This window comes from Pinus tabuliformis, chromosome X, assembly GCF_031772625.1.
Source record: "Pinus tabuliformis cultivar Carrire ecotype Pingquan chromosome X, CPIR1, whole genome shotgun sequence".
Classification (NCBI taxonomy): Eukaryota; Viridiplantae; Streptophyta; class Pinopsida; order Pinales; family Pinaceae; genus Pinus; species Pinus tabuliformis.
The window spans coordinates 300,832,908-300,904,996 of NC_142308.1; positions in this window are offsets into that span (position 1 = coordinate 300,832,908).

Genomic DNA, 72,089 nt, shown 5'->3' on the forward strand with positions numbered 1-72,089 from the left:
AGGCTAGGTATAGTAGATTAGGGTTTCTGGTTTGATTTTAGGTTTTGGTTGCTGGATCAATTGGAGAAGGCAGATTGGATTCGAGAAATCAACTTAAGGATACAGTCATGTCCTGTGGGGTAGGGTAGACAAGAGCTTATTTACTAGCAAACGATTGAGATGGTAGTAAGACTGCTGAGGAGTTGAGGAGGGCATAAGAAACTATGAATCCTCTTCAAACAGTGAAAACATTGAAAACCAAATGCATTCCCAAGACAAAGCACTGTAAGTTTAGTGTATTTTGTTTATTCACCTTGATTCATTTATTTTAGAAGAGAGAGAGAGAGATGTGGATACATATATAACATCAGAAAAAACTAATTACAAAGAAGAAACAATACATAAACTCACTGTCACAAGAATCCCACAAAAATAGCTGTGGAACCTGGTTTTATTCCTTGCCAACTACTGATACAAAATGTTTAGTGAGTCCAACACTTCTGCCAAAGTCCAACTTTTACAAATGAATCAAAAGTACATGATATAGGCAAGGAAACTACCCAAGCTAGCTACCACAGTCGAATCCATGAGAAAAGGGGTGGTTTCAACCATATCTAAACTAAGAATAGGAATATAGGCAGTGGAACAACTTGCCTCTAAAACTAAGGAAAACAATTCATTCATCTCAAAACCACCTTTGACTTGATGTATCTACCCTATTAAGGTAATTTTGCAATTACATTTACATAGCATAGCATCATTTACAATCATAAATTCATCCAAGATGAGAGGAAAAGTCAACTTATAGAAAAACTAGGCGAAATTTGGAGTTTTGAACAAAACTGGCAAAATTCATCCTATGCGCAGTGCCACTGATCCTATGCACAATGCTCTTTCTAGGCCAATTTTGGAAGGCTTCACAGAGTCCAAATCAGGTGCTCGTTGGAAAGATTGGCGAGTCTAGTTTATGGAACAGCTTGAGTTTCTAAATTTCGAGTCCATTTTCCCCTCCAAAAATTGATTCTCTCAAGATTGCTTCCTGTGTAGCAAAAACGTGGTAGAGAGGGCGCTTTTTAGGTGTTTTTTGCCCTTTTGGAGACCTAGAACTTGTCGAAAATTCTTAGCCATTTCTGAGCTTCCATATTTTTCCATGTTGATTCCAAAAATATAACCCTTTTTGCAAGAAATTGTCCCCAACAAAAGCGCAACGCCACTATTGAAAAAGTCTGTTTTTTACATTAAAAATTTCAAAAATGACAAAAATTTCTCCAAAATTCTTGAAATTTGGCATGATTGACCCTTGTTAAGTGCTTTGATGAGCCAATGATGCTTCAGCTAAGATCTTGAGTTTATCTTGCTCTTTATTGTTCGTCAAGACTCTTCTTAGTTTGGCTTTTAGCCTCTTTGTCCTTGCATTACAAATCTTTTTCCTTGATGATCAAATCTTTGACACTCCTTGGATTTTGAGCATCCAAGTCAATGACACTCACCTCTTGTGCCACCTCATGGTCCACAAGGACAAAATATCCATAATCACTGTCCATTGGCTTGATTGACTGTAAATTCTAGTGAGGAAAGAAAGGTAGTGTGGGTGAATGATGAGTATGAAGAGATTTTCAAAAGAAAGGGAATGAGTGGGATGAGACAGGGATATGAGTGAGATTTGATGTAATGTAGGGTTTGAGGGAATAGGGTATGAAGGGGATGAGTAGGGTTTTAAGAATTGAGGGTATAGGGTTATGTATGTAAGTAGAATTTTAGGGAAGTGTATATGAGGGAATGGGAATGGGAAGTAGGTTTTTACAGAAGTGTCATGTGAGGGAATGGGAATGGGAAGTAGGTTTTTATAGAAGTGTCATGTGAGGGAATGGGAATGTGTGTAGGGGTATAACCATGTAAACAATGACTTTATGGAAAACCCTGGCTGCTAGGGTTTTGTTTTTATGGGTAAAAGACAAACAAGATTTCATGTAAGAACACTCTTCAACAAGGAGGATCAATGTACTTACTTGTAAAGAGGAGGAATTGGAGTTTTGAGGTAGTCTGAAGTGATTTGGAGCAATTTGAGTGTGTCTGACAGGTGCATAGCGCCCTCACACAGGTGCGCAATGCCTTTTCTATGCACAGCGCCAGTGTAATATTCCACTACTCAAACTTCCTAGGTGCGTAGTGCCTTTTCTATGCGCAATGCCGGCTGCCAGGTGCGCAATGCCTTTTCTATGTCCAGTGTCGGCTGCCAGGTGTGAAATGCCTTTTTGTAGTCCACTTCTGGAGGCCTTTCCGGTGTCCAAATTGGGCATGTGATAGCTCGTTGGAAAGAATATCGAATCTACTTTCCCGAACATCTTGAATTTTCCAATTTGGAGGTCATTTTCCCTATCAAAAGTCAAATCTCCCAATACTGGTCAAAAATGTGCAAAATGAGGCTGCCTAAATACAGAGTGTTGTTGTGGTCAAATTTTGGAGGTCTTCCTCAACTTCAAATTGAGCACATGATAGCTCATTGGAAATATATTTGTGTCTCGTTATCATTTGACTCATCAAGAAAGTCATTTGAACAACAAAGCTAGGAGAAATCGTGATTTTCCCAAGGTCACGCCAGAGGTGTAGCAACCCTCCTGAGGCAACTTTTATTTTTTACATTTCTATAAAACCGTGACACTTGTGTAAAAATTGAAGGAGGTTTTTCTTCATTGGCCTATTATGGACAAAAACCTCTCTCAGTTTTTCCAAATTCAGTTTTTCTTGCTCATAAACATCATTTGAGTAAAACCTACCCCAATGTGTGGAACAAGGGATTTGTCAAAATGAAGTGAAATGAAGGGGATAAGGGGCTTCTAAATTCTTGAGAAAATTTTTGGAAGTAGGGAGGGATGTTAGGAAATAGGTGAAAGTGTAATTTCAAAGATTGAATGAGGGGAAGGGGTCCAAAAGGGAAAAACATAGGCCTAGCCTAGAAAATTGTCAAATTGTAGCAAGAAGCTAGGGTTTGTGGGAAAATGAGGAATTTGAGGGATATCAGTGATGGGAAGTGTTTAATAAGGTACATTAAGGATAGGGGAAGGTGTATAACATCAAGATGCAAGCTTTGTTGATGATTTGACCATCCAAGAGAAATTACCTTCAAAACCCTAGGAGAGGGAAATGAGCCTTACCCAAGTACAACTGAAGCACGAACAAGGTGTAAAATGACCCAATGGAACATGAAACAATGATGAAAAATCCCTAAATGATGGTACATTCAGCTGAATGGTGACATGGACCAACACTTGGAAAACTTTTGAAAGGAGTGAAAACAAATCCTAGACCTAATACCTAGTGACCAAATTTTACTTGAAGACTCTCTGAAATGACAAAATTTGACTTTGACATCCTAAGACCACTTTGTAAGAGCATGTTTGATCGTTGGTGGAAGGATTCAAAGACTGAAACTAACACCATTAAAATTAACATTCATCATCACTTCCAATTCATTTTTTGTTACTCTTTGGGAGTGAAAAATTTGTTGCACTTAGTCTCGTAATTTTGATATATCATGTTGCATTTCTTCATCTTCTTCATGCGTCATAGCAGATATTTCTGGTTTCTTACTAGGTGTGTCTATTTTTTTATTTTGAGGAATTTTAGAATCAGACAATGGTATCTATGATTCACTATGCCCCATGAATCACTTCAAACTGATTTTTCGAACAAAAGTTATGCAAAATTTTAAAAAAATACACCCCTTTTTCTTGCTTTTTTAGAGCTCGATATTGAAACTATTGTATCTTCATAAATTTGGATCTCTAAGGCCTAAAATTTCGTTATGTGGTACCTCTATTAGTTTTCTTTCCAACCCCGCAATTCAGACCGAGATTAGATTCTTCAAGAAATAGGTAGTCCTAATCTCCCACAATGACCTGATTATAGACTAGTTCAGTAGAGTGAACTTGTATGGAATTCCATGTGTCATGTTTTCAACCTTCAGCCTTGAAAATGATACAAAACTATAGGCTTTTCAATTTTAGTCATTTTTATGAAATTCAAATCCGATGCCCAGAGAGAAAGTTATGACGATTTTCCCTAGGTCACTTGCTTGAGACTGAATTCTGGATCTTGCAAAAACCCTAACTTCTTTGGACGATATCTCAGAAAATATAATGAACCAATATCTGAAATTTTTACACAAATTTCATCGAGATATCTACTCCACATTGTTGAAATTCAAGCTTCATAGGCCTCGTATAAAGATATTTATAGTGAAAATTCCAAGATGACATGTTTGAAGCAATGAAACCCTAGAATCTTAAAGCTCTAATACCAAATGTTATGCAACCAGCTCACAAAACAGAAGAAAATATAGATCAACAACTTAAGAAATAACCTTTTTGATGGGGAAACCTCTTTTACATCACATAAATGAACAATTATTGCATGATACAAATGATAATATCTCCTTGATATATATAGGAGTCCAAGGGGTCACAATAAAATCATAGGCTACATAATAATAATAATGTAAGGGCACAACAATAACAATAATGGGATTCTATGGGGCACAACAATAATAATATGGGGGCTACGTGGGCACAACAATAAAAATAGGGGGCTACAATAATAATAACAATAAGGGTGCTACACTAGTATTATAGGGACCTAACACCAGAGGTAGCGTCGCCTACCGCGTTTTCTTTTATTTATGCTAAACAATGCAATATGATCATATCCTAGACCGATAAATTTGTCTTCCTTATTGTTCATCCTCAGAGCAAGAGGAAGAGTTTGGCCACCTCCACAACCTCTAGACAGGGCTCCTCTGCATGACAACAAAAAATAGACAAGGTCATGGAGGACTACAAGGACATCTTCACGTCACCCACAAGGGTACCCCTACACTGTTAGGTCAAGCACTCTCTCTATCTAACCTCGGCCATGCTGATACATAATGGACTAATCTATCGACAGTATATTGTGTTGAATGATGAAATCAAGAGGAAGATTCAAGATTTGTTGCAGAAAGGGAACATCATGCCAAGTTCATCACCCTATGGGAGCCCGAGTGTGTTGGTACATAAGAAGGACAAAACCTGGAGGCTTAGTATTTACTATTGGGCACTGAATAATATCACTATCTGGAATAGGTATCCAATCCCACGTATTGATGACCTTCTGGACTAGACTAAGGGGGCCAAATATTTCAGTAAGATTGAATTGTAGTCTGGTTATCACCAAATACAAATTGAACCCTTCGATGTGTGGAAGACTACCTTCAAATCCAAGGAGGGACTTTTCAAATGGCTTGTCATGCCTTTCGGGTTGATGAATGGCCCCACAACCATTATGAGGATGATGGATGACATATTGCATTCCTTCACCAAATCGTTCATGGTAGTGTATTTGGACAACATCATGAACTTTAGCCAGAGTTGGGAAGAGAGTCTACACCATATTCGACAGGTCCTCCAAACCCTACGACAACATAAATTGTGTGCTAATTTGGAGAAATGCACTTTTCGTATGACCCGGGTTCAATATTTGGGGTACATCATTGATGAGCGGGGTGTTTGGACCCAGACAAGCTACAATTTATTTTGGATTGGCCAGCCCTAACCACTTTAATAGATCTTTGCAACTTTCTAGGTCTTGCCAATTTATATCACTGGTTCGTGTTGGGATTCTCTCATATCACTTGGATTTTGAGTCAAGTCACCAAGGGCAGAGTGAAAGCAAAGCTATTTTGGTTTGAATCCTAACAGAAGGCATTTTTCAAGTTGAAGCATCGTCTCTTCTCTTCACCAATGCTCACAATATTAGAACTGAAACAAGCATTTGAAATTGAGATAGATTCCTCCAACTATGTTATTGGTGTAGTTCTTACCCAGTAGGGGCATCAAGTGGCATATCACAATGAGACACTTTCATATACTGTCTGAAAGTATCCCACCTATGACAAAGAGATGTATTCCATTATGTATGCCTACCGACAATAGAAGCATTACATTAAGGGGAAGGAAATTGTCACCCACACAGATCATCGACCCTTGTAGTTCATACAAGCACAAAGAAATTTGTAGAATGATTGCCATAATAAATGGTACACATATTTGCAACAGTTCCATTTGAACATTAAGTACAAGAATGGAAGCAACAATAACGTCACAGTTTCCATCAGTCAATCGTCAGTTATGGCACTGACCACTGTGCTCGACTCTTGTGGACATGAGACTTTGGTATGGCCACATCTTCACAAGAGTGATCCAAAATTTGACACTACATACCATATGCTCCTGGAAGGCAAGCAAGTTGCAAAATTTCACCTCTAGGACACACTCTTATGCCACCTGGGACACCTTTGTGTTCCCTCAAGCAAGCATGCCAAGATGATTTGGGAGATGCACTATAGTCAGGCCAATGAACACTTTGGGGTAGAAAAAATTGTGGCAGTGCTGAATAAGTATTTTTATTGGCCGAACCTTCGACGTGACATTAGAAAGTACATCAAATCCTGCACTATATGTGTCATTTCCAAACCTACAATCAAGTAAGGCTTGTATACTCCTCTGCCTACTCCTAGCTAGCCCTGGGAATCCATCTCCATGGATTACATGTCAGGCCTTCCTTCTACTAAGCATGGAAATGACTGTGTTTTCGTGGTCGTCGATAGATTCTCTAATATGAACATTCTAGAAGCCTGCAAGAAGAGTATCATTGCACAAACCATAACCAAACTCTTCTTTGAACGAGTATGGGTACACTTTGGGATACCAAAGTCTATTATCTTAGATGGAGACAAAAATTTCCTAAGTACATTATGGTCAGGCCTCTAGTTTTTGTTGGATACCAAACTCACTAAGTCCACGACCTTCCACCCCCAAATGGATGGCACAATAGAGGTCGTCAACTGGATGATCATGCACATCCTGCGCATGTACAACTCGAAGCATCCATGCACATGAGATGAAATCCTCCCCTATGTCCAACATAGTTACAACAGAGCTCTCTACAACTCAACTGGCCACAACCCCTTTCAGGTGGGGTAAGGATTCCAACTATTATGTCCCATTGATGTTTCCATACCACTTGCAGCTACTCAAGAAGATCTGATTCATGTCGAGTCTGAAGTTGACAAAGATAACAACTTCATTGAATGCATTCAACACATCCGCCAATAGTTCCATGACATATTGGACAAAGCAAATGCTAAGTACAAATAGTGCCATGATCAGCAGTGGGTGCCACACAAGTTCCAGGTGGGCGACAAACTTTGGTTACATTTATAGAAGGAGAACCTCGTTGGATCCCACTACAAGCTTCGCCTGCTCCAATATGGGCCTTACACCATCACTAAGGCTATATGAGATAATTCTTTTGAGCTCAACATTCCACCGTTCCTTGGCCTGCACCCAATATTCAATGTGGACCGACTGTGACCATAATTTCCCCCATTGTTGGACACATCAGACATTGTTGAGCAGTTGACACCAACAGAGCTCAACCGAAGCTATATCGAACATGCCATGACTGATAGGATCATGGACACATAGATCAATAATACTCATCAATAGAGGATCCAACTATATCGAGTTGTCAAAGTAGACTGAATCCTTCACCAGGGCAAGTGGCTCACCAGGGACCAAGTTCAATAGAAATTTCCTCACCTCATGGAGGTTCTGCACGCAATGGGGACCATTGATTCCTGGGGGGGGGAGAATAATATAGGTGGATATTGGTGGTCACTCACCTATTACACCTGTACCTCTAACTGGTTTCATTAGTTTCCTTGATTATAGCACGATTTACTATTTTTAGTAGTTTTTCTGGTCCTAAACTTCAGTAGCGATTTTGACCCCCTAAACGATGTTTTTTTGAGGTTTACAGCAGACCCATAACCATAGTTAGGGGCATGTATAAAATATTGTATCACTCAAAGAGACCTTTCTAACAAGGTATCATACACACCAAACAAAGATCATATAGCCAAGTTACGATCCTAGCAAATCGGTTGTCCAACTAATCCCAACAGGGCCCACAAACTCTTGGTGTTTCACATCCTAGGGTTAGGGTTTTGGTTGTTTAGGGTCTCCCTTTGTTGTTCAATAATAAAAATCCCTTAAGCCTCATTGTAACATAGTTTAGAGAAATGTAGATGTCGCATCTCTTCTCAGAGATAAGCGACCATCACCTAAGCTAGTTTATTTCCATTTTGTATGTAATCATCTTTTAGTTCTTTGATATTAATGAAATTAAGATTTATTTATGCTACATCTATGTGTTTATGTTTATATGTGTATTCCGTTTCATTCCTGCACAAGTCTAGATCAACTACACAAAGTGGATCAAAAATATAAAGAGCCAAAACATGCAGAATTCCATGGGAGAAGATCAAAGAACAAGAAGAAAAAGCAAACGCTCCAAAACAAGAAAACGGTAATGCACTAGAATCAACTCATTATATTTTTTCTCACTGTAATATTGGTTTGCAATAGGATGTGTTTAACATTGAATCTACTTCTTGGAGAGACACAAGACTGCTTGACACCAGTGCCACTTTCTACATGATATTTTAGAGAGAAGCATTTGAGCAGTTTGATGAAAACATAGATGGTGTGCTATACTTTACTAATAGGTCTAGAGTTAAGCCTTCAAGGATTGACACAACAAGACTTAAGTTTCCCCGACTATCATATTTTGTCCTACATGATGTTCTATATCTTCTTCAGTTGCAAAGGAACTTATTATCCCTTGTGCACATTTGCAACAAGGGCACTCCATTCATATTTTTGATGGAAAGGTTGTGTTGTCACTGTGACAAACACCCTCCAAAATTTTTCCTATACTTGAATTTTGGAGTCTGTTGTAACCCTATAGACAACCTTTGGTTGAGGAGAGGTCGGTGCCTAGGGAATCTATTCAAAAAGATAATAAATATTTATTTCTACCCCATTATGATTATTCAAAGATGATTTTCACTGGTAATGCAGAGGAAAACTTCTTGAAATAGAAATACTTCTCAGGATGGCCTCACTGACTATGAAAATGAATTAAAAGTTGTAGTAGGGTGAGAGATAGAAAAATGGAAGGTTTAGAACAAAAGGCTGCAACTACATAATCTTTTATTTAAACCTTAGTAGAATGCATGAGAGACTTAGAGAATGTATGTATGTGTGGAAAAATGGAGTGCAATTTTAAGGTTATTTGATTAAAATTTACAAGTACTGTGAGAAAAGTAAATCTGTATTATAAAAATAACCAACAGCTTCATAACATTTTTCCAAAAGAATAGGAAACAATAAATGACTTACAATAGCGGGAAACACATATCATATCCAAAAATCAGTTTGGAATCATCCATGAAGCTTTTATTAAACTCAAGAAAAGATAACACATTACACAACAACCTTTTTCTCTCTCTGAAGTCAAAATTCGGAACCCAAAAATGGTTCTCCAAAGTCTTTTTGTAGTGACATTACAAAGATGACAATTATAAAAATTGTTAACTGCCATAAACTGTTTAAACTATTTTAAAAACTACTCTAAGCCCTATTCGGTCCTCCTGAGGACTTAAACTTTAAAACTTAAAATATATTGACTCAAAATTACAATATATAATATCTTTTGAAATATTTCATGAAAGAAACTATGTGGCTGATTTTCATTGGGTGACTTGTGATTTTTGAGCAGGCTCGCTTGTAGAAGGTCCAGGTTCAGCTGCTTCACTTGGTGACATCAATGCTCTGCACTTTTTCCATATTGATAAATCTGAACTTGGGCACTTGATAAACCTGACATGAGCCATTCTGAAATTGGTAATTCAGTTGTAGGTTGGTTTCTCTGTGAAGAGGGTTTTGACCAACCATAGAAACTAGAAATCTCTCTACAAATAATTCACAATGGTAGAGCCCTTCAATATTGTTGTTTTCTCATGTGAAGAATCAATCTTACTTTTTTCCTCGACCAACAATGTCTCATATGTCTCCCAGGGGAGAAGATTACCTTGTTGATCCCAACATGAGGGTAATCCTGCCTTGATCCTTTTGTCAAAGTATGTATTGAATTTCAAAATAAATTCCTTGATCTCTCCCAACTTTTCCTTTGTATTTTTTTCTATAAAGATTCTTCTGTACCATTTTATTTATTTCTAGAACAAGAGTTATGTTTTCAATCTCCATAGTTCTTAATTCTTGAGATGATTTAGAATTAATAAAATCAATCATTTTCTTTGCTAACTGGGCACTTCGTTGGGATTTTTCTTTACTAGAAGCAATGATCACTTCTAAATCTCTGACAATGGTTTTCTCCTCTACCATAATCAACATATAATCCCATATTACTTTCACCTATTGAATGATGTCATTCCAAATTATCTCTCTGGCCTGTATCAAAGACATATTTCTTTCAACTTCTCCTTCAGTTCTTTGATCTCATCACATGTTGTTTGATAGTTCTTCTGATGATGTGATGCACTTTCCTTTTCCATATTTAATTGTCTCTCTTTAATCTTCAAATTATCTTTAGTGTCATCCAGACTCTTCTGGATTTTCTTCATTTCATCCTCTGAAATCTTTAATTATGTCATGACCCTGGTAAGTTTATCAACAGGGTCTTCGGAATCTGGTTGCACAACAATTGTGCACACATGAGTATTTATTTTCTACTGCAAGCTTGCATTCAATTCTCTCAAAGTGGCCACTTCCTTATTCCTTTCAAGTAATTCTTGAGTTATGAGTTCCTTCTCTTTTTCAACTTGAGCCACTTCTGGAGCCATAACATGTTCAACTGCAGGCAGCTTCAACTTCTTCCTCAATACTTGAATCTCTAATTCTGCCCCCTATAAAAGCTTTTGAACAACAGATTTATCTTCTGGGTTTACTCCAATATTGACAATTAACTTCTTGAGTTCCTCATTTTGGGTATGCAAAGCTCTAGAATTGGCTTTTTCTAATTTTAATTGATTTATTACCTTCCCCAATAAAGCTTCTTCTTTATTTTCTACCAATGATGCCTTTCTTAAATCACTGTAAATAAGTTCCCCAATTTTCCTGTGCAAATTGATTTTGTCAGGCAATGGAATATCCCTTGCATCCACAGTTAAGTTTACAGTTTTGAATCTTGCTGCAGAAGAAACTATCAAAGCAGAAGGATGAGAAAAATAAAGTTTGAGTTGATTTCTTTCTAAATCCATGGTTGACAGTAATCTGGTATGATACTCTGATATTGATTGGGCTTCAAGCTGAGAAGCCACATTCTCCCTAATATTTTTATTCTTCTCTTCAACCTGTTCATATGAATCCTTCAAGGTAGTAATAGAGGTTTGTTCAACTCCTTTAGGAATAGGAGAAGAAGGTGTGCATCTCACTTCTCCTAACTGTAATTGAAAACCAATTGAAGAAGAGGAACTTTCTACCACAGGTTCATATTCCTTTCCCTTTCCATGTAATTTTGATTTCTTGGAACTATGGTTGGTTTCTTCATCTAGATCAATGACCTCTTCAATTCCTCTCTTAAATCCTTTCTCTGCAGGGTGGGGAGTTTCAACCTCCATCCCCTTTTGTGCTTCAAATTGACCACCATTAGCCAATTTTTCTATCTCAGGCCTTGATTCATGAATGTATGGAGCATAGGAATTCTCCACCCTTCTTCTTGAAATAATTTGATGAGGATCATAGGACCATTTGTCTCCTTGCTGAAAGTACATGTCTTGAAGCATTTTATCAACTTCCTCCATAGCTTGTCTATTATTTACAATAAAAGGCCCAACAGTTTTGGGAAACTTGAACAAATACCCCTTCTTTGCTGGTACAAAATGAATTTGATCTACATTTAAACTTTGTCTAATGAATTCCAATTCAAATAGTCTCATTGGTACAAAATATGGGAGTCTATAAGGGGAAACCTCTGCTCCATACAATCTAATTTCAACATAATCTTCAAACTGAAACCAATCTCCTACTTTGGCATCTTTCTTGAGTTGTAAAAAGGATTGGGTTTTTGGAAAGAGGCATGGTGGAACATAGTTGTTTATGATCATAATAGACAACTAACATAAAAGAGGCAATGAAATATGGAAAACCCTCATAGTTAGGGTGGATTCGTACAATTTCGGTTCAGTTCACCACTTGTGGTGAAGTAAAATTACAAGTACAAACACAAACAATTCCTCTAGTCTGAAAGTGGTTCTAGCCACAAACAAGACATTCTATGGAATATTTACTTAGGTTAGAACCAATCAAGAGGGCCTACCTCTTAGTACACTTATCCCGTTTGGTGATTACCTTGCTCGCTCGCTCCAGCTATCTCCCATTTCCTTCTTCAAACACTTGAAACAAGTAAACAACAACAAACAACAACCATGATAATAGACAAATTGTAATTCAACCTACTTAACGGGTCAAGAATCATTAAGCCATAAACATGTGAGATAACATATTATGTAGGAAATAAATTGATAGTAGTCATCTATATTAAATCAAGAAGATATTACAACCGTTTTCTTGACGTTGTTGTTCTCCTCCGACAAATACGGGTTCCCACACACTTGCATTAACATTCCATGATGGCCTCAACAATGGTAGTTTTAAGTCTCTTCCCTTTAGGCTTCACACTAAACCAAGTTTACACTTCTCCCTCACACAAACTAGAAAGCTACAACTATGGATAACTTGTTGATTACTGCACAATCAAAACTTAATTAGCATTAGCACACACACACTAACTCTACAACTAGCACTCAGACTAGCTTGTGCTTGGGAAAAATTGAGGCTTATATAGCATGAATGGATGGGAGATGGTTCCTCTTCTCACAGAAGATGGTATTATCTCTTGAGGTAGTTCCATCTTAATAGGGGAAAGGAGACCAAGCTCACCTCCTCGACCCCATATGGCCTAACCATTTACCAGACTTCCGCTACGAAGCTTCTAGAGCTGGAAGCTTCGGCTCCTTATTTAAAAAACTTTCCAAAAGAGGATTGACGTGACTGTAAAAAGGATCAGTCACTCCGGTCAGTGCTAGGGACAATTGTAATCCCTACATATCGGTGCGAGGAGGACATGAGTCATTAGCGTCGGTCTTGTAAATTGAGAAAAATCAAAGATTTTTGTGAAATTATGCAAAAGGGAATTGTTCTGCTCATGAAGAGGGACACAATGGGAGTTTCTTGATGAAGGGAAAGAATGTAGGGTTCACTATAGGGGTCCTCTAGGATCATGGAACATGGAGTACATGGACAGTGACAAAATCTTGTGTAACAGATGCTAACTAAAGTGTGAAGGCCGAACTAGAGTGAGGGGTGAAATGCTTTATAAATAAGTTTGGGGAACCAGAGTCTGTCTTCAGAAAAACCTCAAGCAAGTATAGATACATATACATTACTGAAAACTTTGTCAAATGATATATGAATCATGGTATGGACACAGCCATCCAGGGAAGGGCGCATCCATCCGATAAAGAGGATCCATCCGACAAAGAGGATCCATGGTATGGGCGCATCCATCCGATAAAGAGGATCATATCGAAACCAAGCTATGGTCGTCGTCATCCAATAATGAGAAGGATCTCATATGACAGTTCATGGTATAGTTGCAACTACCCGTCTGAAAGAGACATGCATATCAGCACAATCATGTCACATCACCTTGCAACCTGGACTTTTATAATCCAAGCCCAGGGTCTTGCACTCCAACACGACCCGATCAAAGTACAAATTCTAACATGCGAATAGATGTGTTGACGTCAAATATGCTAGAAAATCGCTTGATTACCAGCCGATGATGAAATTTTTTAACAAGCACGAGAGAAACCAACAATAATGACAATTTTCCTCAAGGTACGATCAACACAATTCATGGAATGTGAATAAAGGAACCGAAGTCGAACACCCATTGAATCACCTAATGAAAAGCCAATGATGTGAACTTGTCATCGAGTGCGAAGAACTTGCCATTAGGCCATGCAAGCTATAAGGTACTGGAAGGGAGTCTCTCGGTCAACTTCCTGAATAATGAGTTGAATTTGATAGGAAGCGACCACATCGAAGGAGGGCCATGATGTAACCCACATAATCGACACGAGACAAAGGGATGAAAAATGATTTTGGATGATACAGAGAATAAAGGGTAAGTATAACTGCAGAAGGACAAACCCTTGAACATATCAGCGAAACAACAAGAAGTTTGGCAACTTTTGGATCCATGGGATCAGTAGTCATGATGAAGTGATAGAGATCAAATGGAAGGAAATAATGAACGGCCCAACCCAGGAAGGTCGAAGATGAATTGAGCATATCCCAACCCGACAGGAAGAAGAAAGTGTCATGTTCAAGAGTGAGCTGCCGACACAACTGATAAGATTTCCAAATTCCCCCCCACCATTTCTAGCAGGTACCCCAATTATTTTTTATCGCAAGCTTGAAGGGGATAACATATGATTTCACTGTAAGTTCATCCTTTGGACGAATCCGACCTAGTAAGTTTAATGAGCCCTAGGAAGGATAAGCTCACGTTCGTCATGATGATGAATCCAATGTCGTTTAATATTTTAATGAGTCCAACAAAGGTGTAACTTTGTATCTTTTTCATGTTTAGAGAATTTGAAAGAAAATAAAAATAAAACTCCACGAGGTCCCTTTTCGTACATTTGTGTCTCTCGAGCTTGAAAAGGTAGAAAATGATACTTGAGAGAACTGCTTAACCATTTCAGTCAAGGAGTACCGTTTTCGTAAATAGTGCATCCTAGCCCGAAAAAGGGGTAAACATATATTGGGCACACGATGTTTCACATCCGTTAACGAGTTCAAAACGACAAGAGCTCGGCAAACTTTTCATTTTTAAAGGGTCGGAAAAGAGCTTGAAAGCAGACCCCCCATTTTATTCTCTTTTATGAGTCAAAAGGGAAAATAATCGACAATCTTTTCATCTTTTACGAGTCAGAAAAGGGTTGAAAGGTGACTAGGTGTTCTTTTCATATTTACGAGTCAGAAAAACGCTTAAAGGTGACTCGGCACTACCATCGAACATCCACCACCTATCGCTGTGCAAAAAAGGTAAAATGCATTATCCAATTCTTGAGGCGAAAAAAGGTCAAAAATACTTTAAAAACCCTAATATTCATGAAAAACTCAATAAAAAGAGGGAAAAGTAAATATTTTTTTACCATTTACCTTTTTACCTTGTTGTGAAAAACTTTTTACCCTCTTTTGCCCTAATTTTTCGAAGAAGTTTGCGGGAGATCCGGGAGGTCATTCACTGAGCCGTCAGTTGCAGGTGAGAGCTAAGTCCTTAAGCTCCATTTCCATACTATTTATTCTTGTTTTCATCCATTTTTTTTTATGAAGGAGGTTTTGGCAAAAAAAATTCGCCCTCGGTCGGCGCAACTTCTGAGCATGGAATCGCACAACTGCGTCATTGGCGCAACTATTTTTAAAACAAGCGCGTTGACGCTGTGAACAAAGAAAAAAACATTTTTTCTTTGAAATCCACCATTTGAATCCAAATTTTAGATGGTAAAAATTATTATTGACTTAAATGCATGGGTTTTGCAAGAAAGAATTGTCGAAAATGGTAGACTGGAAAGAGCATGAGCACGAAGATGTGGACACCCAAGTAATGGCTAATCCGAACTGCTTGGATGCTTTGAGGAATTGTGGGCTCCTCAATTTCTTTCTCACACCAGGGATGCGGGCTCAACCTGAACTACTTCGATACTTGATTAGTCTCTAGGACATAAATCAAGGAATATTTATCATCGCTGACCAAGAGCTGGAGTTGGAAACTTCAGACATTTATTTCATCACAAGACTGTCCCGGAGAGCGGAGCCAGTCAACCTATATGGGTCACGAGTGATTGAGGCAAGCATATCCATGTTACTTGCCAAACATTGCCCATAAGACCTCAAATCCAAGAGCAGAAAGATTGAGATTGCCACAGTGTGGGATCTTACATTGAGAGTGCTACTGTTAACTATCAACAGAGTGGCTGGGTCCCAATCAGAGCATGAAACCAACAAATCGAAGTTTCTATATGCTATCAACTGTACAACACTGATGATCTTCAATTGGGCAGAGGCCATGAAGAACAACATGAAACGCCAGCTGTCAAAAGCTAAGGCAAGGAATATGAAGAAATTTTGCTTCGGATCTGTGCTAGTGACCTTCTTTCTGGAGCGGGTTCCACTGTTCTAGTACCAGATGATTGAGGTAGATTGGTCAATGCCATGAGATCCATGGATGGTCCGTTGCAGTCATTTGATGCCTAGGATCACTGGGGGCCAGCATATGTCCTACAAGCTCGCCTTTTTCTCATGGCAACGACAACAGCTGATCGTAGTGGAGGATTGGCCTTAAAGTGGTACCGAATGCCCGGGATATCCGGATATGCAACTTCTAGATGGGGAGGATTTCGACAATGAAGGTAAAAAATCAATTTTGAATTTTTTGATTTTAAATTGTTTTTGACATATATGTGTTTATAACATTTTGTTTTGCCAATGCATATGTTGGACCAGAGCATCTCGCCAAGATGTCCCTGATATCTAGGCACGTTGCTTGCCAGTTTGATGTCGGTCCTTATCACGAGGGAAGTGATAACGAGGAGGAGATCACAAGGAACCTCGAGGGGTTGACTCGTGGTATCCCAGAGTATGCTCGGGTGGGAGACATCCCATGCCAATACCAGAGGCATACAGTGGGGGTATCCCGTCGGATTCACCGATTACTGACTTGTGTAGCGTGAGCAGTTTCATGTTATCAAGATCACCATGTTGATTAGCTCCTACGTCCACCATTTACATTTTTTAGGCTTGCATGCCACGGATGTTATTTGAACACACATATTATTTTTTTGAGTTTTGATGTATCAAACATTATCACCATATATATATATATATATATATATATATATATATATATATATATATATATATATATATATATATATATATATGCTGTATTTTCTTGCTTACTATGGTACAAATGATTTGTTTTAGCTTTTCACATGCTTTGTAAATGTCTATCCAACACATAATTAGCTAATGCATCTGTCAATGTATTCATGTGTCTCGGAATATGATGATAAGTAACATAATCAAAATTCCTCTCCAGTAGATGAATACGTAGATACATTCTCAATATCTGAGGGTTTCTGACAAAATATTGTCTGTTGAGTTGAAGGACAACAAGCTGTGAATCTAGGTTGACAACCAATTCCCGAATGTCAAGATCAATGGCTTCTGACAATAATTCAATAAATGCACTATATTCGGTAATGTTATTAGTTGTACGACCTAAAAAAATACCTTGAAGATCAATCAACTCACCATGAGGGTTATAAATGACCTATGCCGCGGAGGATAGATTCCGGGTACTATGGCAAGCACCATCAGCAAAACCAATGTGAGGAGTCACAGACATCTGCAAAGCAGGGAAAAAAATAGAAAACAGGAAATTGTTTGAAAACTAACACACCAAACCACACTGCACAAAAATGAATGACACACTAATGTACACAAGTACCCATGCAAGGTGACCTAAGCATAGTATTGTTGAAGAGAATCCATTGCTAGACTCGGGTAATCTATCAACCAAGAGGTCAACCAGAGTTTGATTGTTGTCATGACGAGTGAACGTCGACTCAGCCAAATAATAGAATAAAACTCATAAAAGGAATTACCCCCATGCCCCCTGGGTGAGGGAGGGTTACGACTCAAATGATAACCCCATTACAATGATGGGCAATCAGGAAAAAATCGGGGAGGGAAAAGAAACCTGAACCTATGAGGAGGGAAAGGTGCCTCCAGTTGAAAGATCTTGACAATATCAGGATCAACAGACATGTCAATAGGCAGTATAGAAGAGAACCTTGTAGGACAACACATGTCGAGAGATGTCCTCGAAACTAGAATATCAGAGGATATCGAACTTTAGGCTGAAACAATTTCCACATAATTGATTTCGGCGGGACGTAGTGGCATAACGTCAACCCAGGTATCAACAAGATCCGGTGAAGGTATGACCCAAGGATCAGATTTGATGGAGATCATGTTGACAGAGGCAACAAGAGGAAGTGGGAGTGGAAAAATTCCCATCAGAGAATAATCTTTAAAAATTCCTACCCCCACACTCTCATAAGGAGCACCCTTGTGCTTGACATATGGAACATTTCCATCAGAAGGGGAAGAGGCAAAGAAAGACAGTTGGTCAACAGTAACTATCTTTCCTTGATGGGGAAAACAGATCACGCGGAACAAGGAGGAGGCTACAGCATGCATGGCATGGGTCCAACTCTGGCTGAGTAGAATATTATAATTGAGATTAGCGTCAACAATCTCTACCTCAACATGGACTGTCTTGCCTTCCAAAGTAATGGCAAGGTTGGGTAAGACACCGAATGGTCGCGAATTGCACCTGTTAAAAGCTTCCAAAGTGTTATGGGATTAGTTAGTCCTATGAATGGTTTTCTCATTGATGATGACCTGAATGAGAAAGGAAACCTGATGAGTAAGACGCGGAATGTCATTTTCTAGATCAAAGCATATAAGACTAGAATCAGTAGGATCAATACCACCAATAACTGATAGTAATGAATTCTGCTGAGATGGACATATTTGAAATACCTCAAGAGCAGACATAGCTGACGGCGCTTAGGCCACATCTTCAACAATATTTTAATGTTGAGCGTCACGAGCATTGGGATTATATGAGGACTTCCTTAGCACACCTCGAGAAGGTGGACAAACAATGGAATCAGGGTTAGGTCGCTTGATATGGAGAGGACCAGAACTCAGCAGGGCAAAAGAAGAAGGGATGGCTTCTTTCTCTTTCCCTGTTGTCGGGGTAGGAGTTTGATAATATTTTGATCTAGTAGCCACATTAATAGGCATACTCATCATGAACACTTTCGATCCTGAGGAAGAAGACGATTGAGGCTAGTCTACCATTTTAGTCTACTGAGATAGAAATGGCTCTTTTAGGACAGCTGGGGTCCCTTTGAGAAAATGACTAACTTCGGACCATCGAGAACAATCCTTAGTATAGTGATCCTCTTCACAGATGAGGCACGGATACCTAGGTTTCCATTGTGAAGAATCACCAGCAGACGACTGAGGAGGACCTTGTTTTGGGGCATCGAATTTACCCTTGCCTTTGCCTTTCTTCTTACCTTTCGGGGATTTGTCCACTGCGATAGACTGAACAACATGGACCTCTGAGGTTTTACCAGGGTCAGGTGAATTTTGAGAGGGACTATTGGAAGCAGTGTTTGAGACCAACTTCTGTTTGGAAGAAGATTTCAGAGGGGTCTGGGACACTGAACCAATTACTCCATCAATAGGTAGCCTATGACATCGATGGCATTGGATCAGATGATGGCCATGGAGCATCGGGTAACAACTCATACAAAGTGCCAGACTGAGAATAAACGAGATCTAAGTACTGGGCATGAGAAATGGCTTGCTCTTTAGTAACGCATCCACCCATAGCTATATCATGAGAAATTATAGCGACGAATGACTTGGTAAACCATTTGTTCAGCAACTGATCAGCAATCTCGAATTTGATCAGGCGACGATTACGTCTCCATTCATGGATGTGATCGGACATGTGTGTCGCAGTATCTTGCTTGAGCGATGTAAGCAAATAGGTTCTAGTTTCATAATGAACCAACAACTAAAATGCATGAGGAAAGCCATGGCTAAAGAGTTGAAGTCATGATAAGTACTTCGAGGGAGCTCGATGTACCACTTGGCTACAACACCTATAAGGGTTAGTTGGAAAAGATGTAGATGAATAGAATCATCAACGTAGGAATTCGAAGAGCACCAGAGGTGATATCTCATCACATGGGCTTGAGGATCTTGTTTTTCTTTCCCATCAAAATTTAGACAATTGCTCGGGATCTTGGACGGGACCGGAGGCCAATATGGTGAACGAAGAATGGGATCATTCGTGAGTTAAGACACATCTGGCAACTCTAGTGTAGCCAAGAACAGAAATTGAGTATTAAAAGGAAGTAGAGGTCGATAAGTGGGTCCAACTAGAGGAGCCCATCCTTGCTGGTAAGGATTTTGGCCCCAGAGTGGAGGGTTTTGTCCATATGGATTTTGCCCGCACTGTAGGTTACCTTGCTCGTAGGGAGGATTTTGACCTTGAAAGCCTTGAACCTGTCTGGCCATAGGTTGCTAATAAGCAACATACAAGTTAAAAGGTTGTTGAGCCTGTTGACCATGGACATATGGATGTTGTACCTGTTGTCCCTGAATATAAGGGTTTTGAACCTGTTTCTCCTAAACAATAGGATTTGGGACCTGTTGTCCTTGGACATAGGGATTTTGGACCTATTGCATCTGGACAAAAGGATTTTGATCCTGTTGCCCTTGGACAGTAGGATTTGGAGCCTGCTCTTGCAAGAATTGAGCCTAACCTGGTCCTTGCAAGGGTTGACCCTGTTGATATGTATATAAGAGTTGTTGTTGCCTGGGTTGGCTCTGCTGCTGCAAGGATTGGCCTTGTGGCTGAAAAGGTTGTCCCTGTGGCTGCAGAGGTTGGCCTTGTGAAGACATAGGTTGGGACATTTGCTGAGCTTACTGCAACTGCGGCTACATGGTTTGCTGCAACTATTGCGAGGCTTTCCCCTGCGGCTGTTACAGTTGTCCTTGCTGCGACATCAGTTGCCCCTGCTGCTGCGCGGACGGCCCTTGCTACAACATAGGTTTCCCTTGTTGCTGTAGAGGTTGTCCTTGCTACTGCAAGGGTACTTGAGCAGTTCTTAGATTAAGACCTTGAAAATTTCTGAACTGGATCTAGCCATAGCCACCGGGAACAGTGGATGAACCAGCCTGAACATATTATCCAGGCTGAAGGATTTAAGGGGGATTGACCAGTCCTTGGGAACCATACGGAACATAAGGAGCTTGGTACTGAACCTAAGCCTCATAGGGTTGCTGATACTTTAAATTTCTTGACCCAGACGGACCAACATGATTGTGGATCTGTTGGTACTGGACATTGCTCAATCTAGTAGGACCAACAGGGTTTTGGATATCACCAAAAGAAGGCTGGTTTATGCCAACCATGTGAGCCTGTAAGCTACTTACATTGGTTGTATCAGATGCCATAGACACATTCGGACTCTACCAAAAATAAGACAAGAAACATGATCTATGTCAAAAAAGAGACATTTAGACAAGCAAACGAAACTTTTCAAACTTGTGTAATGGATACCAAAGCCGTAAGAGGACTACAAGTGAAATGCAAAGAGTAAACTCATCAAAAAATTGACTCTCTGAGGTCGAAATCGACTGAATGGATGACAACCTAGATGTCCTAGGGCTACAAACCATCCAAGGACCCAAGAAATCAATAAAAAAGAAGGCAATTCAACAAGCAAGTAAACCAAATGAAATGCAACTTTCCAATGAGGGAGAAGACAGTCTAAAAAGGTTACAAGGCAGAAATCCAGAGAGCAGGACATACTAGTCAAGATTTGGGGTAAACCCTAGTCTTCACCTACAGGCATCGACGTGACTGCCTAACTAACAACAATCGCCATAAGGGGGGTTGGCGCAACTGTTTCTTTGCATATCGTGTTGATCAGCGTGACTGTTAGCGAAATAAGCGCATTGAGCGAGGATGCAAAGAGAAAAATAAAAAATTTCAAAGGCTGAGACTAGACTTGCTACTGTGAATTTCCAACCTAGAGCAGTAGACCAAGTAAAGCAGACAGAACTAAAGGGAAATGGTGAAACTAGAAAAGTTCACATAAAACCATGAAATTACAAACAAGATAACAGAGGGATTGTTCCCCAGTGGAGTCACCAATTTGTTGTGAAGTGAAATTACAAGTGTGGACACAAACGTTTCTTGTAGCCCGAAAGTGGGTCTAGCCACAAACAAGAAATTCTATGGAATATTTCCATATGTTAGAGCCAATCAAGAGGGCCTACCTCTTGGTCCACTTATCCCATTTGGTGATGACCTTGCTCGCTCACTCCATCTCTCTCTCGTTTCCTTCTTCAAACAGCTGAATCAAGTAAACAACAGCAAACAACAACCGTGATAATAGACAAATTGCAATTCAACCTACTTAATGGGTCAAGAAGCATTAAGCCATAAACATGTGAGATAACATATTATGTAGGAATCAATCGATAATAGCCATCTATATTAAATCAAGAAGATATTACAATCGTTGTCTTGACGTTGATGTTCTCGTCTGAAAAATCCGGGTTCCCACACACTTGCATTAACATTCCATGATGGCCTCAACAATGGTAGTTTTAAGGATCTTCCCTTTAGGCTTCACACTAAACCAAATTTACACTTCTCCCTCACACAAACTAGAGAGCTACAACTATGGATAACTTGTTGATTACTCCACAATCAAAACTTAATTAGCATTAGCACACACACACTAACTCTGCAATTGCACTCGGACTAGCTTTTGCTTGGGAAAAATGGAGGCTTATATAGCATGAATGGATGGAAGATGGTTCCTCTTCTCATGGGAGAAGGTCTTATCTCTTGAGGTAGTTCCATCCTAATAAGGGAAAGGAGCCCAAACTCACCTCCTCGACCCCATCCAACCTAACCATTTACTAGACTTCCGCTACGAAGCTTCTAGAGCTGGAAGCTTCGACTCCTTAAAAAACTTTCCAAAAGAGGATCGACGCGACTGGAAAAAGACTCAGTCACTCCGATCGGCGCTAGGGACAGTTGTAATCCATACACATCAACACGAGGAGGATATGGGTCATTAGCGTCAGTCTTGTAAATTAGTAAAAACAAAAGATTTTTGGGAAATGGTGCAAAAGGGAATTGTTATGCTCATGAAGAGGGACACAATGGGAGTTTCTTCACGAACGGAAAGCATGTAGGGTTCACCATAGGGGTCCTCCAAGATCATGGAATGGGGAGTATAAGTGATTATTTTCTTTCATGAGAATCCATTATGTTCAAGCCCAAATGCATGAATCTTTCTACATGAATGTAAAGGAATAAGTAAACCAACAAAGATGAGAATCTGAAGTAACTAGTAAGATTCAGGTTTGACAATTGAGAATTCACTAAACCCTCCCAAAAAGTTGGTATATCAAGAGTCACTTTAGGTTGCATGACCAAATTAAACATTTCTAGAACTGCACGATCAATAATAGAAGTATTTAATTTGCCCAAAACCCTGGAAATTACTTGCAAAATTGTTTAACATCTTTAGCAAAACTATCTAGTGGAAACACAGTTAGTTCTAGAGATAAAATGTGTCCAAGTGGAATAAGATGGAAAGACAATTTGGCATAATCTCCTCCAGACAAGTTTTGGAAACCAGATACTAGGGTTTCTTCAAAAAAAGAAGTATAATGCTCAGAGTGTGGAAAATCAAGGGCTTGATGAATCAACAAGGAAAAAACTTGGAAAATATTCTCCCCAGTGAATTCATCACAAAACATTTCTGGGGATAAAGAGAAGAAGTCAGCCAAGTGATAAATTCTGGGAAGAAAAAGGTCTGAGGGACAATTGTAGAAAATAATCCTAACTTTACAACTCTAGAATATACAGGGGAATCTATTTGACCAACGAGAATGTTCTGACACAGTTCCATCAGGTTTAGTGTGTAGACATGGTCAAAAATGTCCCTTTCAGTGTCCATAAGAGGAATGTGGGTTGCAGAACCCATCATAGAGACTTTCTTCGACATTTTTGAACAATTGAACAAGTGTACATGGTGGATAAATACCTGGTAACCTTAAGCTGATGTTGGAATTTGAAATTGAAAAGTCGGCGGACGCAAGTGTACTTTGGTACACTCCAACACCAACAACAGATAAACATATTATGAGTGTAAAACCAAGGTTTTATGGGTAAACGGGGAAAAAACGAGCAAAACTTGAAATTTAATGTGGAAGCGAAAGACGTAAGGCATGAAATCACACTGATGATGTGGCGATGATGATGTGAGGTGTAAGGTGACATGGTATTAATCTCACTTGCCTGTTAAAACACGCTCGCTTATCATAAAATCCAATAAAATATGATTACCGCCCATAGGACCACCCGTGATGGTAAGAAATCCCACTGGTTGGTGGTGTCATAGATGATCATGACAGTTGATCATGGAAAGGTTGTTTTACTGCCAAACTATCTACGGGGTCACCATCATTGATAACCTCTGCACTGTTTGTGTTGACGGGTTTCTCCAGTGGGGGAGTCTTGATGTCACTAAAGAAATCACACTTTAAACTTGCCCAATCATTAACCTTTTATTTTCTCCACTGGGTCCCACTAACGACATAAAATTTTATTTAATCTTGCACAACCTTCGACTCGACATTAATCCCATTTATTGAAAATAAGCCACCATCCAAATAATTTTGATTTTTCTTTTATGGGATTTTTTTTGTGTGTTTTTGAGATATATGATTTTTTCTTTTGCATTTTGAACATAGTGAAAGACGAGCTACAATAGATCCTACTATGGATCTTGTGATATATCATTCTGTAGTCACTTCTTGGTCGGTTAATGCTCTGTTAAGTCTTTGAGATCCTTTCTTGGATTATAAGTGTCAAAGTCACATGCTCACACATGCTTAGTCCATAATGAATTCATGAATGAAATATTGAATAAGCCTATCACAGTCCATCAAGATAGCCCATTTGCAATGTTCAACCATTTTTTATAGTTAGGGCACAGTGCACATTATCGCTGATAGTCACTCAGTTTTGGCTGTGTTTGTACTTCTATTTCGGTGAGTTTTTCAAATTATCGTTTTGGCACACCTTTTCTTTTGTGAGTATCACTTTCATGTTTTTTACTATTACTTTTTATTTGTTTCACTTTAATTAGTATTGTTTTCAAGTTATCTTTTCTCTGAAAAGTGTCGCTTTCACCATTGTTCATATATCGCGAGTGTTGTTCACACTTTTCTTTTCATATAACAAGTGTCATCTTTTAGCATGTTAAGTGTTGCACATTGTACAAAAGCTAGTTTTGGTGTGTTTCAAGGGGTAATATTTGTGATAATGAGTTATTATCATCATGTAAACATGTATCATACTCATTTCCAAAGTTTCAAGCACTGTCACACAAGTTTAGTCAATGTCATAGCAAAATGTATCTTTAGTGTCGCACTTGGAGTGAGTTGTTGCAATGTTGTTGCATTGAGTAAAGTATGTTGTTAATATGTTCTAGGCATCTTGTGTTGTGTCATCAAGTAATATAAGTGTGTGTTATAGACATATTTGGGAACTGCAACCCCAATCACATATGTCCATAAAGCAAGGGCTTCTAAACCCCTAAAAGTGTTGTTTCATACCCTAAAGGAACAAGGTCAGCTAATTACAACATTTCCCAGAAGTTCTCCCTGAAAAACTGCTCAGAACTGGTCAAAATTGGACCATCTCACCTGCTCCATGGTTAGGGTGTGATGAATCTCACCTATTGCACATGGGGGGTGCGATTCATACTGAAAAACCCTTCTGTAGGGTGCGATGGGTGAGAGTAGACAAATGGCAGAGGCAGTTTGCTAGGTGGAAACTCAGAGAATCTTCTAGAAACTGCTCATATGACACTTGCCTCTCTGAATTTTCCCAGGGATGAGTAAGAGATCATGAAATTTCCAAGTTGAACCAAGAACTATCAAAGAAATGACACTAATCAAAATCCCAAAAGCTGACTCACCCCCTTGCAAATATCTATATATGGATCCCTCATCCTAGAGATCTAGAGGCTGGAATTTTCTATTTTTGTAAGGAAGTGTTGTTGCTTTCTCTGTGAAACATTGTAGTGTTGGGTGATCTAGATTTTCATGAGGTGAATAGGGCTTTCATGTTGGGAGGATGGCACTGGGTCAGACCGTTGGGTTGTAATCCTCTCTTCTATTACTTTTATCAATAAAGCTATTTGATTTTTCCTCCATATTCTTTTATATTTCTAAATCTTGTATTGGTGTATGCATTTTTATGGTTAATATACATCTAATCCTATATTGTTTATGGTTATAGATCTCTATGCTTTGATGGCATTATGCTGCTTCGACTCTACAGGTGTTCTTTGAAGCAGGACAAGTGAGGAAAGAGTGGCGAAGCTCTATCAAAGGGGGGAGGAAACAAGTAAGGAGCCAAGCGAAAGACTGAGGTTGGTACCCTCTGCTTCTCTCTCATCTATCTCTCATAAAGGAAAACACAAGTAACTTTAGTTTGTTTGTTTCTAAGATAGCTACCCGTCTTACTGGAACTAGTAGCTCTAAATGGACACTAGTTTTCCCGATAAAAAAATGGCGACTCCGTTGGGGAGTGAATAGTTTGATTGTTAGTCACTGTTGTTTGCTTTATAAACTACATACGGAGCCTGAAGTGAAGCCAGCTAGCCTTCGAACTTCTTTTGCTATGCAACTGCAAAGTAGATCAACGCTGCTTCAATCAATCTCCGAGTTAGTTTATGAAATGAACATCTAACTTACAAACATCCTAAGTGCCATGGTGGTAGCTCAAATAACCTCATTAGATTAGCCCCTATACTTTGTGTTTACTATCTATCATTAGCTCAGCTTAAATCCCTAAACTTAGCTGCAAACTGTGAGTGAAAACCAAGCTCAATCTTGTCCCTGGATCATCGCACTATCTCTCGTTGGCAACCTGGATGCATCGCACCTCCCGTGTGTTGCAGGTGAGATGCATCCCTGTTTCCCTGTGTTACAGGTGTGATGATTGAGTGAGACTGTTTCTGCCTCCAGATTTTGTTTTTTTCTTCATTGTCTTTAGCTTTATTCAGTAGTTTGTTGTCTATGATCAGTACATCACTGTTGAACTCTCTTCCTTTGCATTATTCAACCTCCATTGATAAATAATTGTGAATGTTTTTATGTATTTTCCATCATTTATAGTTCTCCTTTGCAAACAGTAGCTTAATCAAATTGTGGTCTTTTGATTTGAAAGTGTCGCAAGTGTCGTTTTCAGTTAAAGAAAAGAGTGTCGTAAAGTATTCCTCTTTTTAGATATTCGATTACACTTTTGCCATTGTATTTGATTTGAGTCATCAATTCTTTGAAGTGTCGAAAGCAATTTTCAAGTCGAAATTGAAAGTGTCGTCTAAATCTTCCTTTCGTTTTTGAAAAGAAATTGCTAAAGTGTCGCTTTGAGGAAAGATAATTCGGATCTGTACTTAGTTTTCTTTTTGTCATTCTCACATTAAGGAAATTGAAAAACAAATACATGCATGTGCATTTGCATTTAGACTACATGCGGAAATTGATTTAGGACAATGCATCTTAGTGTGTGCTCTCTGCTCTATGTTGAAAGAATTTTAATTCTCTTTCCTTAGTCGCTAGGATTTTCATTGCTAAAATAAAGTAAATGATTGTTTATCATCTTAGATTGCATATTTAGGAATTGTATATCTACATCATGCGGTGAACCTTAAAGGAAAACTTCTTAAGAAAGATCAACTGTAAAATAAACATCAATGAACATAAAAACGCTTTGGAACCTAACGCACAACATCTAGAAGTCTAGGCTAGAGACGTATTCCAACGTCGTAAAGCTTGGTAACTATCATTTTCATCGTAGGTTGGGTGATTCCTCCTCTTTTATACAACAAGTGCTAGTACAGACTTGTGCTCCCATGTACCATCGAGTATATATTGGGAGACCACAATACGCTATATCATTTATCCTTAGGAAACCGTGTCTGCCGCCCTATTGATCGTAATGCACTGAACACGACATTCGGAAAGATTGACTGCCGTACGTAAAAAGTATTCTGCAGTTTTCTGATTGGTTTGGTAATCCCTCTGTCTAGATTTCTAGAGTAGTCACTTTTGTTCCTTTTTAGACTCTTTAAAAGAAAAGGTCCATCTGAGCACTTGTCACTTCAGGCTCATTAAAAATAGAAGGCAACTAGAGTCATCTTTAGCTTTTTCTCGACTCTTAAAAATTGAAAAAGAAAGTTGTGTCAAGGTGTCATAAAATTCATTTAATTCAGAATAACATTTTCCCCTTTTTATTTTGAGTTGATCAAGTAATCCGCAATCGTGGAAGAAATTCAATCAAAACCCTGTCGTTCGTGGAGACTAAGGAGTCAACTGTCTTTGACTCCATAAACGAAACCATTCCAGGCCAAGCGACCTCGTTTAACTAGGTCAAAGTCTCCTAGTTTATTTGAAACTTGTGTTTCAACATCCTCAGAGACTCTAGTTACTCCAACTATTTCTAGTATCCCTACCTCTAGAGAAGAAGTTTCACAGTTACAAGAGGACATTAGAACTGATCCTAGTGTAACGGTGAACACTTCTATTCCTGAACCAACTCCATCTAAGGCTGGTTCAGGAGGTGTCACCCCTCCAACATCTGTCACTGTAGAGTCTATACCTTCTTCGGCACCAAAAATATTTTACGGACCTATGGTCTACCTCTTCCACCTGGATTAATTGTTATAAAAGAGATTGTGGAGGATCTTCTTCAAGTACTCCATTGCTTTTTGGAACTGGGATCCACCTATATCTTTCTACTACAGAAGTTAGTCACCCTTCATCGCAATCGCTAGGAAATATTTTGTATAGACTCAATATGTATGAACAACCATCGACATCTAGGATTGTGTCATCCGATACAGCAGCAGTAGAACCTCCTACCGCCACTCTGACAATGTTTGTTGGTGTACCATCTATCCCAACTAGTTCTCAACCACTAGATGGAGTCCACCCAAGGACTGTTTCGATAGTATGGTATGTTCCTATTTGTTCATCCGGAACGTTATCTGGAATTTCTTATGTTAAGTCTCAGCAAATTGATCCTTCACAACAGTATCAATTTGGACAGTCCAATCTGCAAAGGCAAATTTTCCCTTTGAACACTGGATTGCCTCCATATGGGGGGAAATATGCCTTTTCATTGTTCCCTCCGGGAGAACAACCATATGAGAGTTCACAACAGAATTCGGGTCAAGCTGGAATCGGATCCAGTGGTTGGGTACCAATACTACCTCAACAGCCGAGAGTTGTATATTCAATGCAACAAAATCAACCTGTGTCGAACATTCCCACTACACCGGCTATTGTGGCGGTGTCACAAGTACAAGCGCTGCCTGTTGTATGTCAACCTCCAGTCTCTGAAGTCGTAATACAATAGCCTCTTGTCTCCGCGACTCAATCACAACCGCTGATTAGTGGCTCCTTAACTGAAGCGACTCAAGCTCAAACGGGTACTATAACCCCTCATATTCGTCAAACATCTAGTATTGGACAATATCAAATGGTCTCGTAGCCATGGCTAGTGCAATATCAACAACCGCAATTCCTACAAGCTTACCAAGGACCTGAGCAACAAAGCTTTGCAGGTAATGGGCAGCCGTATATTCAAAATGGTTACCAATAATCATATTATAATGGTTACACCCATCAACCTTATCAAAGTTATCAGCATCAAATACATTATGCTAGTATGCAAAGACCCACGGTTCAGGCGATCCCATCTTATCCTGGGTATGCTTTGCCAAACCTGAATCAACAGTTGCCTTTCGTAGCAACTTTAGAATTACCAGATTTGAATCGGCTAACAAATTATCCAATTACTTATGCCCCGTGGTGGCTAGCGATTCCTCATAAAATTCTGTTAGATATTCCTCAATTCAATGGAAATTCGGATGAATATCCTTCGAATCATGTGATGAACTTTCATCTGTGGTGTTCGTCCAACACTCTCAATGATGATTCAATTAGGTTTCACCTTTTTCAGCGAACATTAACTGGTCCGGCAGCAAAATGGTACATTGAATTGCCTAGCGCTTCATTCGATAACTTCAGCGCCCTTGCCACCACCTTTTTAACCCATTTTCAGTTACCCATAAGGTACGAAACAAGAACGAAGTTTCTTACCAATTTTAAGCAGACGACAGCCACTCACATATCTGATCATATTCATGAGTGGCGATGTCATCGTAGAATGGTAAAGCCATATGTTTCTGATCAGCTGTTAGCTGAATGGTTTATTAAGTCATTGTTACCTTCTATTACAGAAGATGTGGCCAAGGGAGGAGTTGTCACTGAAGAGAAAGTCATTGCTCGTGCGCAATATCTAGACTTGATCTATACTCAGTCTGGCACGCCCTACGACAAAATTTCTGATGCTCCTAGACCAGAGTTTTTTGTTCCTCCTCCTCTTAAACCGAACCGGGACTCTCATGCCGGTGATGGCGTGATTGGTACCTCGAGTACGCAAACTGCAAAGGCAAATGACAAACTTCCTGCCTCGGAGGTTAATTTCATGTTGACCGACAAAGGCAAAGAACCGAAGCAACCAGGGGGAAAGAATAAAAAGAAAGGCAAAAAGAAGAAACAGGATGATTCATCTCCTGAAAAATATTCTGAAAATACTTTTGGGAAAATGAAACCTAATCGGCCATGTCTCATATGCGATGAGGACCATTGGAAAAGAGATTGTCCGCATAAAGTTGAGATTAAGAAGTTCTTCAAGAGTTCAAAAACCTCAGCGGTATTGATTGATCTATTTCCAAACCCAGAAACCAATCTGGTTGCTAGCGAAAATGCTTCCCCATCCCAAGTGCTTATGTTGTCCATTTTGAAACAGCAAAATGATGCTTTGATATTGAAAAGGAATAAAGATTACGGGAATCCACAGTTATCGAACAACAAGGCTGTTGATCAACCTAGTAGTTCGACAAAAACTTCGACCGAAGTTGTGCCACCCATCATTCCTGAGCTAACGATAAAGTCGCCAAAGGGAGTAGTACACAAATAGACATTTAATCCTCGTGCCCGATGGTGGGCTCCAGTATTGCAGCAATAATGCTGCAACTCCTGGGACTCCAGTCTTTACTTTTATCAACCCGGTAGTTCGTAACAAACTTGGAAGCGACGGTGCTGTATGCACAAGTACTAGCTCTTGCTGCAGCTGTCACTTGGTCAGCTGGCACAAGTTCGCTAGGGGCTTAAGGCAAATTCTATGAGCTTTTAGAAGAAGCTTTTTAACTGATGGATGAAAGCTAACTCAAAGGAAGCTAATCTACCTGCGGAAAGAAACTGAAAGCCAAGAAGTAACGCAAACCCTAGCAAACCCTAATTCTACCAACTAACCCTACTGGTGCAAAGGAAAGGATGCAAACTATTGAAAAAGATGCCATTACTTCTACAAAGGTAAAATGCACATGCCTATGCTATCTCTATCTGAAGAACACATATTGTTATCACTCAGGTTGTCCCTAAATCTCCTTAAAGGATACAGTGGAGGTAACCACAAACCAATCTTTGGATTGCAGGTCCTAGCCTACCTGCAATCAGAGAGGGCTTTCTCTTTCTGATTTAGCTTTGTTGATGATGATTTTAGGCTAGTTATTCAGTTCAGGGGTTTTGTTTAAGTTTTGGTGGGAAGTGTTAGTGTCAGTCTTTCCAGCCTTCCTCCAATGATCAAATATGCTCTTACAAAGTGGTCTCAGAGTGTCAAGGTCAAATTTTGTCATTTCAAAGAGTTTTCAAGCAAAATTTGGTCACTAGGCATTAGGTCTAGGGTTTGCTTTCACTCCTTTCAAAATTGCTCAAATGCCAATCTATGTCACTATTCAGCTGAGTCAATCATCATTCGTTGGGTTGTCATTATCATGTCAGTGTCTAATGAGTCATTTTACATCTTGTTCATGCTTCAGTTGTGCCTAGGTAAGGTCATTTCCCTCTCCTAGGGTTTTGAAGACAATTTCTCTTGGACGGTCAAACCATTAGCAAAACTTGTTTCCTGATGTTAATACACCTTCCCCTATCATTAAAGTACCTTATTAAATGTTTCCCATCCCTTAGATCCGCCAAGTTCCTCATTTTCGCACAAACCCTAGTTTCTTGCTACAACCTGGCAATTTTATAGGTTTGACCTGTGTTTTGCCCTTTTGGACCCCTTCCCCTCACTCGATCTCCACGATTCCACTTTCCCCTACTTCCTAACATCCCTCCCTACTTCCAAAAATTTCCCCAAGAATTTAGAAGCCCCTTATCCCCTTCATTTCGCTTCATTTCGACAAAATTCCTTGTTTCACACATCGGGATAAGTTTCACTCAAAAGATGTTTTAGAGAAATCAAAGATGCATTTTGGGAAACTGAGAGAGCTTTTTATCCAAAACATGCCAAAGAAGAAAAATCTCCTTCACTTTTTGCACAGGTGTCATGGTTTGAGAGAAATGTCAAGAATACCGTTGCCTCAGGAGAATCAAAGACACCTCTGAAGTGACCTTGGGAAAATCACGTTTTCTCCTAGCTTGGTTGGCCAAATGATTTTCTTGATGGGTCAAATGATAACTAGAGACAAATAGCTTTCCAATGAGCTATCATGAGATCAATTTGGGGTTGAGGAAGGCATTCAAAAGTTGACTGCAACAACACTCTTCCTTGAGGCAGCCTCATTTGGCACTTTTTGACCAGTCTTGGGATATTTGATTTTTTATAGGGCCAATGAACTTCAAATTGCAAAATTCTAGTTGGGTTGGAAAGTAGACTCAAAGACCTTTCCAACGCGCTATCTTGCACCCAATTCCAACACCGAGAAGGCCTCCAAAAGCCTCCTGCAAAAGCGCGCGACCTGTTGGGCAAGCGCGACCTGTCAGGGGGGTCTTACCAGTTGGGAAAATACACTGGCGCGACCTGTTGGGAATTCATCCATAAAAAATCGCCAGTAAACTGCATATTGACCCCAAATCTCTTCAAGGTTTCAGGTAGGCCTCTAATCATAAAGGTTTATTGCTTGCTAAAGCTTGCATGAGCATGAAAATGTGTTTTAATGCCATCAATTTGAAAGGAGAAGTTCATGTGTATTTCGTTTAAAAATGTCAAAGTGCAAGTAAAGCTAGGATTTTGTTTTGCTGCTCTCAAGGTCATCCCTTTCATTCCCATTTTTTTCCCCACATCCCAACCATCTCCCTTGTCATTTTCACCTAATCTCCTTACCAAAAATATCAAAGTCCCTAAAACCTACCTCCTATGAAACCCCTACAAAATATGATTATGTGATGGTATATGTTTCATAATTGCTTCCCTAATTTCCCCTTTCATATGAATTTTCCCTAAATCCCTTCAAAATTCCCCCTCCCTAACATCTCCCTTGTGTTTTTGTCCCCTTGGAGCAGCATTTAAACAATCAAAACAGCAGGGTATCCCATGGGAGGATTTTATCTCTCGAGAGGCTATGCTTCTCCAGGTCAATGCTCATTTGGAGAGGTTGTTGGCCAAGGCACTAAAACGACGGAAAAGGCCTGATCCCCTCCACATCTTGGCTGAGGATTCCTTGAAGGAGCATGATACTAAATGACTTAACTCCAGCACAAAATTCTAAAAATTTTGAGCATTTTTGGTCATTTGTGATTTTTTGGCAAAAAACAGGTTTTCTCCACCAACGGGTCGCGCGCCGCGCGCAACCTTTTCGTTGGGCAACTCCTTTTTGGGAAAACTCAGCATTTTTGGATTTTTCATGCAAAGATACACTTGCTCAGCCATTGCCAAGAAATTTCACCAAGTTTTGGGCCTCCAGAAAGTCAAAAAACAAGCAAAAAATGACTTTCTGCCACCTTTTTGACACACATGTAGCAGTCTTGGGAGATTGCAATTTTGGAGGTGCAAATGACCACCAAATTCAGCAATTCCACTTGGGTTGGAAAGTAGACATCTAGACCTTTCCAACAAGCCCACTTTTGCCTCATTTATACACCTGGAAGTACCTCAAAATCAGCTCCAAAGTAGCGCGACCCGTTCAGGAAGAGGGCGCGACATGTTGGGCAGTTTTCACAGGAATTCATCTACAGCTCAGGAATTCGCCCAAATTTGACCAGTTTTGACTTGTGATGGGATTTTTCACCCTCTTTGATGTAATTAATGTATTTTCATGTTGACATGACACTTATTTACCTACTCTAGAAGATTCATTCATGAAATAGCAAACATTTAATGAATGAATTGGTTTCCTAGCTTATAGAGGCAAGTTGTTTTGACTGCCTAGATTTTAGTGCTCAGTTTAGAATTGGTTGAAACAACTCCTAGAAGGATGAGATCGACCCCTAGAGGCAAGGGAAGAGGTTGGCTTGCCTATATTATGTATTTTCTTAGTCATTTTCAGGGGTTGGAGGGTTGGACTCTTGAGGGAGAAAGCTCTATTGTATTACTCATTGTATCTCTGCAGTTTTGGCAAAGGAAGAAAGACCAGGGTTTTGCAGTCTTTTTGGGATTCCTATGGTTACATGTATTGATGGTGTGTATCTCTTTGTACTTGTAAATTTGTTATGTGATTCATCATCTTACTTTTCCTTCTGCAAATTAGGCGAATGAAGTGTTAAAGTAGAATTCATGATTGTCATGCTCTGCTTTTAAGTTTGCTTAATATTTATGTTTTCATCTGTCTAAAGAGAACTCTTGAAGGTTTCTTGCTCTCTTTAGCTCCTCATCGGTCATTCTTATCCATTCACTCAATTCAAAGGCATCAGTACAGTCTCCTACCTTGCCCCAAAGAACCCCCTGCAAAAACTGTGTCCAATCCCCGCACCCAAAATTGCCTTTCCCCAACTTTCCACCAAAATCCTAAAAATCCCAAATCAAACCTTTTATCAGTTTACTAGCCTAAAATCAGTGTTCCCTTATTGGTTATCTCGCCCATTGAAGATCTTTATCGAGATATACTGGAGAGAGCCCTCTCCTGCCCCGTAGGGCTAGCTATGAGGCTAAGTGGTTTGATGTTGCCTTGGAGTTTGCCTTTCTCAGCCTGAGGTGAAATTTCAAGCGCTAACATATTGGCGACCATACCGGGGAGAACAAATGGTTTGCTGATTGATGTGTTTATTTTATAAGCTACAGACGGAGCCTGAAGTTACGCCAGGTAGCCTTCGAAAATGCTCTTGCTTTGCATCAGCGCAAGTAGATAAACGATGCTTCAGTCAATCTCCGGTCTAGCTTGTAAACGTGACATTTAACTTGTTAATTACCCCAGTACATGTATCAAGTTTAGATCTGATTGTTGATAGTGGACAACGATCAGACACTGACAAGGCTGAAATCATTCACTGGCGACTCCTTCACTGAAAAATCCAGATATCAATGCTTCATGGTGACTTCACTGCAGAGAGATCAGTAGCTGTGAGATTTTCAAGATGGACCGAATCACAAGAATATATGCTCCCTTGAGCCGAGATCACATCCCTGGTTTTCCAAATAAAATTCCAAAGGTAGATTGGTCAAGGAATCTGCCTACATTTAATGATGATGGTAAGAAGGATGCTGCTCTACATCTAGTTAGATTTCATATGCATATTCGCAAGTTGAAGGTGGATTTTCCTGAAGATTGCTTGATGAAGATATTCTTGGCCACTCTTGAAGGTAAAGCCGAATCATGGTATGAAAGTTTGCTGGCTGCTTGTATTTATTGTTTAGAGGATTTTCATGCCTTGTTCATTGAAAGATATCAAGCATCTTATCCATCATTAAATTTAGTTCATGACTATTGCAAGCATGCTTATAGTTTTATTGAAAGCCTTGAGAAATATTATGAAGATGATAATTTTATGGATGTTGAGATCATGGAGGCTCTGTATGAGAATCCATTTCAGCAACATGAAGAGAACCTAGTGGATACCCATCAAGATGATCAGGAAATTTTGCAGCAGAATCAAGATCAACAGGCTGAAGATTTCCATATGGTTGAAAATGAGGAAAGAGCAAATGTTGTTTCAGATCTGTCCATAGAAGAAGACATCATGCAGGTAACGCAGGAAAGTAATGTTCCAATCTCAGAAAGTGATGATGATAAATCAGATCGAGAGATAAATTGTGATGAGGCAAAACATGTTGTTCCGGATCTCATAAAAGAAAGTTGTATTGTCGCGGCTGCCTCAAATGAAGAAAATGGAGTTGCAGGCCTAAATGCTCTCATTTCACCAACACTAGATCTTCATGAGAAGGTAGTTCATTGCCTCTGTGAAAAACAAGATTAGATCTTCATTCAAGTAAGTGAAAAGGTTTCTCTGGATGAATCTATGATCGCTGATAGAAATGTTAGTGTTAGGTTTCACGAAACATCTGAAATTTCTTTTCTCATGATTGATGAATGTAATGAGAATCTGGCTGTCATATCATATGAGAATGACCTACCATATATTCAAACTGCAAAAGATCAGACCATTCAAGATTCCATTTCAGATTCTTCCTCATATGTCTCATGTTTTGAAATGTTTTTTCAAGAGGAGATCTGCTCATCTACTTGTTCAGAATTTTTTGAAGCTCATGAGCATACTTTTACCGAAGCACATGATGAAGGCAGATCAAAATTTGAAGCAAAAGACACCTTGTTCTTTCAGTAGGAGGTGGCAGTGGCAAATCTTCATGTTTTTCACGATCCAATGGCAGATTTGTTACAGTCATCAGTGAAAATTATTATTGCAGTATTCAGTGATGACAGAAAATATGGTCAACTATGTTTTTGGATGCCCAGTGATAGGTTTGTATTGTTGACCAGAAGATCTAATCAGGAGAATCAATCAAGAAGGCATCTGCTTGATTGGTTGCATTGGAATTTTGATATAGTTTGATGTATATTGTCTTGTAAGAAACACAGGTGGTTGTCATCATGATTTCAAATCTTGATGGACTGCTGCCTTTCAATAAGCTTTGTAAGTTCTTGTTTTAGTTAAGTCAGTCATGAGTCATTTGTGAGTCAGTTTTCAGTCATGTAGGTTTCATAATTTTTTCGGTTTGAATCAAGTTTCAGTCAATAAATGAGTCAAAGTCTTGTATTGTTTGTCAAATAATGACTCCATTTCCCAATGATTGAAAGCACTGGTCTGCTCTCCCAGAGGTCTGAGGTTCTTGGCACCTCCAAGGAGCTACCATCCCCATTGGAGCCAATGTTAGTGTCAGTCTTTCCAGCCTTCCTCCAGTGATCAAATATGCTCTTACAAAGTGGTCTCAGAGTGTCAAGGTCAAATTTTGTCATTTCAAAGAGTTTTCAAGCAAAATTTGGTCACTAGGCATTAGGTTTAGGGTTTACTTTCACTCCTTTCAAAATTGCTCAAATGCCAATCTATGTCACTATTCAGCTGAGTCAATCATCATTCATTGGGTTGTCATTATCATGTCAGTGTCTAATGAGTCATTTTACATCTTGTTCATGCTTCAGTTGCGCCTAGGTAAGGTCATTTCCCTCTCCTAGGGTTTTGAAGGCAATTTCTCTTGGACGGTCAAACCATTAGAAAAACTTGTTTCCTGATGTTCATACACCTTCCCCTATCCTTAAAGTACCTTATTAAATGCTTCCCATCCCTTAGATCCGCCAAGTTCCTCATTTTCGCACAAACTCTAGTTTCTTGCTACAACCTGGCAATTTTCTAGGTTTGACCTGTGTTTTGCCCTTTTGGACCCCTTCCCCTCACTCGATCTCCATGATTCCACTTTCCCCTACTTCCTAACATCCCTCCCTACTTCCAAAAATTTCCCCAAGAATTTAGAAGCCCCTTATCCCCTTCATTTCGCTTCATTTCGACAAAATTCCTTGTTTCACAAATCGGGATAAGTTTCACTCAAAAGATGTTTTAGAGAAATAAAAGATGCATTTTGGGAAACTGAGAGAGGTTTTTGTCCAAAACATGCCAAAGAAGAAAACCCTCCTTCAATTTTTGCACAGGTGTCATGGTTTGAGAGAAATGTCAAGAATACCGTTGCCTCAGGAGAATCAAAGACACCTCTGAAGTGACCTTGGGAAAATCAAGCTTTCTCCTAGCTTGGTTGGCCAAATGATTTTCTTGATGGGTAAAATGATAACTAGACACAAAGATATTTCCAATGAGCTATCATGAGCACAATTTGGGGTTGAGGAAGGCATTCAAAAGTTGACTGCAACAACACTCTTCCTTGAGGCAGCCTCATTTGGCACTTTTTGACCAGTCTTGGGATATTTAATTTTTGATAGGGAAAATGAACTTAAAATTTAAAAATTCCAGTTGGGTTGGAAAGTAGACTCAAATACCTTTCCAACGAGCTATCTGGAACCCAATTCTGACACCGGGAAGGCCTCCAAAAGCCTCCTTCAAAAGCACGCGACCTGTTGGGCAAGCGCGACCTGTCAGGGGGGTCTTACCAGTTGGGAAAATACACTGGCGCGACCTGTTGGGCGCGCGCGACCTGTTGGGAATTCATCCACAAAAAATCGCCAGTAAACTGCAAATTGACCCCAAATCTCTTCAAGGTTGCAGGTAGGCCTCTAATCATCAAGGTTTATTGCTTGCTAAAGCTTGCATGAGCATGAAAATGTGTTTTAATGCCATCAATTTGAAATGAGAAGTTCATGTGTATTTCGTTTAAAAATGTCAAAGTGCAAGGAAAGCTAGGGTTTTGTTTTGCTGCTCTCAAGGTCATCCCTTTCATTCCCATTTTTTTTCCCACATCCCAACCATCTCCCTTGTCATTTTCACCTAATCTCCTTACCAAAATTATCAAAGTCCCTAAACCCTACCTCCTATGAAACCCCTACAAAATATGATTATGTGATGGTATATGTTTCATAATTGCTTCCCTAATTTCCCCTTTCATATGAATTTTCCTTAAATCCCTTCAAAAGTCCCCCTCCCTAACATCTCCCTTGTGTTTTTGTCCCCTTGGAGCAGCATTTAAACAGTCAAACGACGGAAAAGGCCCGATCCCCTCCACATCTTGGTTGAGGCTTCCTTGAAGGATCATGATACTAAATGACTTAACTCCAGCACAAAATTCTAAAAATTTTGAGCATTTTTGGTCATTTGTGATTTTTGAGCATTTTTGGCCAAGGCACTAAAACGACGGAAAAGGCCCGATCCCCTCCACATCTTGGTTGAGGCTTCCTTGAAGGATCATGATACTAAATGACTTAACTCCAGCACAAAATTCTAAAATTTTTGAGCATTTTTGGTCATTTGTGATTTTTTGGCAAAAAACAGGTTTTCTCCACCAACGGGTCGCGCGCTGCGCGCGACCTTTTCGTTGGGCAACTCCTTTTTGGGAAAACTTAGCATTTTTGGATTTTTCATACAAAGATACACTTGCTCAGCCATTGCCAAGAAATTTCACCAAGTTTTGGGCCTCCAGAAAGTCAAAAAACTAGCAAAAAATGACTTTCTGCCACCTTTTTGACACACAGGAAGCAGTCTTGGGAGATTGCAATTTTTGAGGGGCAAATGACCACCAAATTCAAAAATTCCACTTGGGTTGGAAAGTAGACATCTAGACCTTTCCAAAAAGCCCACGTTTTCCTCATTTGGACACCTGGAAGTACCTCAAAATCAGCTCCAAAGTAGCGCGACCCGTTAAGGAAGAGGCCGCGACCTGTTGGGCAGTTTTCACAGGAATTCATCTATAGCTCAGGAATTCGCCCAGCTTTGACCAGTTTTGACTTGTGATGGGATTTTTCACCCTCTTTGATGTAATTAATGTATTTTCATGTTGACATGACACTTATTTACCTACTCTAGAATATTCATTCATGAAATAGCAAACATTTAATGAATGAATTGGTTTCCTAGCTTATAGAGGCAAGTTGTTTTGACTGCCTAGATTTTAGTGCTCAGTTTAGAATTGGTTGAAACAGCTCCTAGAAGGATGAGCTCGACCCCTAGAGGCAAGGGAAGAGGTTGGCTTGCCTATATTATGTATTTTCTTAGTCATTTTCAGGGGTTGGAGGGTTGGACTCTTGAGGGAGAAAGCTCTATTGTATTACTCATTGTATCTCTGTAGTTTTGGCAAAGGAAGAAAGACCAGGGTTTTGCAGTCTTTTTGGGATTCCTGTGGTTACATGTATTGATGGTGTGTATCTCTTTGTACTTGTAAATTTGTTATGTGATTCATCATCTTACTTTTCCTTCTGCAAATTAGGCGAATGAAGTGTTAAAGTAGAATTCATGATTGTCATGCTCTGCTTTTAAGTTTGCTTAATATTTATGTTTTCATCTGTCTAAAGAGAACTCTTGAAGGTTTCTTGCTCTCTTTAGCTCCTCACCGGTCATTCTTATCCATTCACTTAATTCAAAGGCATCAGTACAGTCTCCTACCTTGCCCCAAAGAACCCCCTGCAAAAACTGTGTCCAATCCCCGCACCCAAAATTTCCTTTCCCCAACTTTCCACCAAAATCCTAAAAATCCCAAATCAAACCTTTTATCAGTTTACTAGCCTAAAATCAGTGTTCCCTTATTGGTTATCTCGCCCATTGAAGATCTTTATCGAGATATACCGGAGAGAGCCCTCTCCTGCCCCGTAGGGCTAGCTACGAGGCTAAGTGGTTTGATGTTGCCTTGGAGTTTGCCTTTCTCAGCCTGAGGTGAAATTTCAAGCACTAATAGGAAGGAGGATGTTTTCAAGTAGAGAGGCAATGCATAGTGTGGTAAGTTTCAAACCATTGGGCATGGAGTCATGGAGTAGGATTGCTGGTGCATTTTCTTGGTCACAAGAGGAATGAGGAGCAAGGTAGCTGCTCGTGAAACAACACTTAAGTTTAAAAGGATAGAATGAGGGCTAAGGAATGAGAGGCAACAAAGAATCTCTCACTCAGCTTAACAGAGGGAAGATGAATGAGCTCTATCTAGGAGCAGCTAAGAATTCTTAAACAACAGTCATTCATATGTGAAATAGATCAAACATGAGCCATAAAGGAATTCATATTTATGCCTAAATCAAGAGGAAAACATTAAGAAGCCACAAAAACTGAGCATAGAGTGCAGCTAAGCAAATTCTAGACCAATCTTTTGTTCTGTGACTTGAGCATGTATGAAATTGAAATAACAGAGGTGAGAAACACTTATTGATCCATATAGCAGCACATGAATTCCATCATTCACTCTTCAACCATTAAAAACACTTCAAACAGTCCATCCTCCAAGCTTTAAGCAGTCTTTGATTAAAGAAATCATATCAGATACAGAGCGAGTCTCTAGAGGAGTCATACAACCAACCAACCCTTAAAACTGTGCAGAGGGTGGTATATAAAGAAAAATAGCTACAGACTTCCCTTGAACAGCTGTCAAGGGGGAAAAATATCTCAAAAATATCTCTGAAAATAGATCAAAAGAGATCTGTGCAGTCAATGTCATTGATCCTAATCTATGTTGGAAATAAATGCATGAAATAACTTAAAACGGCTGCGCATGAGGGAGCAGCCTCATCAAAATGGTTCTTTAGGGCTGCACATGGTCCTGCAGCTTCAAAAATGGACTGAAAGAGTGCCTTGAGCCACGAGCTGTCCTCTGTGTGATAACTGCGTAATTAAGGAAGCAGCGCTGCTCCAAAATGCGACTGGGACCATTGTACTTGTCATAAATCTGCGTTGAAATCCTTTAATCTACCTTCAAGTGGTCCTGTTGCCTTAAATGGCCAAAATCTGTGAGTTGGTGAGCCATTACAGCTCAATGATGCTTTGCTAGATCTGTTGGGGCCATTTTGAATTCATCTGCTTTGAACCGTAATACTGATACTCTCTGCCGCTTTCCTGATACTCTTGACATGCACTTGAGCCTTCTCTTTCCTCTGATACACTTTAAACTGTCCCATCGCCCCCTTCTGCCCTTTAATGCAAAAATAACTGCTGCTAATGTCCTCCGTGGCCTTTGGAACGCTATCGGCGCTGGCCGATCAAAAATGGTACTAAAAATGATGAACAACTGCTAACTAGCGGAAGACTGGATGCTGGAGGCACGCCGAGGCCAAAATCCTGCGATTTGGAGCTATTTCGGGCCTAGAGCGATCAAATATGGACTAAAGAATGCCATGTTTCTTTTGGAGGCGGGGCGGGCACGGGCGCCAAACTGTTTAAAAGAAAATGGCCCTTTTCCCTCTTATAAGGCAAAAAATGCTTTAAACGTGAAAATCCATCAAAATTGGGGCGGGAGCGATTACTATTCATAAGATTGAATGCTGGCCGTTGGATCCGGTGCGGGCCGATCCAACGGCTGGCGCTAAATCGCATCGGGGCGGACCATTGGTCCCAACACATAAAACCTCCGAATAGCGATGAACCTAGCGGACCCGAAATACTTATAGGCTCTTTCTTTATGGAGATCGGGTTCGGCCCATCGAAGCTTTCATATCGGCGGATTTGGTAAAAATGGGTGAGCGGACCCAATATACTATATGCTGCACTTTATTACTTTTCGGCTCCACTGGTCGGAGCCATGTAGGAGTGATGCGATTAAATATGGGTCGTTGATCTCTTGGCCTGAATGGGCAGCTGAGATTAACTCGGAAATTCGCTATCGGCGGGGTCATGGGGTTGCCACATAGAAACACCGAAACCCATCAGACCCGATAAGTTATACAGGCCACCCTTATTTTATTTCGGGTCCGACCCATCGGCGGAACCCAAATCGGCGGTTTTAACAGTGGAATGGGTCCGCGGACCCAAAAACCCTTAACACTGCATTTGATAACTCATCGGCTCCGCCAAATCGGAGCAGTATATGGGGCGATGCGAAGTGGGGGGGGCTGCGCGACAAGATCTGGGCCATCAGATCTGGGGCCCGATCCAACGGTCCTGGATCCGTCAGCGGATCAGCAGTAGAGGGACCGGGGGGCGGCACACATAGCATCACCGAAATATGGCGGACCGAAATGCTTTGCAAGCCCTTTATTATTTTTTAAATCGGGTCTGGGCTTTCGGCAATGCAACATAGAGTTAACACATTATATCACCCGACCTCCGACAGCGATATCGCGTCGGAGGGAGGGCACATGTTTTCGGAGAGTTTCCAAATATGCTTGTTATATGCCACTTCCCCCTCCCGATAGCGATATCGCATCGGAGGGGGACCAAATAGATCCTTTTCTCATCGGAGCATGCATTTTATTAAAATGCAAAGGAAAAATGAATTCGGAGGGGTAGCCTTTGGTGTTTCGGATGGATTCTAAGGCATCGGAAGGGGTCCGATAGCCAAAAAAGGGAGGATTTTTTCATTTGTAGAAGGTTTTTAATGATTTTTGTATTCTTATGCCTTGGAAGGAGTCCAAAGGCACTTAGTAGGAAAGTGATGTGGTTTTGAGAGGGGTTTAGTGACCAAAGAGGGTTTCATGCCTTATAAAGGCAAACCAAGGCCAAAGAGATGATTTTTATACATGTGAAGGGAAACTATTTAAAGGAATGAGTCCTTATGCATTTGGAAGATGGTTAGAGGGGTCAATGAGGGTTCTTGCTGAGTTTCAGATAAACTTAGCAATTCCCGAGGATATATATGGTTATTTTTCAACCAAGGGGAAGGGATAAGTATACAGGGGAGTTATATACATAGTTTTAGTAGGGGAAGGGGAAATAGATAGGGAGTTACATAATAAAGTTAGTAGTTAATATGATAGTGATGAGAAAAAACGCTAAGAATGATGTCTTAGGCTATCAATGGGGGAAAATGACTGATAGAAGAAGTGTGAACATTCCTTGAGTGAAGCAGATCTTCACCAAGGCAGATGATATGGAGAATGATGAAATTAAGAGGTATCAAGCAGATCTTGACCTCTTTAAGGGAAGTTAGTGAGTGATTTGGGGAAAGAGGAGGAAGGGGAAGTTAGACATGCCTCGCTTAAAGTCCTCCAACTGAAAAACTGCCTCAACTTGTGATATGATAGATACAACACTTGACAATATGAAATGGATCACAAGCCATGATTCTGCAACCACAAAGCTACCTACCCGACCTACTCACCTAGCATTTTCTCTTCTTTTGGTTTGGGTGCACTTGAACTAGCATACCCAGCTTTTCATTATTTTCTTCTTGCTTGTGCTCGTATATACTTCTACACTTATTTCAGCCAGGGGCTCAGATTAAGCTGTTGAGCACCCTTGTTTCTCTACCTAACTACAAATCTGCCAAGATTAAACAGTTTGGACAGATGTTTATTCTCTATATTCTAAAACAGGAAATTGAAACCTAGGGAGACCAAGATTAAGTTGTTTGGACCTCCCTTAGCTGAAAACTCAGGAGAATGGATCAACTCATCAAAAATGGAACACATCAGTGGCATTTAGCCTAGCATACTCTCATGGATACTTCTCTGGCCATCTGTAGCAAATATGGAGCATTACAGCAAGAAAAGTATGACATATTTGGCATGTAAAAATGTCGATCATGAAAGATGATTAACCTGCTGCAGCAGTAGGCTAATAGTGGCTCCACTTGGGGATGGCTTTTCCTTGTGACAAGCCAAGAACAGCAGGTCAGAATGCCTTGATCCTCTGTAGGTGCTGTTAATTGAAAATCTCTTCCATGCTAACTGCTGAATGACTAGAATTTTAACTTCTGAATGCAGCACTCCTCCTTATCTGAAACACTATGAAAAAATAAAGCATCGCCTGCTTTCTTCTGCGTGCTTGATATTGGATACACTTTTTCTTGAGCACTGCCTTGTGAAATAAACACAAAAAGGGATCAAAACTGGAGCTCTTCTTTTCTTGTCTTTGAACAGGCGGTAGATGTAACACTAAGAGCAAACGTTCCTCTGTTTTGATACTACTGACTGAAGAGCTGGAAGCATGAATGCAGCATTTTTATTTGAACCCGCTGTTATAAATAACAACGCTGCCCCTTTTACCACTGAGAGCATTTAAAGTATATCAAAACCTGCCTTGTACACCCTTTGAAGTAAGTTCATAGCCGGGGGCAAAATTGATGTGCTTCTCTTCGAACTTCACTTCAGAAGAACAGAGGCTTTGAATGTCACGTTCCTTTGGGTCTTTTCTTCGGGACTGCACTCTTTTCCCAAAATCAATGCAAAGAGAGAGCTTTGAAATGGGGGACTTGCACTGCTCTGCCTCCATAACTTTGTTGCTTGGTTCCAAGCAATCGGATTGCTTATAAAAACATAAAAGAAAACGCTTATATGTACACGCATTAATATACAAATATATACATCAGAACCCTGTATCTCCTAGATCACTGGATCAAGGTAATGTTTCAGCATGCGGCCATTCACAGGGCCCTCTTCAGCTGCGCAGGCATCTAGAGTTTTGAGAAAATATGTATTGTTGCCCTGAATAGCGCTGATGACAAATGGGCCTTTCCACAGAAAGTCAAACTTTGCATGCTTTCCCTTGTCTTCTCTTCGTGAGTCCCACTTTAGAACCTTGTCGCCAATAAAGAAATCCTCAGCTTTAGCCCTCTGGTCAAATGCCTTATTTAGCCTTTCTTGTAACATTTGAGCTCTGTCATACACCTGCTCTCTGGTTTGCTGAAGATGAATGGTCTGATTGATCCTTCGTTGAATATCATTTGCTTCAGCTTGAACCTCCTGCAACAGCTTGATAACAGGAATGCCTAAAGAAGATGGAAATTTGGCCTCCATGCCATATACTAGCTCATAAGGGCTCATCCCAATGGATCTCTTTGTTGAAAGTCTATTTGCCCATAGGGCATTGGTGAGCTTTTTGTGCCAGTTCTTCTTGTTTTCTTCTAAGGTCTTCTTGATAATACTGATCAGGCTCTTGTTGGATGACTCGGCTAAGACATTACCTTGAGGGTAATAGGCTGTGGAATGGCCTAAAGTGATATGGAATTTATGGCAAAAATTGATCATCTTTTTGGATTTGAAAGTAGCGGCATTGTCAGTGATGATCTTCTCAGGGAAGCCAAATCTAGAAAGGATATTGTACTCAAGGAATTGGATAATGGTGGTGTCATTGGCTTGCCTACATGGGATGGCCTCAATCCATTTAGTGAAATAGTCGGTAGCTGTTAAGATCCACTTATGCTGGCCTGAGGAAGAGGGATGGATTTCTCCAATGAAGTCAAGACCCCATTGTTGAAAAGGCTTCTCGGTTGAGATGGGTTTAAGAGGCAAAGGGAGCAGCTTTCTCTTGCCCTCAAAGATTTGGCAATTGTGGCATGACGTGGCAAACTTCTTTACATCTGCAAACAAAGTGGGCCAATAGAAACCAGCCCTTAGAATTTTATCAGCAGTGGACTTCCAGTATAGATGTCCTCCACAGTCCCCTGCATGGAATTCTTTCATGACATTGTTAGTTTCATTCACAATCAAGCAGTTAAGCAATATACCTTCGTGATTTTTCCAAAATAATGCACCATCTAAGACACAAAATTTCAAAGCCTTCATTCTTAAAAATCTCTTCTTGGTCCTGGACAATCCTGGGGGAGCACACAGGTTTAACAATACGAAGCAAATATCAGCATACCATGGGGATTGCAAAAAGGTGTCACTGATCTGTGGAGTCGCCAGCTCCTGTTCATTGTCCAGTTGGTTGATGTATAAGGCTTGAAAGTTTGTTTCAGACATCAGTTTAGCTAAACCTTGTCCATTTATCAGCTTGGTTGGTTTTATCTCTATTTCAAACTCAAGAATGTTAGCAATCCACTTGCCTCTTTTGCCTTCTAACCCCTCTTGGGTTAATATGTCTTTTACAATAGCATTTGGCACATAAGCAATCACATGTGAATATAAAATATAAATTCGGAATTCCTTGATTGCTTTAACAAGGGCATAGGCTTGCTTCTCCATGATTAGGTATTTTAGGGGTGCATCTCTTAAGGCTCAGCTGAAAAATGCAATTGGCTTTTCAGTTCCTTGATCATCCTTTTGCAAAAGGACAGCAGCTATAGTATTATCAGATGCAAATGAAAATATGATAAAGTCCCTATCAAATTTTGAACTTGTGAGGACTGGGGCTTGAGTTAAGGTTGATTTAATATCCTCAAATGCTTGCTTGGCCTCTAGAGACCACTTTACCTTGGCGTCTTTCTTGAGCATGTTGCTTAGCATTCTTATTAGCTCAACCAAGTTTGGAATAAACCTCCTTAGGAAATTGATTTTCCCAAGGAATGCTTGCAATTCTTTTATATTTCTAGGATATGGGATTTGCAATATGGCTTGGATCCTTTCCGGATCAACTCTAATACCATCCTTTGAGATGATATGTCCAAGTAATTTGCCTTCTTCAAGGCCAAAGAGAGACTTCTTGGGATTCAAGGAAATGCCATATTTCCTACATGTGATGAATATTTGCCTTAGGTGTTTGAGGTGCTCTTTATCAGATTTGGAGAAAGGGGTTAAGTCATCAAGGTAGACAACTAAGAAATCATGGATTTCCTTGGTGAATGCAATGTCCATTGCCCTTTGAAAGGTGACACCAGCGTTCTTTAGGCCGAAAGGCATTTTAACATACTTGAATGTTCCCCACGGTGTGGTAAATGCTGTCTTGTCTTGGTCATCCGGGTGAACAAGTATTTGGTTGAAACCTGAAAAGCCATCGAGCAGGGAAATTCGTGATGACCCCACTACTCTCTGTAGAATGTGATCCATTTTGGGCAAATGATAGTGGTCCTTTAGGGAGACTTGATTTAGATTTCTGAGATCTACACAAAGTCTGATCTCATTTGTTTTCTTTCTTGTGGGAACTAAGTTTGACACCCATTCGGAAAATCTGATTGGTGCTATGATTCCTGCCTCATACATCCTCTTTACCTCCTTCTCAACCAAGGGAAGGAGCACGGGGTTGATTCTTCTAAGTTTCTGTTTGAAAGGCTTTTGATTTGGTTTTAAGGGAATGGTGTGTTGGATTACTGAGGAATCATAGGACTTCAAGTCCTCATAACACCAAGCAAAGACATCTTGGAATTCTTTGAACAAATCCACATACTTTGGTTTTTGATCAGGAGGCAAAGATTTAGACAGTTTGATCATTTTGGGCTTCTCTGCTGTTCCAATGTTGTATTCTTCTATGGCAGTGTTTATAGGCTACATTTTTGGCTTTTTGGGCACGTCATTTGCATCAAACATGTCTTCTAGTGGAGTGAGGCCAACCGGGAGAAAATTGTCCTTTAGATCAATAATCTCACCCTCTGTTTTATCTATTTCCTACAAATGCATTTGTTTCATCTCTTCAATGTTTGCATTGTCAAAGACTGTTGGGTTTAGGATCTGTCTGGTTGTTACAGCTGTTACAGCTTGCTGATTTTCGTTTAATGCTTGTTGTTGTGGGTCCTCCATGGTATCCTCATCAATGTTTAGGCCTGGAAATTCATGTTGTAAGGTAAGAAAATTGTTTATTTGAGCATCATCCTCGAACACTTGCCAGTCTTTAATGTTATTTGGGACAGCAGGCCTATGTTTTATTTCAGCAGTGAAATGGTGATTTGGCTCAAAGGGAAGCTTGCATGTACTAGCGAAAGTGGCTAGGCTGTGAGCATGAATGTTATGATTTCTTGAAATCTTGGCAAGCTTGGATTCAGTGAATGTATCAAGTATTGCAGTGGCAGCAGTCCTATAAGCTCTTAGCCTTCTATCATTGGTAACAAAGTTTCCTTTCATTTGTTGGATTACTAGGTCTGAGTCACCTAGAATGGAAACTTTGGCAGCTCCTAAAGCTTTGAGCAGCTTAAGGCCTAAGAGGAGTGCCTCATACTCAACCATGTTGTTGGTGCATTTGAAATTCAGTCTATAAGCATGACCCTCTGAATGGTTGTTATGTGTATTGTGAATCCATATTCCTGCCCCTGCTCCTAACTTGTTAACAGAGCCATCAAACTCTAAATATCATGTGATTTCTTGCTTGTGGCTAGTATTAAGAGTTTCAGTCATTATAGGATTGGGCAGACCCGAGTCTTGTGTTTCGGGAGGTTTTTCTTGTGTGCTGGTTGCATTGGCTGTTGTAACAGTCTCATGGGTATGTGCAACCGATTCTTCATTGATGTGCGCTTGTTGTACTAAAGCCATAGGCTTATCATCAGTTGGAGGACTTGTTTCATCATTAAACAAAATAAAAGAATCCATATCAGAATGGATTGAATAGATAGGGAAATTCTGGGGCTTTTCCTCACTACTTACCACATACTTCATCAGTGTTTCTCTATACAGTCTCTTTGGTTTCCCAAAGACTGAAATAGTGGCATAGGAGAGGTCTAATTGGAGAGATCCTTGGAGTTTTGCCCCCCAAGATCTTGACAAGAGCATGCCATACTTTGGTGGGATGTCAGCAACCACCACGTCCATTAGGATTGTCTTGTTGGGAAATTGGACTAAGGAGACACATAAGTCTTTGATTAAGCCTAAACACTTGACCTGACTTGAGTCAAAGGAGAATAGATCTTTGTAGGGTCTTGTGACATCAAGGTTTAGTTTCTCCATTACAGCTTTGGGCATAAGATTGTGTGAGGCACCTGAGTCAAACATAGCATTGTGCAAGACTTTGTCATGAATGTGCAAACTGACATAAAAGGGTGGAACAGATCCATATGTTGATTTTCCATTAACTTCAGGACTGAACAACAGCTCAGGGGTATCATCTAACACATTTACATCATCCTTGACCTCTAGCATTTGAAGTGATCTTTGAATTTGTTGCCTATACACATCATGTTTGGCAAGTTCTGAGAGGGGGATGGATATTTTAAGTTTTCCAATCTCTGCCTCTAAATTAAATGGCTTTTCCAATGGAGTCTTGCTGTTGATGACGACAGTTTTTTCTTTTTCATTTGAATTATCAGCGATTTTCTCTTGTATATCAACGTTATGGGAATTGATTGCTTGCGGTTTTTTAGTTTTAAGAGGGATTTTTGGAACGCTGTTCAAGTTCTCTTTCGAGGAAGAAGGTGGAAGAGGCTGATCAACAGAAGGCTGTATGTCTGTTATGTCCTCTACAGTCACTTGGTGCGGGTTTGGGACAGTTATATCAGCTATTTCTGTTATAATAGCCTTGCCTCTAATCTGGTTGGGTTGTTTGCCCTCCTTTGGTTTAACTTTTTCAAGCACATCTATGGTTCTTGTCCTCAACTTATACTATTTGTGGACTTCATAAATAGCTGAATCATAACCTTGTTTAAAGTCAAAAGACTCACCAGAGTTAGTCTGAAATTGATTTATCTCATGGTCATCTTGGTCTTCTTGGGTTAGAAAAATTTGTTGCTCACCCTTCAAATCCATTAAGTTCATGTGAGTGTCTTCTATGGGTTCACTAGAAGTGGATGCCTTTGCGTAGTTTTCTTGAAAAGGAGGTCTTATATCATGGTCTGGGCTAGACCTACCAGCGTTTCGATTTTGATTTTTCTTGAAATTCGGGTTCCTGACAGTGTTAGCTTGCTGCCCGTCCCATGATGATTTCCTCTCAACACTCTCTACTCTGTCTCCCAGCCTGTGCATGCCATTGATAATGGCATATAGCTTTTGATCTAAGGCTGAGGGCTCTTCCTTGAAGGTGGTTCTTCTCTCAGTTCTAGCTCTGTTTCTTTTGGCAATTAAATTTGCCTCCACAGTGACAGCCACATTTTACATGTCTGCAAGGCTGTTAGGGGCTCTTTCTTTTAACTGGTAGGCCATATCTGGGTCGAATCCATCAGGGAATTTATATAAGGCAAGGTCAGGTGGGGGCCTTAAGTTTTGTGGGATAGCATTATAAACGCTATTGAACCTTGCACAATAGTCCAAGACTGTTTCTTGTGGACCTCTTTTGATTGTACCATATTCAGCTAGTATGTGCAAGGGGTCTTTCTTTTTCTCCCATTTGTTCATAAGTGACTGGTATAAGGCTTCTGGGTCTGCTATGGAATTAGCTGGGAGTGCTATAAACCAAGTCCTGACATCGCCTGTCAAACTTTGGACAAAAATCTTCATTCTCACACTATCATCGTCAATCTCATAGCTTTCAAAGTAATCCTGCATTTTCTTTGTATGCTGAAGGGCTGTGCAGGCACTTGTGCCATCAAAATATGTGATTTTAGTTTGGTAATCCTGAGGCATAGTTCCAGGATTAGCAGGTAATTGCAAAGGTGCATATCTGTTAGCCATATTCACAGGGATAAGAGGGACAATAGGAACAACTGGGATAATAGGAGTAGTAGTGGTAGTATGTGCAGTGAATGGAGGTGTGGAAGGAGCGCTTTGAGACGTAGATGATGAACAAGGGGAACTAGGGGTTGAACGAAATAAAACTTTGACAGGGGTTGGGCCACAGTTTGGCTGAACTATCACAGGAGTAGAATCAGAAAAATCCTCCTTTAGCTCTAATTTCATGAGGTTTCTTTGGACCAAATTCGGATTTTGAAAAGCAGCTGTAGGATTTGGGTCTGGATTTGACCTTGTATAACGCGAATTCTTCCTGGGAGCCAGCTTCTGGCTTGTTTTTTGGGGATTTTCTAAGAATGTATGGGTTAGAAAGAAACTTTTGAAGGTCTGGTTCTTTCCCAGTGGAGCTTTCCAACTTGATTTGTGAAATTATCTGAGGATGTTCCCCAGTGGAGTCACCATTATGTTATCACTCAGGTTGTCCCTAAAGCTCCTTAAAGGATACGGCCGAGGTAACCACAAACCTATCTTTGGATTGCAGGTCCTAGCCTACCTGCAATCAGAGAGGGCTCTCTCTTTCTGATTTAGCTTTGTTGATGATGATTTTAGGCTAGTTATTGAGTTCAGGGGTTTTGTTTAAGTTTTGGTGGGAAGGAGGATGTTTTCAAGTAGAGAGGCAATGCATAGTGTGGTAAGTTTCAAACCATTGGGCATGGAGTCATGGAGTAGGATTGCTGGTGCGTTTTCTTGGTCACAAGAGGAATGAGGAGCAAGGTAGCTGCTCGTGAAACAACACTTAAGTTTAAAAGGATAGAATGAGGGCTAAGGAATGAGAGGCAACAAAGAATCTCTCACTCAGCTTAACAGAGGGAAGATGAATGAGCTCTATCTAGGAGCAGCTAAGAATTCTTAAACAACAGTCATTCATATGTGAAATAGATCAAACATGAGCCATAAAGGAATTCATATTTATGCCTAAATCAAGAGGAAAACATTAAGAAGCCACAGAAACTGAGCATAAAGTGCAGCTAAGCACATTCTAGACCAATCTTTTATTCTGTGACTTGAGCATGTATGAAATTGAAATAACAGAGGTGAGAAACACTTATTGATCCATATAGCAGCACATGAATTCCATCATTCACTCTTCAACCATTAAAAACACTTCAAACGGTCCATCCTCCAAGCTTTAAGCAGTCTTTGATTAAAGAAATCATATCAGATACAGAGTGAGTCTCTAGAGGAGTCATACAACCAACCAACCCTTAAAACTGTGCAGAGGGTGGTATATAAAGAAAAATAGCTACAGACTTCCCTTGAACAGCTGTCAAGGGGGAAAAATATCTCTGAAAACAGATCAAAAGAGATCTGTGCAGTCAATGTCATTGATTCTAATCTATGCTGGAAATAAATGCATGAAATAACTTAAAACGGCTGCACATGAGGGAGCAGCCTCATCAAAATGGTTCTTTAGGGCTGCACATGGTCCTGCAGCTTCAAAAATGGACTGAAAGAGTGCCTTGAGCCACAAGCTATCCTCTGTGTGATAACTGCATAATTAAGGAAGCAGCGCTGCTCCAAAATGCGACTAGGACCATTGTACTTGTCATAAATCTGCGTTGAAATCCTTTAATTTGCCTTCAAGTGGTCCTGTTGCCTTAAATGGCCAAAATCTGTGAGTTGGTGAGCCATTACAGCTCAATGATGCTTTGCTAGATCTGCTGGGGCCATTTTGAATTCATCTGCTTTGAACCGCAATACTGATACTCTCTGCCGCTTTCCTGATACTCTTTGACATGCACTTGAGCCTTCTCTTTCCTCTGATACACTTTAAACTGTCCCATCGCCCCCTTCTGCCTTTTAATGCAAAAATAACTGCTGCTAATGTCCTCCGTGGCCTTTGGAACGCTATCGGCGCTGGCCGATAAAAAATGGTACTAAAAATTATGAACAACTGCTAACTGGCGGAAGACTGGATGTTGGAGGCACGCCGAGGCCAAAATCCTGCGATTTGGAGCTATTTTGGGCCTGGAGCGATCAAATATGGACTAAAGAATGCCATGTTTCTTTTGGAGGCGGGGCGGGCACGGGCGCCGAACTGTTTAAAAGAAAATGGCCCTTTTCCCTCTTATAAGGCAAAAAATGCTTTAAATGTGAAAATCCATCAAAATTGGGGCGGGAGCGATTACTGTTCATAAGATTGAATGCTGGTCGTTGGATCCAGCGCGGGCCGATCCAACGGCTAGCGCTAAATCGCATCGGGGTGGACCATTGGTCCCAACACATAAAACCTCCAAATAGCGATGAACCTGGCGGACCCGAAATGCTTATAGGCTCTTTCTTTATGGAGATCGGGTCTGGCCCATCGGAGCTTTCATATCGGCGGATTTGGTAAAAATGGGTGAGCGGACCCGATATACTATATGCTGCACTTTATTACTTTTCGGCTCCGCTGGTCAGAGCCATATAGGAGTGATGCGATTAAATATGGGTCGTTGATCTCTGGGCCTGAATGGGCGGCTGAGATTAACTCGGCAATTCGCTATCGTCAGGGTCATGGGGTTGCCACATAGAAACGCCGAAACCCATCGGACCCAATAAGTTATATAGGCCCTTTTTATTTTATTTCGGGTCCGACCCATCGGCGGAACCAAAATCGGCGGTTTTAATAGTGGAATGGGTCCGCGGACCTGAAAACCCTTAACACTGCATTTGATAACTCATCGGCTCCGCCAAATCGGAGCAGTATATGGGGCGATGCGAAGTGGGGGGCTGCGCGACAAGATCTGGGCCGTCAGATCTGGGGCCCGATCCAACGGTCCTGGATCCGTCGGCGGATCGGCAGTCGGAGGGACCGGGGGGCGGCACACATAGAATCGCCGAAATATGGCGGACCCGAAATGCTTTGCAAGCCCTTAATTATTTTTGAAATCGGGTCCGGTCTTTCGGCAATGCAACATAGAGTTAACACATTATATCGCCCGACCTCCGACAACGATATCGCGTCGGAGGGAGGGCACATGTCTTCGGAGGGTTTCCAAATATGCTTGTTATATGCCACTTCCCCCTCCCGATAGCGATATCGCATCGGAGGGGGACCAAATAGATCCTTTTCTCATCGGAGCATGCATTTTATTAAAATTCAAAGGAAAAATGAATTCGGAGGGGTAGCCTTTGGTGTTTCGGATGGATTCTAAGGCATTGGAAGGGGTCCGATAGCCAAAAAAGGGAGGATTTTTTCATTTGTAGAAGGTTTTTAATGATTTTTGTATTCTTATGCCTTGGAAGGAGTCCAAAGGCAATTAGGAGGAAATTGATGTGGTTTTGAGAGGGGTTTAGTGACCAAAGAGGGTTTCATGCCTTATAAAGGCAAACCAAGGCCAAAGAGATGATTTTTATACATGTGAAGGGAAACTATGCAAAGGAATGAGTCCTTATGCATTTGGAAGATGGTTAGAGGGGTCAATGAGGGTTCTTGTTGAGTTTTAGATAAACTTAGCAATTCCCGAGGATATATATGGTTATTTTTCAACCAAGGGGAAGGGATAAGTATACAGGGGAGTTATATACATAGTTTTAGTAGGGGAAGGGGAAATAGATAGGGAGTTACATAATAAAGTTAGTAGTTAATATGATAGTGATGAGAAAAAACGCTAAGAATGATGTCTTAGGCTATCAATGGGGGAAAATGACTGATAAAAGAAGTGTGAACATTCCTTGAGTGAAGCAGATCTTCACCAAGGCAGATGATATGGAGAATGATGAAATTAAGAGGTATCAAGCAGATCTTGACCTCTTTAGGGGAAGTTAGTGAGTGATTTGGGGAAAGAGGAGGAAGGGGAAGTTAGACATGCCTCGCTTGAAGTCCTCCAACTGAAAAACTACCTCAACTTGTGATATGATAGATATAACACTTGACAATATGAAATGGATCACAAGCCATGATTCTGCAACCACAAAGCTACCTACCCGACCTACTCACCTAGCATTTTCTCTTCTTTTGGTTTCGGTGCACTTGAACTAGCATACCCAGCTTTTCATTCTTTTCTTCTTTCTTGTGCTCGTATCTACTTCTACACTTATTTCAGCCAGGGGCTCAGATTAAGCTGTTGAGCACCCTCGTTTCTCTACCTAACTACAAATATGCCAAGATTAAACAGTTTGGACAGATGTTTATTCTCTATATTCTAAAACAGGAAATTGAAACCTAGGGAGACCAAGATTAAGCTGTTTTGACCTCCCTTAGCTGAAAACTTAGGAGAATGGATCAACTCATCAAAAGTGGAACACAGCAGTGGCATTTAGCCTAGCACACTCTCATGGATACTTCTCTGGCCATCTGTAGCAAATATGGAGCATTGCAGCAAGCAAAGTATGACATATTTTGCATGTAAAAATGTCGATCGTGAAAGATGATTAACCTGCTGCAGCAGGAGGCTAACACATCTTTTTTTATTTTTGAATAAGTTTTTGAATTATCATGTGTGTGCTTTTAACTAGCTTTTTACTGTGCATGGGTGGATCGAGGAGGAGAAAGGCTTGGAAAAGGTTGGGAAGGTTCATAGGGGGTCTAAGGAGTCCCTAACACCCTTCCGGAGAGTTTCACAAAGTTTGGCTATCAAGAAACCTCATTTGTGAGCTTCTACAGGAAGTCTGCAGGGGTTCTACAGGATGTTCTACGATTGGATTTTGGATGATGGGTGAGTGAAAGAGGATGCATGAATGGATAGGGAGGTAGGATAGGGGTCTGAAATGACTTAGTGACAGAGGGATGAAGTGATAAGAGGGTGTGGAAAGCTAGCTTGTCTTAAAGAGGGCTAAGGCAACGGAAGGGCAAGAAGGTAGGGTAACGTGGGAAAAAGAGTAGTTGTGAGACGAGGGACCTAACTTGGAGATGGAGCAGTTGGCCTGGACGAAGCTTAGATGGATGAGAGAGTGATGGAGATGCACCGCACAATGTATACTTAACCAAATCAACCACGTCTTGCACACAATCAAAATATTAACTAATCTATCCTAACTGTTAATGAAACCAATTAACAACAGCTTTATTCCTAAAGAGAACCATGTACAACACTTAAGTAAAGAAACATTCCAAAAGATCTGAACGCATGACTAACTCCTACAAATGAAAACATTGCACCAAAGATTGCATGGGTAAGCAACCTAGTGTTTTTGTTGGGCAGCACTGTCGGCAATTCCAGCCCCTAGGAAAAGGTGAAAATGAGAGTGCAAGCAACACTTTTCTGGAGCTCTTATCAATTCTTATCTCATTACTCTATTTTAGACATCTGAAGCAACTCTATTTTTCAACAATGACCTACTTAACCACACAACGAAATCTAACTCAACAAACTGCGTTTCAAATGCATACAAGGAAAATCATAATGCTGAAAGGAAAGATATCAATACAAAGAAGGAGGCCCTAGGCTCTCAGGTTGGGCCCAACCCCGAGAGCTATGGCTCCTCTAGAAACTCAGAGCTGAGATCAAATCTGACTACTTCCCATTAAAAAAATAATAATCATAAGTCAAGAGTCATGCCAATAATGGCTACAAAAGAACAAAACAGAGCTGACAGCTTGTAGTGTAGAATGTGCAAAAGTTTTTCCAAAAAAGTCCTCTTCGAAGGCTGAAGCCTTATCATTTATACACCACCAGGCCCAAGCTGGCCTCCTAAATCTATGGGACTTGGTTGACCAAACTGGGAGTGAACAGCTGCTTCCACAAAATCTGTTTGGCTGCCTTCTAGATCCGGTTTTGGTAGCCTTTGGAGCTCGGAGTTGGGGGTGAAGATCCCGAGGAAGGCTATTTAATGCCATAGACAACCCCCCTACGATTCCTCAACCCCAGCTTGGCTGTCTCCTAGCCCTTGTCTGCTCGGTTTTGCTCCAACATGTGCTAAAAAATCCTGAAATGAGCACGTGTTAGCCACCTAGGAATAGTGACTACCCTTATTCGTACAAATGACATAAACATACTAAAAAATGATGCATAAGTTATGAAAAATGAAGGATTGAGCAAGGGTAGTTAGGCCAAATGAGCCCAAAATGTTACCAAATTTGGGGCTCATCATCACCCCCTGCTAAAATGATTGCTCATCCCTGAGCAACTAATCCAGCTCCTTGTCCTTCATTTCTTTCACCGCTACTCTCACATCCCAGGCTTCTGAAGTAGTATCCTCCTCACTGACATTGAACCCAGCCTTCCTTTCCACCTCTTCCCACTGCTTATGCTCTTCTTTGCCTTCCATCAATCCCAAAAGCAAAGGTGGGCTTAGCTTGAGGCCAATCCAGCTGGCTTGGAGGTTCTGTATGGACTTCTTGTAGAGGGGCACCCGTACTAGAGCTTCCATCATTCGAGTTGGAGTGTGATATTCCCTAATTTTGAGGCTGTGGGACAAGGTGTTCCACCGGCGGGTGCAAGCATGAACACAATTGTCCCCTAATAATCGCTCCATATCCTTGAAATGTGATATGGCCTGAGCCTGCTGATCCATGTATTTCAATAAAGCCTGAGAGTCGGTTGCTAAGTGTTGGTGGGCTGATATCAATGCAGTGGGGTCCCCTGGCTCTGCTCTAATCAACAGTGGTTCATGTAACTCTCGGTTCATGACCTCTTTGACCTCTGCTGCTCTCTTTTCTTCATGGTTCAACCATGAGGCAAATGCCATCAACTGCATATCTCCCACGACTGTGTTGGGATCCCATGAAGTCACATTAGGAAGGGCCAAATTATGGAGATAGAACTCCGATAGCTTGGCCTTGTCCTCTGTTGAACTGCTATTGCATAAATCTGTGAACTGCTGGGGGTCTTGGATTTGGGAGATACCCCTCTGTGCCAATGCATTAATTTGGAATTGCAGCCACTGGTCCTGTAGGTATAGGCCATAAGATTTGGCCGGTTGTCTACATTGTAGAGCATCCATGGCCCAACTGGCCATGCAGGCCAGTTGTGCCTCTTTTTGTTGCAACTGCTGTTTGAGAGCTTGTATCTCAATTTGTGCTTGCAATTCCCTTTCCTGTAGATGTTGGTTTAGTTCCCCAAGACCAACTTGCAGTCCTTCTTTGCCTTGAGGTTCTGCTGTAGTGTCCTCTGATGCTGTGCCCCTTTCTTTCCTCTGTTCCTGTAGCTGCAGTTTGAGTTTCTCATTCTCTTCCTGTAGGAATACCCGCTGGCAGTTTCCCACGTGTTTGGCCATAGCTAATTCTCTTCGTGCCTCCTTGAGTTGTTCCTCCAAGGGGCCTATATCTGCTACTCCTTTAGATTTAGCTATCCTCATCCACGTGTGGGTTCTCACTCTTTCTTCCTCCAACGCAAAGAAAAGTGGCACTGTGAATTTCTGTGGAATAATTTTTCCAGCCTACAAAAAGTTATAATACGAGCTCAAGCTTGGCTGGGGACTAGGTTCTGGAATGTGCTCTACCTCTTCTTCCCTCCGTGGCTCTCCTCCATCTTCCCTTGGTGGTGATGTTGCTGCCTCTCCCTCCATTCTTTCGGTCTCCTTGAGCCTGGCCGATGTTTCCTGTAGAACGGCCTCAACATCCTGTAGCAAGGTTTTTGAAGCCAACCTTTCCATTCTCTCCTTCCAGGCAGTTGTCTTCAGGCTCCCCCGCTCATAAGTGACTGATATTTTTGAGGGGGACCTCTCCCTTAGCGAGGTAGGGGTGTCTTCTATGGTAATTGGGTCGCTGGATGGAGGTTGGGGCCTGCCTGTTTTGATTCTTACGCTTCTCCTTGCTTTGAAATACAGAGGGGTCTCCCTCTTTCGTTTTTCCTTTGGCTTGGGAGGGGTACTTAGGGTGGCCAGCACAGCTGCTGCCTCCCTAGCAAGGATTTCGGCCGTCTTCCCCTTCTGTGTTCCTTTCTCAGGACTTCCTGTAGAAAGCCCTGTAGTGGCTGATTTCTGGCTTCCTGTAGAAGCTGTTTTTTATTTTCCTGTAGAAACAGGTGGCACCGTTTTAGCCTGCTTGGCTGAGGGTGCTTTGTCTTTTAACTTTGCTGAGGCTACCGTAGAGGTGCCTTCACTGACGTGGACTTGTTCAGTCCTTTCCACCTTGCTCTGTAACCTTTTCTCCCTAGGTGTTAATGTGGGTTTGTCATCCTCTGTTTTGGTAGCCTGTTGTTTCTCTTGTTTCCCCTTATGTTCTTTCTTTGGTGCTTTGGCCATGGTTTCTTGGCCTTTTCCTTTCTTCTCTGTTTGAATTGGTTCCTTCTCCTCGCTGCTGGAGGAGGTGAGCTCCTCAGCCAACATTTTGATGTCATCATCCTTAGTCAAGTTTCGAAAGGCTTCCCACGAGAGAGGGACGGTGTATGTGTGGAGTGCATCCTCCACGAGGAGCTTAATGAGCCCATGATGGGCTACCTGGTCTGGCGTTCCCTCTCGTAACTTGGTGGCACATTCAGTCATGGATTGCAGGAGGAAGTAAGGAATACTCAACTTGTTTTCTGAGGGTAGGTCCATTTGGTGCCTAATTTCTGTGAGCAGCCGGAAATGGTATTCATACACGATGTTGAATCGCTCCTCGCACGTGATATACTTCATAATTTGGAGGCTGACCTCACTCCAGAGCGGCTGTAGGCTGGCTCTTCGAACTTTGTTCTTGTCCTCTGAGAATTGCTCCTCCGACAGAAAGAACTCCTTCTTAGCCTTCTAGCCCAGTTTTCTTTCCTCCTTATCCCAAGGTACCCCCATCGGGAGATCAGTGACTCTGCTGATGAACTGTGGGGTGAGTCTGAGGTTCAAACCTCTGAAATTGACAACGACAGCATTTTTTATTTTGGCTTCAAAGCTCGCAAGAATTCTTCTGCCACCTCGTCATCGTAACCTTGAAGCTTGTCACAGAACGACATCCACCGTGCACGGGAAAACAGGTCTACCACCTCAGGGTTTTCTCGTAGCTTCTTGGAGTCTATCGACTCTTTCCTAATGAACCCACCCGACATGGTGAAAGCTTGTTGTGTTAGCCGGAGCTGGCTGGCGCATATAAAAAGATGGACCTTTGGGATTTCCTTAGACAGAGCGCGGAATTACGCCTCTGGCATGCGCACAGTTTGTAAATTCACGACTGTCTACAGGTGAGCCTTGACAGTGGTTCAATTATGAACCAAACCCTGTAGAAAAACCCCGCATACACACTATGACGACAATTCTCATGCAGAAGTAAGACGACGCTTGCAAATTCATGCACATACTGTAATTCTACTCTTTTAGGACGTCGACTTCACCACCCTTCGAACCAATTGCATGGGAGGACTATGTTCAGGCTTACCTCATTCCAACTTGCCACCTTTGACGTGAATATTTTAATTTCCTCCGTAGCGGTGAGCTTCTTGTAGCGCAGCTTCCTGTAGAAGTCGTGCACGGGTTTTGGAGAGCGCGTCAGTGGTTCTGGGCCTTCTGTGCAACCACCGGATGTTTGAACAGGCCAAGGACTCGGAGTAACAGTCTTCAGGAAATTTCAGATGCTTACTCGACTGCAAAGTGGTTGAGGATAAATGAGTGGAGTGTCATACGCGATCTAGCCGGTGGATTTGAATCCCTGCGGAACTCGTGGCATGGGGGTGAGCTGTCCCTGCTGGCTCGTTGGACGACGTCACCTGCTATCATTCCACTGTAAGTCTGCCTGACCACCGAATCATTCCCTGCATATCTACCACCGCCATTTTCTGTTAGATCGCCGCTTCTCTCCGACTGGACGCTTCTCACGTGTCCATTTCCTGTCTTGTTTGACACAACCAATGCTTTCTGGATCGGACGAGACCATCGGACTGGTCGTGGTGGCCAGTTGAATGGCTACCCGACTTGCTCAACCCATTCATTTTCATACTCGCACACATTTTAGAGCATTGTTCATGTAATTTGACAAAACAGGGTGAGGCACTTACCTGTGCGGATGCAACATTATTTTCATGCTTCAGGACGAGGGTGACGGATCCGCTTGTTGCTGCTTCATGCACAGGCATGGGAGTTCCTTCTTGCCGACTGCTGTTGGTTACAAGACTGGTTTCCTGGCTGCGGATGGTGCATGCGCCAGCTTTATGAGTTGCAGGTGCCTTCATGGTGTATGCTCTAGCCGGATCAACTGCTACAGGATTCTTGTAGGATATCCTGTAGCCGTTTCTCCTCCTAGGGTGCATGCCGAAACGATCGAATCACGGTCACGGTTGCAGGGTCCTCGGATTGCCTTGATAAGTAGCGCATTGGGCCTCTGCATACTTTATTCCATTTGAGAATTGTTTCTTCTGAGAATCCAACGTTCTGATTTGACTGTGCAGGTATTTCCATTGTATGGCAGCAGGGGTGGTAGAAGGAGGCGACAGCAGTGGGTGATGGAGAAAAACATTGGTTACATGCCTCCTTATTGGACTTCGGGCTTCAAATTCTTCCACACAGTCGGTCTTGGGCCGTCCAAAGATTCCACAGGAAGTTTCCTGTAGAAATACAGAACTTCCTGTAGAAAGTCCTGTAGCTTCCTGTAGAAGGCTAAACTGTGATCAAATCGTGCCCAGACCTTGGAAGAGATGAGTGTTTCTGGAGGGAGTGCTGGTGAGGTCACCTGGTAGCATAGTAGGTACCTTTGTCCTTGAGTTGAGAGGCCTCCTTTCCAGCATGGAATACCTGCAACCTGCATTAATTTTCAAATCTTGAGCCTGTTTTCCTGTTTCTGCCTCCTTCTTTTTCTATTTTTTTTTTCTTGGTTTTTTTTTTTAGGAGACAGCAGGGGCGCCTCAGTGAGGTTTTCACCCCTACCATCTGCCTTGGGCGCCTCAGGGAGGTTTTCACCCAAGGGTCTTTTTTATTCAAAAATTTTCAGAGAGACAACAGGGGCGCCTCAATGAGGTTTTCACCCCTACCATCTGCCTTGGGAGCCTCAGAAAGGTTTTCACCCAAGGATCTTTATTTTTTCTTTTTTTTTTTTTTGATGTTCAGGGTATGCCCAAAACAGAGGCAGAACCCTTCTCTATGACCAACACTGATTTTTCCACAGTTTTGATGAATTCGTGCCTCGAAAGAGGTTTCCTGTAGATCTTTAGTCGATGCCCATTGACGAGCATGGGGATGGCTTCCTCATCAATGGTCCGAATAAGAACAGACCCATTGTCGTTACACTTCTCCACTGCATATGGTCCCAGCCATCTTGTTCTCAGCTTCCCCTTAAAATCCTTATGTCTGGAATCGTACAACAGTGCCCAATCTCCCGGCTGGAATTTCTTGTCATTGAGGTGCCGGTCATGCCATACCTTCCTCTGAAGTTGAACCACCTCTGAGTGGAGAAGGGCCTGCATTCGGTGTTCATCCAGCCCATTCAGCTGCAATAACCTTTCTTGTTGGGCATGGCTGAGATCTAGGTCCAGCTGAGCTGCCATCCTCAAGGTGTTGTACTCGAACTCAATTGACAGCAAAGCTCTCTTCCCATAGACCAGCTCATAAGGTGTGAAGCCGTTTGTGGTCTTCCAAGTGGTGTTGTAAGCCCAAGTGGCCTCAACCAGGCGATCTGCCCAATCTTTTCTAATGCTTCTCACCACCTTAGTCAAGATCCCTTCTAATGCTCTATTGGTGACTTCCACCTACCCATTTGCTTGAGGATGTTAGGGGGTGGAAGTCCTATGCTTGATTTTGTGATGAGCGAGTAGGTCTTCAATTAAGTTGGAGGTGAACTGGCTTCCTTGATCGGTGACTAGCTCTCTTGGGTAGCCAAATTTGTAGAAGATGTTTTCTCTTAAAAACTCAACCACCTTTTCTTCTGTCGCTGCTTTGATTGCCTTGGTTTCTGCCCACTTTGTCAGATAGTCTGTGCACACAATGATGTAAGACCTTTGCCTTGAAGGAGGATTGATAGGACCCACAAAATCCATACCCCACTTCTCAAATGGCTCAAGAGTCACTTGAGGTTGGAGAGGCATTTCGTCCCTTGGAGTCGGTTTCCCCATCCTTTGGCATCGGTCACATTGGCTGATATATCTTCTAACATCTTGATGAAGCGTGGGCCAATAGTAGCCTGCCTGTAGAATTTTGAAGGCAGTTCTTTTGGCTGCAAAATGTCCTCCACAAGGCCCGTCATGACAGGTTAGGAGGATGTCAAAGACTTCCTCCTCCCTTACACAACGCCTTAAGATCTGATCGGGGCCAAGCTTGAACAGGTTGCCCCCGATCCAAGTGAATGAGGCACTCTTCCTTACGATTCTGCTCTTCTCTTTTGAGGATAGGTGCGGAGGGAACTGTGCTGAGACAAGGTAATTTTCTATATCAGCAAACCATGGAGAGAGTACTGAGATAGCAAACAGATGTTCATCTGGCATCTGGTCATCCATTGTTCCATCCTCACCTGCAGGTAAATCCAATCTAGACAAGAAGTCAGCAACAACATTTTCTTTACCTGGTTTGTCAACGATAGTCAAATCAAACTGCTGCAACAAAAGTAACCATCTAATAATACGAGCATTCACATCCGGTTTATTCATTAAATATCTAATTGCAGCATGATCAGTATGTACAAATGTTTGATATCCAGTGATGTAGTGTCGGAACTTGTTCAGGGCATGGACCACAGCCAAGAATTCTTTCTCAGTTACAGTATAATTCAGTTCTGCCTTGGATAAGTTTTTGCTGACAAAGTATATGGCGTATGGAAGTTTTTGTTCAACTTGTCCTAAGGCTGCCCCTATAGCTTTGTTCGAGGCATCAGTGTGGATGTGGAAGGTAGGGCCCAATTTGGACCTCTCAATATTGGGGCAGACACCAACTTATCCTTTAATTCATTCAGAGCCCTCTGACAATCGTCAGTCCATTTAAACTCCACATCTTTTGCTAAGAGGCCAAACAATGGCGAGGCTAGCTTGCTGAAGTCTTTAATGAATCTTCTATAATATCCTGCCAAGCCTAAGAAACTTTGAACATCTCTTACCTTCTGAGGGGGTGGAACCTTTTTGATGAGAGCAATTTTGTTAGGATCCACCTGTAACCCTTGGCGAGAAATGGTATGTCCTAGCACGGTCCCTTCAGTCATCAAGAACTCACATTTTTCAGGACTAAGGGACAGGTTCATCTCAATGCACTTGATTAGGACTTTTCCCAGATTGGACAATGCTTCCTGGAAGTTGGACCCATAAGGAGTGAAGTCATCCATATAGATTTCCACCGAGTCATGGACCAGCTCAGAAAAGATGCTCAAGACGGCTCTCTGGAAGGTGGCAGGAGCGTTGCATAGCCCAAAGGGAAGAACTCGGTAAGCAAAGGTACCCCAAGGACAAGTGAAGGTGGTCTTATCTTGGTCTTCCGTGCTGATTTGGAACTGTTTATACCCACTAAACCCATCTAGGAAAGAGAAAAACTTCTTTCCCGCCAGTCCATCCAACACTTGATCTATGAAGGGTAGAGGAAAGTGGTCTTTCTTGGTGGCTTTGTTCAGTTCTCGGTAGTCCACACAGATTCTCCACTTCCCATTTTTCTTGGGAACCAACACCATAGGGGAAACCCACTCGCTATCCGAGATGGGGTAAATGAATCCTGCATCCAACAGTTTTTGCAATTCTTCTTTGACAATGTCCCTAGGGGCTGGATTCATTCTCCTTTGGGGTTGCCTGACCGGTTTACAATCTTCTTTGATGTAGATGTGATGGGTACAGACCGAAGGATGGACTCCTTTCATCTCCTTATAGCTCCAAGCAAAAGCATCTAGATGACTGGCCAACAGACTACATAGCTCCTTTTCCTGGGAAGGAGATAGGGAGGAGCTGATCTTTAACGTTCTCTCGGGGCAAAAATCCACATTTTTTACTCTGGGAGTGATTGGATTGGTCACACAAAGGTCCACTAAGGTGCTGGCTTGGGTATCCTCCACCAATTTCTCTAAGGACAATGCACTGGGAGGTGGATTCTGAATCAAGGTCTCAATCAAATCATCCTCGGTTTGAGGACCTCCCCTGGTGGTTTCTAAGGTGCAAAAGGGTGCAGAGTACACCTCATCCTCTTCTCCTTCTCCCAACCAAAGTGGTAACTCATGCTCTAATAGAGGTTGGGCAGGAGGGTATAGGACTAGCTGCTTGGACATAGGACCATTTTTGATGGTCATGTTTCCTGCACGGCAGCTTATGTAAGCATCCGCAGTGGCTAACCAAGGCCTTCCCAAAATAAGGGGGTATCCAGTAAGCTTTGCCTTTGGTTGAAGAACCAAGAAGTCTGCAGGGTACTCCCAAGAGTCAACAGAGACCAAGACATCCTCCACAATCCCTTCGGGAGTCACGGTGGAGCGATCTGCTAGCTGCAGGACTGTCAAGGTCTTTCTTAAGGAACCCTGAAGGTTGAGTTTGAGCATGGTATCTCTGGTCATCACATTAATGGCAGCCCCTAAATCAATCAAAGTGTGGGGTATGATGGTGTCATTGATGTGGACATCAACTACAAGACTCCCAGGATCCAAATACTTTGGGCAGATTACTTGTCCCAACATAAGATCAGACAGTTGTCCTATGACATTGATGGTTGAGGCATATCTTTTTCACCTGCCTGGGTGTCTGAAACACTTTTCCTTAACCAATTTGTTGTATAACGGTACATCTTTGATGGCTTGGAGAAGTGGTATTTTCACACACAACTGTTTGAGTTCTCCCAGAAGCTCATCCTCCTCTGGGTTGGGTTGTGTGGTTGCTGTTAGTCTCTCAGGAAAGGGTGGAATGGCTTTTGGTTCACTTTCCTGTTTATCTTCCTCGTCCTCTGGGGGAGGAGGTTGGCGATCCGGAAGAGTATTTCTAGATCGCAGGTTGATCTCCTGGATCTCCACAGCATAGGTAGGGCATGTTGTTTCCCCAGTATATACCTGCTGGGCCTGTTGGTTGTTGGGGTTCGGGTTCGGTTGAGAAGGCATTTGGGGTTGTCTTGTAGGAGCAGGAGGTAATGGTTGTGGCTAAGCTGGTGGTGGAGGCAAAATGGCAGGAGGAGTGTTGTACTGGGGCCTCCACCCCGGTTGAGGTGCATTCCACTGAGGCTGTGGCTGGACATGTGGGTGAAACGAATGAGTAGTGGGCTGAGTATGGTATTGAGGTGGGTAAGACCATGGAGGAGGCACAGACCAGGAAGGATGAGCAGGGGGACCCCAAGAAGGCATAGGAGCAGATTGGGTGGGGCTATAATAAGCTTGGGATGTCCCTTGCATCCCCTGCTGGTAAGGTCTAGGTCCATGTGGCCTCCTTTGGTTGAGGAAATAGAGAGGTTCAGTGGGTGCCTCCGTTCCTTGGTACATGGCTTTAAGCCTAGGTAAGGTTTGGCATTGGTTTGTGGGGTGGTCCTCCTCACAAACGAAACATACCTCTACCGAATGTAATGGGCACTCGTTCTTAGGGTGCTTCCTTGTACACCTAGGGCAGAAGATAGCCAAAGCCCTCTCAGCTTCCTCTTTCTTCTGTTGTATTCGGAATGTATCAAGTTGCATGGCAATGGTCTGTCTCACCTCACTCTTGAGGTCCTCTAACTGATTTGCAAACTCATGTTTGGAGAAAGGAATACTAGCTGAGAGGGGGTTTCCTCTACCTCTTTTCCGGGCTACCCTAGAGTGGTTTCTAAACACAGTCTTTATATCCTCATAAGGTAGTTGGTAAATATCTCCTCTAGCTAGCATGTGAAGGGTATCTAGAAGGTCTTTAGGAACTCCTCGGAGCAGGACCAACTTGAGAGATTCAGGGTCAAGTGTGCACCTGGCCCGTTTATAACTAAGTTGGAACCTTTCCTCGTAATCTTCTAAAGACTCATCATTTCCCATGGTCATCCGAAAGATTTCTCCCTTGGCTTCCTTGGACCTACAGTAGTCCCGGTATTTGGTATTGAAAGCTTGCTGCATCTGAGCCCAAGTGGTGATACTGTTCCCAGGTAAGCCCATGAACCAGCGTAATGCTGCATCCTTGAGGGTAGAGGGAAAGAGTTTCAGTTTTTGCTCATCTTCGGTATTGTCATAGGTTCGAAAAAGGACAGCAAACTCGAACAGAAAGGTATCAGGGTCTTCCGTAGTCAGTCCATGGAAGTGAGGTAAAGCGGAGGGGCTTATGTTTTTCATTTTCATGTCTCCATTGGTCTCTCGGATGGGAAAGGCACCTTCTATTCTCTCATCTTCTCTTCTATTGTCAGCCATGGCTTCAAATGGAGTGTTCTCTAACTCTTCTTCTGTTATAGGATCTTCGTATATCTCAGGAGGCTTGCCTATAGGTTCTTCTGGATCACTGTCACCAAAGAAGAGAGAAGGGTGACTCAGTGAAGTGGTGGGGGTGTTGGGTAAGAATTTGCCTGTTTTATCTCGATTTCTACGAGGCATGAAATGGAAAGACTTTTGATTGCTTTTGTTTTTTTCTCTGGTACCTGCAAAACTAAAATAGATTGAACTGCAACTAACTATCTTGCTGAAATGGAAATGCGGAATTGAAATGAAAGCATGAAAGGACTAATCTATTTTTCTCAAATGAAATTGTAGGAATGAAATGCTAGGCTACGCTTGCGGAATTGAAATGCTAATCTACGCTTGCAGAAATGAAATTGCGGAATTGAAATGCTAATCTATGAAAGCAGGAAATGAAATTGCGGAATTGAAATGCTAATCTATGAAAGCAGGAAATGTCTACGCTACTTTTGCAGAAATGAAATTGCAGAATGGAAATGAAATAAACTACTTAGCAGAAGGTTGTAGTAGAAAATAGAAGAATAGCAGCAATCACCAATGCTCTGACGCTTCCCCGGCAACGGCGCCAAAAAGATGGTGGGCTCCAGTATTGCAGCAATAATGCTGCAACTCCTGGGACTCCCGTCTTTACTTTTATCAACCCGGTAGTTTGTAACAAACTTGGAAGCGACGGTGCTGTATGCACAAGTACTAGCTCTTGCTGCAGCTGTCACTTGGTCAGCTGGCACAAGTCCGCTAGGGGCTTAAGCCAACTTCTATGAGCTTTTAGAAGAAGCTTTTTAACTGATGGATGAAAGCTAACTCAAAGGAAGCTAATCTACTTATGGAAAGAAACTGAAATCCAAGAAGTAACGCAAACCCTAGCAAACCCTAATTCTACCAACTAACCCTACTGGTGCAAAGGAAAGGATGAAAACTATTGAAAAAGATGCCATTACTTCTACAAATGTAAAATGCACATGTCTATGCTATCTCTATCTGAAGAACACATCTTTTTGTATTTTTGAATAAGTTTTTGAATTATCATGCGTGTGCTTTTAACTGGCATTTTACTGTGTAGGGATGGATCGAAGAGGAGAAAGGCTTGGAAAAGGTTGGGAAGGTTCAGAGGGGGTCTAAGGAATCCCTAACACCCTTCTGGAGAGTTTCACAAAGTTTGGCTATCAAGAAACCTCATTTGTGAGCTTCTACAGGAAGTCTGCAGGGGTTCTACAAGATGTTTCAGAATTTTTACAAGATGTTCAGAAATTTCTACAGGATGTTCTACGATTGGATTTTGGATGATGGGTGAGTGAAAGAGGATGCATGAATGGATAGGGAGGTAGGATAGGGGTCTGAAATGACTTAGTGACAAAGGGATGAAGTGATAAGAGGTTGTGGAAATCTAGCTTGTCTTAAAGAGGGCTGAGGCAACAGAAGGGCAAGAAGGTAGGGTGACGTGGAAAAAGAGTAGTTGTGAGACGAGGGACCTGAGATCAAATCTGACTTCTTCCCACTAAAAAAATAATAATCATAAGTCAAGAGTCATGCCAATAATGGCTACAAAAGAACAAACCAGAGCTGGCAACTTGTAGTGCAGAATGTGCAAAAGTTTTTCCAAAAAAGTCCTCTTCAAAGGCTGAAGCCTTATTTACACACCACGAGGCCCAAGCTGGCCTCCTAAATCTATGGGACTTGGCTGACCAAACTGGGAGTGAACAACTGCTTCCACAAAATCTATTTGGCTGCCTTCTAGATCCGCTTTTGGTAGCCTTTGGAGCTTGGAGTTGGGGTGAAGATCCCGAGGAAGGCTATTTAATGCCATAGACAACCCCCTATGATTCCTCAACCCTAGCTTGGCTGTCTCCTAGCCCTTGTTTGCTCGGTTTTGCTCCAACATGTGTCAAAAAATCCTGAAATGAGCACGTGTTAGCCACCTAGGAATAGTGACTACCCTTATTCATACAAATGACATAAACATACTAAAAAATGATGCATAAGTTATGAAAAATGAAGGATTGAGCAAGGGTAGTTAGGCCGAATGAGCCCAAAATGTTACCAAATTTGGGGCTCATCACCCGAGCAGCACAAAATTATAATATAGTAGAGGATCTGGCCCAATCGCCAGCCGCTATGTCGACGCTTGAAGTACTGCAAAATTTCCCCTCCCAAAAGCGGGCTCTATTATCAACAATAGGTGGGATTGACCCAACGGATTCCAATCTTGTGGCCTTTAATCATAAAGGATACGAACCTTAGTTACCAGCTCAACTCGCTTTCCTCATCCAAGTGAAAGCCCTCAAGAAAACTGTTCATCGAACAATTATTGATGAGGGGGCATCTACATGCATTATGTCAATGAGTTGCTAGAAAACTTTAGGCTCACCCCTCTTGTAGCGATTGTCAATGACATTGAAAGCATTCGATGGACGAACATACACCTCGTATGGGATTTTCAGTAACTTGCAAGCTGAACTGGGGGGCAAGATAGTAGAAATTGACATAGAAGTTATCGATGGAAACCTCGATTACAATATCCTACTGGGAAGGCCCTGGATTTATGCTATGGCTACAGTTGTGTCAACATACTTTAGAAAGATTGCATTTCCTTTTCAAGGAGGAATTACAATCGTTGATCAACAAACCTTCCTCCCCAACAGTTCACAAGTTACGGGAAGCATTCCAATGATCCATGAAGTTCTCAATCGCTTCAAAATATCGGAGTAGGCCTCCTAAAAAACCCTACCTTAATGGGTACTTTTTCCCTACTGCCTCAAAATAATCTGGAGGAAGTGGCCATGGTGGAAACTTGCAATATGATATCTTTTATATCTACAACGATTTAGAAGATTTCTGAATTTTTTTTTAACATGGATCATCGCCAAGTATTGCCTCCAAGCCCAATAGAAATATTGTAGCAATCAATTTTCTTGGCCTGGGCAGCAAACCCAAATCAACGCTCATCAAGTGTTTGGACAGATAGGTCTAAGGAATATGGTACCTCTTCAGATCCTTGGTCGCATGTACATTCTACAGATGAAGGAATTGTTCAGTCAATGATGATAGGAGAGGCACCATGGGAAGATTACCACCATCATTCTCGTCTTCCGCATTACCACGAAGATTGTTCCAGTGACCTTAATCATCCTTCAGTTTTTGATTTTCTATCAAATACTATGGATTCCAAGTGAAATATGTACAATATTGAAGAAACTATCACCATAAATATCTCGACCAAACCAGATGTTGTAGAGAATATTCATGTTGGCAAATCTTGTTCTTCTTCAGAACTGGAAATATATTATGCTCTCTTTCGTGAGTTCAAAGATGTCTTTGCATGGTCATATGAAGAAATGCCAGGCATTAACTCGAGCATAGTTGAACACAAAATCAAGATGTATCCAGATGTCAAACCGGTACGACAACGGCTTCGGCAGGTGCACCCGAAGAAAGCCGCAGCCATCAAAGAAGAAGTCGAAAAAATTTTACATGCTGGTTTCATTTACCCAGTTCCTCTAACTGATTGGGTATTGAATATTGTTCCTGTGATGAAAAAACAAGGAGCGATTAGAGTGTGCGTTGATTACAGGGATGTAAATCAAGCCTGTCCAAAGGACAACTACCCTACACCCTTCATCGACCAGATAATTGATGAATGCACCGGATGCGAAATCTTTTCATTCATGGATGGATTTTCCAAGTATAATCAAATTAATATCTGCCCACAAGACCAGTCGAAGACTGCATTTATATGTCCATGGGGCACATTTTCGTACCGCAAGTTACCTTTCAGTTTAAAGAACGCAAGGGCAACTTTTCAGAGGGCTATGAATTATGCCTTCCACAACATCAAGAACATTGTTCAACCATATCTCGATGATCTACTGGCTCATTCACGAAAGCGGATTGATCATCCGCAGCATTTGAGAGCTATATTTCTACATTGTTGACACTACAAGATACAACTCAATCCACATAAGTGTGTGTTCTTTGTCGGTTCTGGTCATTTACTTGGATTCGTAGTTTCTAAGGACGAGATTCGACTAAACCCATGTAAGGTTCAGGCAATCATCAATATGCCTCCACCTTCAAATTTGCTTCAGATTCAGAAACTCCAAGGGAAAGCAAAATTTCTGAGGAGGTTCATTCCAAATTACGCCGAACTTGCTAAAGGTTATATGCATCTTTTGAAAAAGGAAGTGCCCTTTAACTGGGATCAAGTTGCGCAAGCTTCCTTTGATGCTCTAAAGGAATCCGTAATAAAAGCATCATTAATGTACGCTCCTGACTATCAAAAAAACTTTAACATGTATCTAGCTGCAACAGATACGACCATCAAAATGGTTTTAATTCAAGAAGACAATGGAATCGAACATCCTATCTATTATTTAAGTCAAAACTTAAACGATACAGAAAGAAAGTACTCCTATGTTGAAAAGCTGGCTCTTGTAGTTGTTCAAGCAGTACAGAGATTTCGACACTATATCCTCTTTCGCAAAACTACCATTTTGTCTGATTGCAACCCTATGACTTACATTCTGTCGCGTCAGTTACTTGGGGGAAAATATTCGAAATGTATAGCCATTTTGCAAGGGTTTGATCTGGAATTTTCAAAATCCAAATCAAAGAAATCTCTGGTTTTCGCTGAGTTACTATGCGACTTCCCATCGTCGTCCAATGATTCAACATCCAAAGCATCAATCATGGATGAATCTTTGTTTATGATATCGTCGAGCGACCCATGGTATGGAGATATAATCATCTATCTCCAAACCCAAACATATAGGCCTAACACCTCTCGCTCAGAACAACGACGTACTCGATACCAAGCAAAAGACTACATGATCGTCAGTGATACACTTTACCGTCGTGGTATCGATACAGTTCTGCGAAGGTGCCTCACCCATGAGGAGGCCGAAAAAGTCCTGAATGATTGTCATTCAGGTGCATGTGGGGGGCATCAATCTGGTTACGCTACGACGCAAAAGATTTTACGAGTAGGTTACTTCTGGCCAACAATGTTCAAAGATTGCATAACCGCAGTTAGAAGTTGCCATGCTTGTCAAATCTTCGACCGCAAAACCAGAATACCACCCGCACCTCTGCATCCAGTAGTTGTTGTTGGGCCATTCGCCAAATGGGGCATAGATTTCATGACATGTAACCCCACCTCGGCCGGGGGGCATGGGTATATCATAGTCGCAGTTGACTATTTTACAAAATGGGTCGAGGTGATGCCTACAT